Source organism: Nannobrachium achirus (assembly GCF_963921795.1).
Source record: "Nannobrachium achirus genome assembly, chromosome: 10".
NCBI lineage: Eukaryota > Metazoa > Chordata > Actinopteri > Myctophiformes > Myctophidae > Nannobrachium > Nannobrachium achirus.
The window spans coordinates 34993987-35062509 of NC_137819.1; the positions used below are offsets into that span (position 1 = coordinate 34993987).

General features: G+C 40.5%; 5 protein-coding genes across 6 annotated transcripts in view; all 5 read right to left on the reverse strand.

The window, feature by feature from the left end:
• tomm40l (translocase of outer mitochondrial membrane 40 homolog, like) overlaps positions 1-6482 on the reverse strand; it is a 6983-nt gene extending 501 nt beyond the window's left edge. Inside the window, exons 1-9 of the mRNA XM_080734713.1 lie at positions 6272-6482; positions 5626-5693; positions 5088-5180; positions 4862-4963; positions 4543-4648; positions 3353-3475; positions 2379-2455; positions 1430-1532; positions 1-1281 (exon numbers count right to left, since the gene is read on the reverse strand). The exon at positions 1-1281 is cut by the window's left edge and continues 501 nt beyond it. Coding sequence (XP_080590839.1) covers positions 1142-1281; positions 1430-1532; positions 2379-2455; positions 3353-3475; positions 4543-4648; positions 4862-4963; positions 5088-5180; positions 5626-5693; positions 6272-6476 — 1017 coding nt within the window. The 5' untranslated portion in view covers positions 6477-6482 and the 3' untranslated portion in view covers positions 1-1141. The remainder of the gene's footprint in view (positions 1282-1429; positions 1533-2378; positions 2456-3352; positions 3476-4542; positions 4649-4861; positions 4964-5087; positions 5181-5625; positions 5694-6271) is intronic.
• A 5741-nt stretch (positions 6483-12223) lies between these two features.
• On the reverse strand, positions 12224-33065 carry LOC308293477 (putative ATP-dependent RNA helicase ddx6). The gene is made up of 13 exons (XM_080736017.1): positions 32936-33065; positions 30858-31974; positions 27331-27435; positions 26042-26171; positions 25398-25544; positions 24716-24810; positions 23310-23432; positions 20872-21000; positions 18136-18252; positions 17526-17589; positions 16429-16530; positions 15631-15849; positions 12224-15407 (listed from the first exon to the last, which is right to left on the reverse strand). The coding sequence occupies exons 2-12, from the start codon at positions 31104-31106 to the stop codon at positions 15635-15637; spliced, it is 1476 nt and encodes a 491-aa protein (XP_080592143.1). The 5' UTR covers positions 31107-31974; positions 32936-33065; the 3' UTR covers positions 12224-15407; positions 15631-15634.
• A 3951-nt stretch (positions 33066-37016) lies between these two features.
• Positions 37017-41706, reverse strand: LOC308292991 (trypsin-2-like; the record flags this gene model as incomplete). Its single annotated transcript, XM_080735416.1, has 6 exons — positions 37017-37064; positions 37413-37514; positions 38505-38641; positions 40089-40345; positions 41414-41564; positions 41667-41706. The coding sequence occupies 6 exons, from the start codon at positions 41704-41706 to the stop codon at positions 37017-37019; spliced, it is 735 nt and encodes a 244-aa protein (XP_080591542.1).
• A 2476-nt stretch (positions 41707-44182) lies between these two features.
• On the reverse strand, positions 44183-47605 carry LOC308292993 (trypsin-2-like; the record flags this gene model as incomplete). The annotated part of the gene is made up of 6 exons (XM_080735418.1): positions 44183-44230; positions 44869-44970; positions 45709-45845; positions 46290-46555; positions 47281-47434; positions 47566-47605. 6 exons carry the CDS (start codon positions 47603-47605, stop codon positions 44183-44185), a joined length of 747 nt encoding a protein of 248 aa, XP_080591544.1.
• Positions 47606-49587: 1982 nt separating this feature from the next.
• On the reverse strand, positions 49588-60571 carry lipea (lipase, hormone-sensitive a). Of its 2 annotated transcripts, XM_080734422.1 has the most exons (12): positions 60546-60562; positions 60023-60087; positions 58305-58554; positions 57497-57781; positions 56483-56573; positions 55678-55823; positions 55243-55428; positions 54229-54381; positions 53505-53649; positions 53016-53243; positions 51310-51740; positions 49588-50523 (listed from the first exon to the last, which is right to left on the reverse strand). In XM_080734422.1, the coding sequence occupies exons 3-12, from the start codon at positions 58542-58544 to the stop codon at positions 50302-50304; spliced, it is 2127 nt and encodes a 708-aa protein (XP_080590548.1). In that variant the 5' UTR covers positions 58545-58554; positions 60023-60087; positions 60546-60562; the 3' UTR covers positions 49588-50301. The 2 variants fall into 2 exon arrangements, with proteins under 2 accessions (XP_080590548.1, XP_080590547.1); XM_080734421.1 differs by lacking the exon at positions 60023-60087 and having other exon boundaries at positions 60542-60571.
• Positions 60572-68523: the final 7952 nt, after the last annotated feature.

The window sequence follows — 68523 nt, forward strand, 5'->3', positions numbered from 1 at the left end:
CTCATAAATCAATGTTTCACAGAGTGAGATAAGAATCATTATGCTAGACACTAGGGGTGTTGCTGTATGCAACAAACTGTTATTTTACAGATTAAACGGTACACTAAAACAAAAACATATGCAACATAAAAAAGGTTTTCCCTGTGCATTTCAAATAGACCACTCATAGACAGTAATATGCTGGAGCACTCAAGTCTGCACATTAATTGCTGCGGGTGACTGACTATTGACAGGCATCTTCCTCAGAGTTCACCGTCTTACTTTGGGTCATCTATTTGATGCTTGTATGCCGTCCTTTAATGTTAATCACCAAAACCCTTTAATTTGAAGCTTGTCTGAAGCACATTGAACTTAAGGAGTAGTTGTTCAACCCCAATTTCAACAACAATTTAAAAAAAATATTATTGAACTCAAGTTTCCATGATGTGAGTAATCAATAGAAAATATTTCATTTTGCGGGTGAACTACTCCTTTAATGTTTGGGGTTATATAATATTTCCGAAAGCATTTGAGAGAAATGGACAATTCAGTAACAGAATTCCCATTCAGCGCTGCTTTGTTTAATATCCTTTTATGGCCCAGGTGGCCTCCAAGCGAGTCATGGACTAATGGTGGCTCACCATGCCTGAGCTCAACATTCATAGGTGGGTGAAAGACCAACAGATAGCAGGAGGTCAACTGCCCCATCGCTGTCATTGGCTTAGAGGGGCATACAGTAGCTCCCCACTCGTTCTCCCTATCCTGCTTTAATAGCACATAAGTCACAATACAGAAGTTAAATACTCGCCAAATACCATCACAGCTCGACTTTAAGTATCCAGGACTGGTCTCTGCATGACAATGTCTAGATTAGAACCACATTTTCACTTTTGTCATAATTCAGTTTTGATCATTTGGTTGATTAATTTTCTTACTAAGTTAAATTTATTTACACATGTATCTTCCGGTGAGTCCATTAAGCACACAGGATGGTATAATTGTATAACATAATAATGATCTTCTCTGTCAAGACAACGGGACACAAGTGGAGGTGATGCAAACACTGTATAGCATTGATGGCATAATCTATACATGACATGTAGTATCTGTCCATAGTGTGAAGTCCTTTTGGAGACCCTTGTCTCCCCTTGTTCAAGTTAGCTTAACCAATGGTAGCCCCAAATCCACATTGGAACTTGTTCTTGCGGTGATTGAGGAAGGAACACAGGACAAGGGAGAGGGGCAGTGGAAGCAGCTTCTTTTCTAATGTGGCTCCCACCACCCAGTTACTATCTATTGAACCTGGGTAGGAGAAAGTAAAAAAAAAGAAAAGAAAAGAAAAAAAGAATCAATACTTGAAATAAATAAGGACAGCATTTCATTTTAAATATAATAATGATAGAGAAAATGTAAACATGCAAAATGCCGCAGGCAAAATTACAAGCCGTACCTTTGAATAGTAAATTGGCTTTAGGTAAATCCAGCTGGTAGCCAAACGATACACTAGTTTCTTGCATACGGGTGCTTGCCTCTAACTCCACGCCCACCTGCAGCTGTGGAAGATTGAGGCATGGGGAAATTACCCTTTGATTTTTTTATTTAGCACAAAATGTAAAAGGAGGAGGCAAAAAGCCCAAAGGGCTTATGGGGCTTTTAAGCCGTGACATCATTTTGTAGGCAGAGGAGAATCTGCCCCCAGATCATTTTCTGTCCCTCGCTATTTTCAACAGATCCGAGACAAAAATAACGACTAAAGTATAATTCTAACACTTTCCTTTCAACAACAAAGAGAAGAAAAATGTGTAAATAGTAAAAATAGTAAAAAGATTCACGGAAACTGGGGGCAGAAATTCTCCTCTGCCTACAAAATGATGTCATACTTAACAGCCCTATAGGAGGCCGTAACAATATTAAAACAACTATCATGGTGAATAGTTTTTGACATTCACAAATATGTATATACAAGGGTACACACTGTCACTGTTACAAATTTAAGTTGCTGTCACTCCAATAATTGCGATTAATTATTTAATTGAGTGTTTGGCATTGGATATTGGGACAAATTAATAAAATCATTTTTTGTTTGCCTTTTAGGCTTTGTAAAACATTTGAAAAATTGCAGTGTAGATATGACAAATACATTAAATATACAAATAAATCATTTACCTATTTGATAATTTTATACATCTTACAATCTTACAACGCGTCACAGAATTATTTCTGCAATTTTTAATATTTAAAATTTGAAAAGATTGTTCAACAGGGAAACAATTGACGATTATGCAAAGATTATTGCTATTATCTCAAATAATTGCGATTGGAAGATTATGTATTAATTTTGAGGCCTAGTGAATAGGTTCACTTCATGCAAACAAGAGACATTGAGGGCTGAGTAATACCTGATCATTGGCTCTGTGGTAGTATGAAGCATGAGCCCCTGCGCCCCCTAGTGTCAATGTGGCAACATAGTTACTGCCTAGAAGAAGAGGAAAATGACATTAAAACAATGATCAAATGAACAAATCCACTGAATAATAATTTCCTCATAACAATCTATAACACATTAGTAGGAAATCTAAAAAAAAAACACAACACATTTAAAAACCGAAAAGGGGGCTTTAAATGGGCCAGAGATACATTAAAATACACCAACACATCAGCTCAAATAACAACTGTTCTTAGATTGCTACCCTCACCAACTTGCTCCCTCCCCTACTTTCTCTGTAAATATATAAAATATATATATTTCTGCTACTGGAGCTTATAACGTTAATGTAATGTGATGAAGTGGGTACAATGGACCACAATGCCCTCCAAGTACTACATGTATTGTTAAACATGTTAATGAAGTATCCAATCAAACAAAGCTTGCACCCTGAAGGCGGCACAGTGTCTGGACCAGCATTTTACATGCCATCTTGGTCAAGACTTTTTTGTGATGCTCTCTGGAAGGGAATTCCCTTCCATGAGCACCAGTTGTTTGAGAGATACCAGTAGCACTCCTGCAACTTCTCTCTTTACGTTTAAAAGCAGATTTAAAGTGCAAGGACACTTTGGTAGAGGTTTGGGTTGTGTCCTTACCTTGCCATAAGTAAAGAGTGTGACTTTGAGAGCTGTTTCAACGTACAATGTAAGCACATTTTGAATGATACATTTCTAATCAATGGAGGAACTAATTTTGATATCTCGTCCACCTTTGGAGTTACACTGTGGCAAGGTAACTACACAACCCTAACCTCTAGTTTTCTGGTTTTCTTACACTTCATTAAAAATAATAATAATAATAATAATAATAAAAGTAACACAGTTTTAGGACCACTAACTGATCAATGACATTAGCATGCATATGCTAGATTGGTGAGATGTAGCTCACCTGTGTATCTGCCAGCTAGGGACATGACTGTGCCTTCCTCTCCTGGCCTGCGGTGGTAGACTAGCTCCCCTCCCAATGCCAGGGCAGGGGTAAGAGACTGGAGGTAGTGAGCGACGACAATTCCTAAGAAATACAATGAAGTAAAATAAGTGATGTTGAGCTTTTAAATAAAGTGATTTGTGTTGTTTTTATAATCTTACTTGAAGGGTTTCAAATAGCCACCAACTGAATGAAGACTCCAGGAATTAAGGTACCCTTTTGCAGGTCAGTAGATACATTCATTCTGTTTTAAATTAAGAGTTGCCAGCTCCATAATCATAGTTCTGATGCAAGATTTTTTAAAGCAGTCTTGAATCATGGACAGCTGAAATGTTTGTTTTTGTCTCAAATCAATTGAGAATGTGCATTGGAACTACTGCATGTTGCCTTTTTGTATAATGCCTTAAATAGATAGTAGGTCAGGCATGACCGTAGGTTGCAGTTAAAAATGAAAACTGGCACATCTTGTCCACGTATCCGGCTATCCGCGTATCTCTGTAGGTCACGCCTGACACTGTGGTTCCCCTGTATCACAGGTCTATGGGTTTGTTGCTCTGACATCATGCTCTGACATCACTGTGATGTCAGGGGAACCAATCTTTTAACAGAATGGGTTTGCCGCTCTGACATCACTCTCTGGCTTCACTGTGTTGGCACACTAACAGAATCCCTTTATGCCCATATATGGAGTTACCTGATGTCATCAATATTAAGCCCATATCTAACAGGACTTCATATGGGAATGCCCATATATGGAGGCCACATCGGCCACATACCACACTAACAGAATCCATATATGGCCAAGACAGCCCATATCTGTGTGGCTGGTTTTACAGACAGGGATCTCCATGTATGGGTATGATGTCAGATGTCATAGACATCATAGGACTTTCACATAACGAACAACTGAGTAAGCATGTTTGGGCTCTCACAGCATATCTTCATCTACAGTACATGGATCTCAAATTCAATATATTTCCAGTATTTTTTGCTTTTTTTTTAATATATGAACATTTTTCAACATGGAAACAATTATGACGATTATGAAAAATAATCACGATTATGTCAAATAATTGCGATTAGACGAGTATGTAATAATTGTGACAGCCCTATGTGTGTGAGAGTGAGAGAGAGAGACACTGCTGACCTACCAGAGCCTACAAGGACATCTGGGTTTCCCAGGGTAACAGCTGCAGTAAAATCCTCCCCTCTAAACTCAGCATCACCTTGCCAGTTTACAAACTTCTGCTGCTGTGTCTGAAAACAGAACCATAACAGACATTTTGTAAAAGAAAAGACAATAATGAATATGGCTTTAGACTAGAGTACTGCAGAGCCTTCTGTGATCCCACCATTATCAGACAAACACAAAGAACAAAGGAGGACAACAAAAACAACACATTTAACAACAAATGTGACGCTCAAACCCGGTTAAATAAAGGAAAAGGCAACAGCAGAAGGTCTTAATACCTGGAAGGCCAGTTTGGAACGTATTCTGTCTGAGATCTGGTGGATGATCTGGGCATTAAGGCTGCCGCTGTTGTCCATGTCTCCCACAATCACTGGAAAAGACTGAATGCCAACATACAGATGAATGGTTTTGCAAAATAAGATACAGAAATACAGTTAAATATGCTGTACACAACTTGTATGTACATTGTACAAACATGCATACATATTAGAAGTAGTTGCATACCTCTGCTGGACCGGTCTGCTTAGATCCAACATACGTGACACCAAACCTATAGCTGGAATCCGCCATGGTGCTCAACATCACTGTATGATTCACCTTACAGATGAAAGAAAATACACAGTTAAACACAGTTATTGATCAAACAACTAATATAAATCTTACACCCAGCCTGAACTGGCAAAAAAAGAGGAGCTGAAAACAAATTACGCTAAAATGACTTTGCTAAACATGACTATCACGTGCAGAATTTTTTAAACACAATTCAGTTCACACAGTTCATTCTTGAACTGTTCCATGGCAATGTAGACAAACGTGTGTATTACTTGTTCCACAATATTTGCAATACAAATCTGTACATTGCCATTAACAAAGCAAAATAACTTTGTGAACATTTGTTGGCAGAAACGGACCGCTAAGTGTTTCTTTTTTTTTTTTTACTTTGTTTATTTGATTTTCAAATGAAGCATTTAAGGCAATAGTGGTAGAAACTTAAGTGTTTCTGATTCTAAGCTGGTAGAGATCCCTGGTGAAATGTACTGACCTGGAAGTGATTACTGAGGCCCTTGTTGACCACCAACCTGACACCGTCCATCTGGTTAGGGTAAACCTCTGTGAGAGACAACGTGATTAGGGGTTGAAACGTGAAAGAAGCAGCACAGAAATGTTCTACTTAACACACTGGATGCCGTTGATTAAACAATGATTTAATCGCCGAGTGCCACAGTATTTGATTGATTTTAGCTTATTTTGGAGGCTCAGAGTAAAAGTAGTATTTCTGGCATTTCCGTGCTTTTGTAACGGCCGGTAGAGAAGGGCTCGTTTTAAACATGAACGTGATCTGGGGTTAGATAGATAAATCCACTTTTGTGAATCTCATAACACTGGCCTGTATTGGGAAACAGGATTTCCTGATCCCTCTAATCTCCCGAATTGGAGTGTTTCTCTTCAGCCGCGGCTGCCCCAGACAGCAAGCTACGATTTAATACAAAACCCTATCAGACGCGTTGACGGCACACAGAGAAGAGACATTCCGTCGTCAGCATCCGGTGTGTTAATTTAACTGACATTGTTGTATTCTAATGTAGCAAAAGTACTGTTGTGTTGCAATAACAAATCTGCTGAGTTTCACTTTAGGGAAGATGGAGAATCTAGTATTCAAAGTCACATACACACTCATCTCCGTTTACCTTTGCATTTCCGATGGCACTCCTCGAATGCCCCTGGGTTGGGTAGTGGAGGTTCTGTCTCTGTCTGATTTGAGGCCACCCCAGCAGCGGGGATGACTGGAGACACCGGAGGCATGGAGAACCCTGGGGGTACGGTCAACCCTGGCCCTGCAGGCCCGGCAGGGGCCGGTGGGGGGTTGGAACCTGCAGCCAATACACTGCCCATTCTGACTGGGGAGAGGTGGAGGGAGAGACCAGTCAAATCACCAGTGGTGTAAAGCAGAGGTCTTCAACGTTTTCAGGCCGCGACCCCCAAAATAATCATATTTTAACTGGGAACACCCCACCCTGACGCGCACTAAGAGTTGAGGCATTACATTTTGTATAAACGTTTCTATTGTGATAATAGCAGATCTACATGCTCAGATGTAGATCTGCTATTTTCATAATTTCTGCCTCTAATATTTGACAATTTGGCCAATGTTTAAATTGTTTTTTAGACGTATTAAAAAGTCCTTAAATTGTCACTTGTGCAGATACCCTCAATACACTTAAACTTTATACTGGTTTGTTTACTGTTGAGTGAGAAAACAATGTTGCGCATTAAGTTAATCATCTGGGGACCCCCCAAAATAATTTGGAGACCCCCAGGTTGAGAACCACTGGTGTAAAGTAACTAAGTACACTACATTTACTCAAGTACTGTACTCAAGTAGTTTTGAGGTAGTTGTACTTTACTTGAGTATGTCCAATACTTTTACTTCTATTCCACTACATCTCAGAGACAAATACTGTACCTGTACTTATAATCCACTACATTTATTTGACAGCTTTAGTAACAAGTTACTTTGCCGATGTAGATTACAAAACATACATTACCCTTACATTACATATACATATTTTGACCATTTGAAAATAGCCGATCCACAATCTCACAATGAGACACATTGTGAGCTTGTAGATATATTTTCAAAAGATTCTGCATAATGATCGAGTACTTTGGTACATTTTGATGACAATACTTTTGTACTTCAAGTACAATTTGATGATAATACTTTTGTACTTTAAGTACATTTTGAATTCCTAACTTTTACTTGTAACAGTATTTCTCCACTGCAATATTGATACTTTTACTTAACACATTTTAGTACTTTTACCACCACTGTACATCTTTCTTGGCGTATTAATATTAATAAGTATGAAAATGATATATTGGCACAAGGCCTCAACTATGTCCAGTGTCAGTAGATTCACACCAAATACGATTGAACATTAAGTAGACATCCATTTGATAGTTCACTGTGACTGCAGGTTGACAATAATTCTATTTTCCCCATTGGATAGCCTATACTCATTCATAAGAGATAAGCAGGCAAAAGGCAAGCAGCAAACCATGTTGGTTTACAACATTGCAACACTAGATTATGAATGGAGGAGACAAACATTTGGTCACTTTGCAGTTTCCTTTTAAGACGTTTTTAATGGAAAAATGGTTCGCCTGTGTCGGTCATATTATAACGTTAGCAAAGCTGCTAATGCAAGCTAAATCAGGTGTGTAGCAATTGTTGCTAGCTAGCTTTCCATTCAGCACAATTAAAGTGTCTGACACTGTTACACGAGACAAACACTTCTCCTGTTCATGTACAATAAATGCCATTCAATCAATTGGCTAACGGTGAAAATACTAAGTCTATTTTTGCCATTTTCATTGAGAATTGACTTTATAAACCAGGTAGCTAATGTTGGTTACTCACGTTGTGATTTCCAGAGGACGATGCAACGAGAGGTTACATCCGGCAGGACCAATGGCCCACCTCTTTTTCTGACTCGCCACAGTGATTGGACAAGCGATCTCGTTCAGAAAATCCGTTTGGCTGAAACGCCTGCCAATCATTTAATTTAGAACCAGCAAGCACAAACTCTGGGGCGTGGTTTCCAGCTCATGGTCACACCTTCTCCCCAAGACAATTGGCTAATCGACATGTAGCCGACTGCAAAGGGGAGGTCCAATTCTTTCATAGGTCGAACTTCAGGTCGTTTGGTTGCAATGCGTAGCCATAGGGTGGGTGGATGTAGCCTATTGTAAAGCAAGGGGTAGTTTGAAGGTCAACTGGCAAACATGGGGGTCTTGGGTCAAAGTCACAGGACTGTCAAGATTTTTAACATAGCAAAGTGAAAATTCCTTGAAATGTCAGTACTGTTTTTCCACAGCACTATGCTAAATTGGAATCTTATTGCGACCAAAGCCAAAATAATAATGTTTCATGCAAATTGCTAAAAAAATCCTAACGGGTTTAAGCGTTTCACACACTGCTCAAAATGATATAGCGCCCCCCTTTGGCCAATTGGAGTAAGATTGGTTTTAGTGATATTTGGACTAACACTCTACATCTTTGCCAAATGCCATGAACATGTTACTTTGCATGTATGATTTAGAGGCAGAAGAATAATTTGCATAAAACTGCAATATTCATTGAATTAAAAAAGCATGTTTCAATTTAAAAAAAACAATCCGATCTGACAGATCTTTAGATATTGGTCCAAAGTTCATGTAAAAAAAGTTTTGTGGGCGTGACGCGAAAATTCCAGAATGAAAGCGGGTTTAAGCGTTTTACAAACTGCTCAAAATGGCGGAAAATATAAGGGCGGAGCATACTTAACAAAGACACAGATGTCTTCCGCTTGAGTCAAAGCACGCGTGTAAGCAAGTTGCATGTCTTCAAACGAAACAGGGCATGACTTATGCCCGTTTAAAGTTTGAATTTTCAAACGCTTCGTATAGCGCCCCCCTTTGGCCTTATTGGAATAAAATTGGTTTCAGTGATACTTTGACTAACCCTCTACATCTTTGCCAAATGCCATGAACGTGTAACTTTGCATGTATGATTTAGAGGCAGAAGAATAATTTGCATAAAACCGCAATATTGATTGAATTATTAAAAATTTACATTTCACTTTAAAAGAAATCCGACCACACAGTTTGACCGTATTGGTCCAAAGTTCATGTGAAAAAAGTTTTGTGCGTGTAACGCAAAAATCCCAGGAGGAGATAGATTTTTACTGTTTTTCATATAATTCAAAATCGTGGGGGATCTAAAGGTCAGAGGTTAAAAGTCAGAGCGTAAAAGTTGTTCGGCATGAGGAGACGCGTACGTGTATTCAGGTTTCATGGCTGTACCTCAAACACAGCATGAGCTATACCTGTTCAAAGTTTGCACTTTCGAAGGCTTCCTACAGCGCCACCATTTGGCCGATTGCTGTAAAAAATAATAGCACACGTCGCCACAGTAAGCTGAACACATTGATGTTTTTATTTTCATTTTCTGTCTAAGTATGTAGGAGTAGTAAGATACCGAAGTATTGAGGAGAACTGATAGATAAATAATGACAATATCTAAAGTGTGCTCGCCTTACAGGCGAGCCCACAATTACTTAGAACTAGACCGGTGCCCGTCGGGCTGATGGGTCATGAGATGTGTGATCAAGATATTCTGCATCATGTGTTTGTGGCAGTAGCATAGGTCTAATTGTATGGAAACTACAATTGTGGCAGTTTGTCCTAATAGCTATCTACACATACAAACACCAAAAACTCAAAACAGTTTGAATGACGGTTACATTTATTTAGTTTCATCATCCCTTGCATTGTCAGCAGAACAGAGTGATCAGCAAGTTCTTGAAATACTGTTCCTCATCTGTTCACCACATTTATAGGGAGGCTAGGATATTCAAACACAAAATGAATGACATTTTCTTTGATACAATATAGGCCAATCAAAATAATTGTTTTGTAATCTATTGATCTCTATGACAAGGAGATCTTACTGTGCCATGTAGTGTCTAGAAATAAAACACCACCTACTTGGTCAACGAGAAGGGGCAGAGGATTTAGATGGACCCAATTTAAGTCCTTAGTTTTTCCATTTGAACTGGGACTGAAAACAAGTCGTCTTTTAAGTTAGCAACTTAACAAAAACGAGAGAACACAGGAGTATCTGGTGTCTAAAAAGCCTCAAGTGAATGTGGAAGTACCATTTGGGGTTATGCTGTGGCTATAACAGCTTAATATGAATTTTGAACGCCATAAGGATCACTTTTTGATAATCAATGTTCTTTTTTTTAACAGCATACAAATGCAACAATCATAGAGAAAGTGTCTTAGTAAATTTGGCTGAAACCTCACGAAGCATGGCAGATCTACTAAATTAACAGACCCAGTTCAATTTCACTATCCAACAGCAGCAATAAAACAGGGGCTAAGGAAACTCGCTGCTGCACATTTCCATCAATGAACAATTACCCAAACCCCAAAAGCTGTAATCCCTGTCATTTGACTTTGTACCCCAAATTAAAAGCATTTTCCTTGTTCTTATTCAATGTTCACAATACTTTTCTGAACATGGTTACCCTTTTCCAAAATTGGTTTCAAATAAATATTGCCCCAACCCACCCCTTCCCTCCCCATTTAAACAAAAACACCTGCCATAACCACTTAAGCCCTATTTCAAAATGTCCAATAGCTGATCTACAAGCTCACAATGTGTTGCAATGCAACGCACATAGAACTGCTATGTTTGGAACATTTTGAAAATCTTTGCCTGTAACGACATGCCAAAAATAGCGATGCCAGGCTGAAAGTGGTTAAGAGGAGCACAAACATATGAGACATACATCACTTGACCAGATGACGCTACTCTTTCAACATTCTTTCGTGTCATTAACATAATCTCCTTTGTGACCAGATAATAGCAGCCAATTATTGATGATGGTTGAAATATAGTTTAAATTAGCAAGGGAATAACATTTATAAGACATTTTGAGGAAGGAGGGATCTGAAACTGCCAACACATTTTGCAACAAAGGTTTTGAATGACTGCCCGTTTCAATCCTGAACAATTACATTAACTCTAGACCCAGCTCATGGGGTACAAAAACACTAATCCATTTTTGGCATATTCTGTTCTTAGGTCACAAGGGTGAATATGTAATGACAGGGATGTAATCAGGAACAAAACTATATATATATAAAAACATTTAAATATGCAGGAAAACAATCCTGAATATATAAAACAAAAAGAGGGGGAGGGGGGGAGAGAGAGAAAATACATCCCTGATGAATGGACCAAAACTGATTGTATGTCTCAAACATAAAACAACCTGTGCATATAAGCACAATACAACAAGGAAACCTGACATACACCTTATGATTACATGCAGCCTCAATATTTATGGGACAAGTTTAATGCTGATAAAAATAAACTGAACACAAATAGTCCAGCTAGACCTCAGAAGCCCATGGAATGCTTGAATGGAACTCTGAAAACACTTATCTTCAAACAAATTGAAATATCTCAATTCAGTTAATCTAATGCTTGTGTAGTTCTTGAGCAGATTGTTTATATGAAGCTGCATGTAAACATTTCACAGTCACCCACGTAACATCTTTCATCCACTAGAACGCACAAACCTTAATTACAAACAGCTTCCGTGTCTTGCACACATTTGTCCGCATGTCACACACACACACACACACACACACACACACACACACACACACACACACACACACACACACACACACACACACACACACACACACACACACACACACACACACACACACACACACACACACACACACACACACACACACACACACACACACACTTGGTTTTGCTTCAATGTAAATCCTGAAAGTCAGTATAGATATTTAAAACAAAAGTCTACCTCCACCACCATGAAGCAATCATTTTATATATATATATATATATATATATATATATATATATATATATATATATATATATATATATATATATATATATATATATATATATATAACATTGTAAACGACATGTTTAAACATTTCATCATTTACAATTTGTTTCCTCAAAGCGATGCTGAACACCTCGTATAAAGATTGCCCTATAGTGAAATAGGAGCAAGTTCTCCAAAACAATCACAGCACTTTGATTATCCATCACAGAAACAACAGTGTCACGAGGATCACAATGAAGAAACTCTCTACCTACGCTAAGTTTGGTACTCTCTCTGGCACTTAAAAAAAGAAGCAAGCTAATTAGCCAGTAGCTATGCCCCTCCCAAAAAGCCTTTGTCCAATGCTAGCTTAGAATAACTTCCTGCTTGCCAAGGTTTGCCTTGGCAACAGCCTTGGCAAGCTGCCGGTTGCTAAGCTAGCATTGGACAAAAGCTAATTGCCCAAGGATTTCACAATCTGTACTATGGGGGGGGGGGGAAATATTAGGTTTCAGTTCAAAAACTATTGCTGTTGTGCCACTGTTATACGGGAAGTTTAAATACCAGAGAGAGTAAAAATCTAAAGTCAAGATGCCATAAGAAGCACCCAATCAAGACTTGGCTTATGCAAACCCCAACCGAACAAAACCCCATGTTAAAGCATCATAAGATCCCCTTACATGCTTTAAGCATTGTAAAAAAGAAGAAGAAAAAAAAAAAAAAGATAAAAAAAGAAAAGGTTTTCTGCATTTGTTTTCCATAACTAATGAAAGCTCTGTAAGGGGAGAAAAAAAGAAAAAGAAAGACATCACAGCTGCCAGTTCAGATGCTACAATTTCGCTTTCAAAGTAGATCCCAATCCTCCAAAAAGAAAGGGATAGAAAAAACTAAAACAAAAAGAAAGATAGTCACTCACATTTTCACATTTGCAAACACAGCTGTGCTGGGGAAAGAAAAAGGACGTCCCACTATTTAAAAAAAAAAAAAAAAGAAAAAAAAAAGTGATGTTGATTCAATCCATGATACATTTAGTATCATGACCCCATAAAACCCAATTCAGAAATTCTGCACGGCTGTCCAATCTGAGAACAAAACACTAATTTCTTAAATGTTTTACTTGCTAAAGATACATGGTTTTGCTCTCAAAGCAGCAAAATAGTGCATAAACTACATTAAGAAACTGGTTGTTTGTAATGTAGTAATTTCATGTGCACCATATCAAAAGAGTTTGACTTTGTATGCTGGGTGTCACTCTTGTAATGCTGGATGAGGGACAGCAAGAAGAATGAATTACTAATTCAAAAATACACATTGGCATTCCCCAGCATCCCCACTGGGTTGCAAAATATGCAGTGGCATCTAATACATTCACACACAGTTGAGACTGATAAGGGGGTTAAAATAAAAAATAATTAAGCAGGGTCCAAAATGCCCAATTAAGAAATTATACAACTTTGTCCAGTGAAGTAAGATATTTGAAAGGGTAAAGAGACAATTGTAGAAATAATTTAAATAGTTTTGCATCAATTACAATGTTCATTAACTTCTACAATTGACCTTTTCCAACCTTTCAAAATACACACAACTCTAGTCAGCTTAGTGATAGAAATATTTTAAGATTAAAATGCAAAGTTCAGCAATAGCCTAACAATGTTGTTAGCCTGGACTGTTCTGAACCAGTCTGACACGTTAGCCCTTGTGACAGTTACTTTTCAGGACAAAATATATAAAAGAAATACCCCCTGCACCACCAGTCACAGTGGCAGGTGGAGAATAAAGCTAAACTATGACCATTTTACCAACCAAAAAAAAAAAAAAAAAAAAGCAAAACAGCATACACATGACATGATGGCTGGCAACCTACCAATACGGCTAGTAGCCTACATAATTACCTTACCAATCTGAACCACAATTTACCTGTGCTAAACTGGTGGCTGGTGTTAAATGTCCAACCCTGTTTGCTTGGATGTAGGCGACCATCCATTGCATCAACATGGGGCCCATCTAGTTTTAGGGGAGCTTAAATCACATAACTCCACAAATAACGATTATTCATAGTGACAGGAAAACAGTCACGTTTTAAATGAAGCTGCCCTTTTTTATTGCAATGTTCACGTTAAAAAGAAATGTCCACATTCAAGATGCAGTAGAGGAGTTGGAGTCAAGTTTCTAACACCCCCGACACCCAACACTTGCATAATGGAGGATTTAGTAAATCCAGGTTACTATATAATTAATCTAATTTGTGCTCATAATTTGTCTGGCTGTTGGAAGAGGGATGAGGCAAACTGAAACGCCATTTCTGTTTTTGGTTGTAATTACCATTTTGTTAAGGTTGTTGAGCGTCCCTGCCTGTGTATTACTGAAAACAGTTTATGACGGTGGAAAAGGAGCAGCCAAATAGGGATCAACACGTTGCGATGCCAGCTGTTTTCGTCTCCAGCCCTTTTTGAATTGTCCTTTTTTTTATTGTACATCTGATGTCACACTTAAGTAATGTACCGTAAGCGAATATACTACCGTGATTTTCAGAGTTAGCACCATCATCTGTGTTGTATTTACTAGATGGATTATTCATCACAGGGTTTTTCATCTAGATGACCATCTATGCATCAGGTATGCTCTTATTTGTTGCTCTCATGGTAAGATTTTATTTAATTTTCATGGTGAGTGTTCTTCACCCTGCACTCCCAAACGGTCCAAAATAACTCTGTCCCTAGTGTTTGTCTAACTCTGCAGCATTACTATATAGAAATGTTGTTTTTTTAGACATTTGGCCAGTTCAAATAAAAATTATAATTTTTCTGGCTGTGTGAGACAAGCAGACAGGGAGGTTATGAATGGATCCGAGTGCATGTGGAAGTAATTAAGGCACTTAGTGACAAGAGTGGTGTTAGTGGAGTACAGCAATGGCTGGTGTGAGCACACCATAGTTTAAAAAAAAAAGGAAATTGAAACCACCCTTTCAATATTTGCTGGTAATGGTTTCGATAGTGGTCTTCGGGGACAACATATTCAGACGGGTTCAGAACAGCGCTGAAATCTATTTGTGTTTGTGGCAGTGCAGCAATGCAATAACAATCTACTGCACACTGTTCATATTTACCTTTAGCAGGGTATATTTAGAAAGAAAGGTAAGTACTGGGAAATAATGACAATGCCTGAGCTAATTATGAGCTAAAAATTACTTCAAGTGGACAAAGTAATCAGTGGGCAGTTCTCATCAATGATGAAAGGGGGTTAAAAAGAAAAAGGGGAAAAAGGAAAGGACTAAAACCAGCCGTTACATCCATTTCACAGGCTTTGAAAATAAAAGATTGCAAAATGTTAAACTCAAAGTTGCCTGAAGCTTGTGTGCAAGCGCTGATATTTGTGCAAAAGCCTGCTGTGTCCCAGTGGCCTAGATGGTAGGGAAGAAAACAACTACGGTAAGGAAAACAGAGTCATATTTCTCTAAAAGATAAATGATACACATGGTTTTTGGCTAGCAATAACAGAAACTTGCCTAATTTCAAAAACTGTTAAAGGATAATTTGTCTTAGCAGTTAAATTCATTTAAATACAAGTTAAGAATTTCCTAGCAAATAAGTACAGTGAAATGCAGTCACTGGCTCGATTCTCACCAGCTTAAGAGTTGTCTTGTTGGCGTCCCGACTTCTCCTCGACCTCCTCGACCTCACAGTCGGGGTTGGCAGAGTGGAACTCAGCCACGTACAGGCTCTTGTCGATGCTTCCAGGAATGGGCTTAATGTCGGTCACAAGCTGGTCTTCGATGGCCTTCAGGTTGAATCGATCCTCCGAGGTGATCAGGTTGATAGCCAAGCCCAGGTGACCAAACCTCCCTTAAGAGAATGTGAAAAATAAAACCATATAACCCATTAAGACCTGGAATTATTTATTTTATACCTTAGCTATTGAAAAATAGCAGACATACAAGCTCACCGTGCGGCACCGAGTGCCAAGGCACCGAGTGCCACACTCTTTTTGAAAAGTCGTGAACATTTGTGCAAATCTTTGAATATACTGTATGCATTTTTAGAGCGAACATTTGTAAGTCAGATTTTGCTTCTGGGGGTCCCTGGAACTAAATATTTTGAGACAGGGGTCCGTAGCCAATTACATATCATTTTGGGAGTCCTTGACAAGAAAAGGTTTGAGAACCACTGACATAGAAACATGCGTTTTTCAAAAAAACCTTAGAGGGATTTAGAAAACATTTATAGAATCAGTTCAAAAAAGTATATTATATTCAAAGATTTGCACAGAATATACAGTATTATGTTCTTCGCCACATTACAATTGGCAGTTACATTACATCCTGCCTACAGGTAAAATATATTGAAAAAGATAAAATCGCCCTTGGCTCATTTAAATATCTATTGATAAAGGCCTGGAGTTATGAGGAATTAAACCTGTCATACCTGATCTTCCAATGCGATGGAGGTAGGTCTCTGCATTCTTAGGGAAGTCAAAATTGATGACAACATTAACGGCCTGAATGTCAATACCTCTGGTGAAGAGATCTGATGGAGAAAAAAAGAGGATGAGAAACTATGGTCAACACTTGACGTGGGAACAACATGGGAACACTTTGGTTTAAAGGGATATTACACTTTCAAAAAACTTTTGGTCATTGTATGGTCTAATCAGGCTTGTATGAACACCCTGAACAGTTTTTAATTTGCTTCATTCAGTATTTAGATATTTGATGTAAATGTTACCAGCTCCAACACGCCCAGGCCCTCTCCACATACACACCCATTGTAACTTCAAACTCCATTTTAACCATGATAGATTTATCAAAAACACCCATTATTTTTTCTGGTGACTCATACTACCCTCCTAATACGTGAGCAGACCGTGTTTTTTCAATAACTTTTTGAGCGGTGGTAGACCGCTCCATAGCATGGCCGTGTGTGTATCCGTGTATGTATGTATGTATGTGTGTATGTAGCCTGAACTACCACTCAGTGACCAGAGAGGGTGCTCTTGAGTCTAGTCTGAGCATCAACTGCAATATTCTCTCTCTCTCTCTCTCACACACACACACGCACACACACACGCACGCACACACACACACACACACACACACACAACCACCGCTCAGTTCACACGGGTGTGATTTTTCTTTTATTTTTAATAATTCTTAGGGAAAATGGAAAACATTAAATACAATAATATTTTATTGAAAATAAATGAAAAAAGTTATTGAAAAAACACGGTCTGCTCACGTATTAGGAGGGTATTATGAGTCACCAGAAAAAATAATGGGTGTTTTTAATGAATCTATCATGGTTAAAATGGAGTTTGAAGTTACAATGGGTGTGTATGTGGAGAGGGCCTGGGCGTGTTGGAGCTGGTAACATTTACATCAAATATCTAAATACTGAATGAAGCAAATTAAAAACTGTTCAGGGTGTTCATACAAGCCTGATTAGACCATACAATGACCAAAAGTTTTTTGAAAGTGTAATATCCCTTTAAGTTTCACAACAGGAAAACAGGAAAATGAACTGACCAGTGCAGACCAGATTCCTGCAAAGACCATTTCGGAAGTCGTGGAACACACGGTTTCTGTATTCCTAGGAAAAAAAGAAAAAAGAAGAAAAACATCAAATTACTGTACAAGTACAACTAAAACATTATTCAATAATACACAGTAAGGCAAACAATTATATACAGTAAAACAGGGGTCTTCAACAGGGGGTCTTAGGGGGTCCTCAGAGTTACTACAGGGGGTCCTTCAAATCTTCCAATCCTTTTATTATTAACAACTTGAACCCTAGCGTCCATATTCTGAGAACTGTAGCCAATATAGCAGATCTACAAGCTCACAACGCCTCGTGCTGCGAGGCATTGTGAGCTTGTAGATCAGCTATTTTCGACAAAGAGGTTTGGTGTAGAGTACAGAGTAAAAGGTCAAGTTTATTAAGTATTGACGGTTCAAGTGGTTAAATATCGATGATTTTGCTGTCAAACGATGAAACTATATGGAATCTCTGAAAGGTTGTGGGGGTCCCTGCTTCATCTCTCTATCAACTAAGGGGTCCTTGGCCTGAAAACGTTGAAGACCCCTGCAGTAAAACATCTATAATTAGCCATTTCCTTCAGATGAGATTGTCCCGTACCTGCATCATCTTGGCATGGATGTAGAAACAGGAGTATCCCAGCTGGGTGATCTTCTTGGCCAGCAGCTCAACCCTCTGAGTAGAGTTACAGAAGATGATCGACTGATTGATCTGCAGCTGTACAAGAAAAGGCCAAGAGAGCGAAATCATTAAAGACAAAGAATTAAGTATGAACTATTATCTACTAGTGCTTAGAATTTACAAGCAGCAATACCATAGTAGAAGAAAGCCATTAGTAAGCAGCCGTAAGCCTTGCCATCGCATACTGTAGGTTTGGCAAGTGATACAAATTGCCTGAAAGCCTCTGTATTGTTCATTGCCCGTGTTAATTAGTGTATTGACAAATGCATAAACGATTCATTATGTCCTTATTCCCTTGTGTCCTTATTCTGGGTCAAACATTTGGCACAAAAACAAAATAGCCAATCTACAAGCTCACAAAACATCAATGCACTGTGGCTTTTAGATAGAGCAAATTGATTCCGGATGGAGACCCGTTTCGAAACGGGTCCCCATCCGGAACGAATGGGGGTACATTTATTGTTATCACATTTTTGTCTTAGGAATGCGACAAAAACCAAAAAATATTATTCTCTAGTCTCCATGGCATTACTAATCAATAGAAAAAAAGTCATTTTGGGGGTGAACTACTCCTTTAAGGGCTCGAACAACCCGACTTTATGAGCCTACTGTGCTGTCGCCGACCTTTTTTGGCGCTCGCCAAAAAAACAACGATCTGTAGCAAGATCAGGCTTTGCTCGCCGAGGTTTTGCTCGTTGTGTGTGAAAAGCACTGCGAGAAGATCTGGTCGCGATTTTAGCTCTCGGCGATTTCTTTCCGAATGTTTCTAGATATCTAGCAATTGATATTTGGCTCTGTCGTAAACTGGACATCATAGAGTATGAAAGAGGTTGCGAGCGCACCCCAAGAAGATCTGTGTTAAATGAGACTATGAGAGCAGACATTATGTGATCACAGACAGAACGTCTGTCTGTCTGTATGGAATGGATATATCATGAATAGCCTAATAGACCTTTATTCCGAGGATAAATTCAGGTGTCTTATTGGTAGTAATATTGCTGTTAAATAATGATTTTCATCATAATAATATAGATGCTGTTTCATAGCAATATAAAACCAATACATCTCACAATATGTTTATAAAACCATGCCGCAGCATGGCTGGTGTTATTATGAAAACATCGAACGTGTGTGTGTGCGCGCGCGTGCTTGCGTGCGTGGACGTGCGGTGATTGACGGAAAATCATTAGTGCCCGCTCTTGTGCACAATAGATAGAATAAAAACAATGTAATATTGGCTATGTATCGGGGATGCATCCTGGTGAAATATCTGGCAGTCTGTGATCCCTTGTCGGTGATCAATCTTGTCGGCGAAAACCACAACGATATTATAACTGCCGATTTCAAGAAAGTCACTTGTGTAGTGTGAAATACTCTAACGATCTGATGACTCGCCGACCACGCAATATCGTGTGTGTTCGAGCCCTAAGGGAAAAAAGGAGCATACAACGTAGTACATCTGCAGTAGTCGGAGGTGATCTCCCTACTCTTCCATTGAGAAATGTAAACCTTTGTTTCAGGAAGGACACATTATTGACAAGTACTGAATGAAGCACATAATGAAATCTCTCTCCTGACCAAACAGGGACGTCTTATTGCGACCGGAGGTCACATTTAGTATGAAAACCTGCAGATCATGTCCGGCATATTATGGCCAAGATCCCTGATGTCATCAATATGAAGCCCATGTCTGGGAATGGCCATATCTGGTCCTTGCGTCATACACGCCTCATGGTACGCTCCATACATGGCCAAGATCCCTGATGTCATTAATATTTAGCCCATATCTGGGAATGCCCATATATGGACATATTGTGTCAGTCTCATGATAGCCAGGGTGGTTGTCACGACGCAGGTCACACTTGCAAAGCAAATTAATTCCGTCCTTGTCCCTTTTATGCCCATATATGGAGATCCCTAATGTCATCAATATTAAACCCATATCTGGGAATGCCCATATATGGACATATTGTGTCAGTCAGTGTTGATTTTGTCGAATAAAACTATGACGAAAAATGTTTGTCGACTGTGGTTTTTTCACTGACGAAAACTAAATAGAAACTAAATACAAACCAAGCTGTGATGACTAAAACTAAGACTAAATATATTGACAATTTCGTCAACAAAATAAAAACTAGTGGAGAAGACAGTCATTTTATGTTTGGTTGCTCTCAGGTGTTGCGTGCTGAGAATAGCGATCTACAAGCTAACAGTGAGCTTGTAGATCGGCTATTTTCAGCACACAAATAAGGGGAAAATCAGTCATTACGATGCCATCAAGGCCTGCCAAAAGAAAACATTTTAGTCGACTAAATCAACTGTAGATTTAGTCGCCTAAAATCGTATGATATTTAGTCAACTAAAATTTGACTAAAACTAATACTTTTCAGGTGACTAAATTATGACTAAAACTAAATGAAATTTTATTCAAAAGACTATGACTATAACTAAATAAAAAATTGCTGTCAAAAACACTGGTGTCAGTCTGTTGTTTCAGCACGACCTCGCCCCCTAGCTTCTCGACATTAGGGCGTCTTACTGGTTGGAAGAGTTGTAGATTTGGTAATTCATGCGGGAGACTGGGGTTCGAAAGCCCAGGTAGTAGGACATTACATTATTTCTGTGCAAGAGTAGATGTGGGAGTGAGTCCATTACCCTGGAGAAGAGTGTGTTGAGACAGTGGACTTTCTGCCTCTCAGTGACGTAGGCGTAGTACTGAGTAATGCCCTTCAGAGTCAGCTCCTCCATCAAGTTGATCTCATAGGGTTTCTGGAGGTGTTTGGCCTGGAGGCAAAGATACAGAGAGACAAGAAAAGGAAGAGAAGTGAATGAGGGGAGACATAAATAAGACTCAAAGTATGCATGCTTTTAAATTCAACATCAAGATCTGGACTCGAGTATGGTTCAATGAATACAGCAGCATGGTCCCTGCTATCAACTATGCCAAGATTATTAAAGGAGTAGTTCACCCCAAAATGACTTCTATTGATTACTCATGCCATGGAGACTAGAGTTCCATTTACCCCCATTGATTCTGGATGGTAACGAATGGGGGTACATTTATTGTTATCACATTTTTTTACAGGAATGCGACAAAACACAAAAAATATTATTGAACTCTAGTCTCCATGGCATGAGTAATCAATAGAAAAAAATCACACCCGTGTGAAGTGAGCGGTGGTTGTGGAGGCTGCGCAACAGCATTACTGGGTGGGTGCAGCGGGAGTTGCAGTACTTATGGGTCTGCTGCTCTAAATATCTCTTGACTGAGTGTGTGTGTGTGTTAGGGTTGTTCGATGTGGCCTAAAAATAAAATCTCGATCTATTTCTCAGAAAAGTCGATTTTCGATTACGATTTCCATTTTTTGGTAAAAGAATAATACATTGTTTCAACTATGTTGTTTTCATTTAAAAAATGCAAGGAAATTTTTTTTTAAAATTGTTTTATTTGTTTTATTTTTTTACATAGCCAAATAGCAAAATGTAATAAAACAATAATACTAATAATAATAACTTTAGTTGCGCAACAATCACATACAGAAGTTAACTTGGTTAACTTAGTGTTTCCTTATCAATAGTGAGTGACAAAACAGCCAAAACAAGCCAGCTCTTGGAGGCTGGTGAAACGGGTGAAAAAATAGCTAAGGCCGCCCCTGCACTGCTCATGCACGGAGATGTTGATTGATTGTAAACGGAGGCGAAGCGCTTTGCTTCCCGAGTCTCCCGACGCAAAATTAACACAGTGATAGGGACAGTAGGACTACAGTAGGTGGGTAACACAGCATAATAAGCTTCTTTCAAACTACAACAATAAGTAAGTTTACCAGCTCAGCAGCGTTTGTTCTGTTTGCTGCCTGTACCAGCGCGAGTGAGCGCAGTGCTGTGGTGAGCTCTGCCACAGCACACAGTCTGACGTGCGCTGCATGTGCATCAAAGAAATTACACATCAGAGAGAAATCAGTATTAATTTGGTGTCGGACCTTGTCGTCCTGCTTTAGGAGGACCGGGCTGTGTACGTTTTGCCCCTTGCAAGGCTCCAATGAGTAAGAATTACCCTAATTAAAGTGAAACTCGATTTGACGATTTCTTATTTTTTAAATCGTGTGTGTGTGTGTGTGTGTGTGTGTGTGTGTGTGTGTGTGTGCGCGCCCTCATTGCTACCCGTGTGTGTGTGTGTGTGCGCGCGCGCGCGCGCGCGTGCGTGCGTGCGTGTGTGTGTGTGTGTGAGAGAGAGAGAGAGAGTGTGTGTTGTCTGCCTGCCCTGCTCAATAGCGCCCCTCCTTTAACGTGTGTGTGTGTGTGTGGTCTGTGTGTGTGGTCATGAGAGGTATGGCAGGCGACAGACATACACGGCCGGCCAGCCGGCCAGCCAGCCAGCCAGCCAGCCAGCCAGTAACATCTTGAAAGCGAATCACAGGAGCGGCGGGACCACCGCTCAAAAAGTCATTTTGGGGGTGAACTACTCCTTTAAGACTACATCTAAATTGTTCGGTTTGTGTGACTGTCTGCAGTAGAGCATGGTCAAAAATCAAACCTCGGTTCGAAGTGGAGCGGTGAATCTCTGTGTGTGTGTGTGTGTGTGTGTGTGTGTGTGGTGTGTGTGTGTGTGTGTGTGTGTGTGTGTGTGTGTGTGTGTGTGTGTGTGTGTGTGTGTGTGTGTGTGTGTGTGTGTGTGTGTGTGTGTGTGTGTGTGTGTGTGTGTGTGTGTGTGTGTGTGTGTGTGTGTGTGTGTGTGTGTGTGTGTGCGCGCGCGCGCGCGCGCGTGCGTGCGTGCGTGCGTGCGTGTGTGTGTGTGTGTTTGTGCCTGCACAACAGCGCCCCTCCTTTAACTTGTGTGGCCACTCAAGGTATTGCCAGGCTACAGACATACCCAGCCAGCCAGCCAGCCAGCCAGCCTGCCAGCCACATAGCCAGCCAGCCACAGACATACCTGTCTATTGGGAGCGCTTTCACCGCTCCAAAAACAACCTAACTGTATATGGAATGGACAATTTATCAAAGCTTGACAATTGGATAGGGCAAGCTTGCCAAAGTTGAGAAAGGCATGCTAGTGTGACTGAGAGCTGCGGCAGGCAGTTCGTTTGACCACTCACCATAAACTTCTGCACACTGATGGGGAAGGTTGCAGAGTAGAGCAGGATCTGCCTGTTCTTGGCCAGGAAGCTGATGATATCCGCAATGAGCACCACAAAGTCCTGAGACAGCAGCTTGTCCGCCTGGGAGGAAGTAGACTCCATTTATTATATTGTGACAAAGAAGAGTCTGTGCCAATGTGAATCACCAACAAAATGTGCTAGATTTTCGATAGGGTCACGGTATCAAATGTAGAATTCAAGCTTCGCTTGCTCGAAAATCGATAAAATGGCTAAAACGATAGAAAGCAGTAAATGAAAACAGTTTAACACTCATCTTTTTCCCTAATTACAATCTAAAATATGAACCCTTGTAAAAAAAACAAAGTTGTCCTTTAAGGTCATTATCACTGGACAGGCGATTTCATGTACCGCACAAAATGGTAAATACTGCAAATCGTAGCAGTTAAATAGATACATAGACAAACAAATTAATTAATAATACTTTAATGTGCGGAATCCTAAACACCCGCACAACACACTGTGAATCAGATTTCTTTTTTTTTTTAAAGATTTTTTTTGGGCTTTTTTATGCCTTTATTTGATAAGATAGTAGACTGACAGGAAATGGGGAGAGAGATGGGGAATGACATGTGGCCAAGGTCGTCCGGATCGGGAATCGAACCGACGACGCCAGCAGGCATCATAGCCTAGTATGTGGTATGCGCCTTGACCACTAGGCGCCCCTGTGAATCTGAATTTTGACTTTAGAAGTTCCTGTCTCCCTCCATAACACAAAAATCTGCTATCAAAAATATGAACAGCAGATTATGGTGATAAGTATTAGCAAAGGAGTGAAAAATGCACCCTCCATCCTTCCTGGGTATGTGGAATCGGTTGCTGGTTCATAGTCATCATCGTGGTATTCCTATTCTTGCTATTACTGTTGCAAATGATTGTGTGTGTGTGCGGGCGATTTAACACCGACAGCTGACAGGTGACAGAAGAGTGCCAAACCATATGCCAGTTTAGCAACGGTTGCCAAGCTAGCATTGGACACTTGCTGTTGGGGTGGGTTTTAGCGAAGGTGCAATTCACAAGGGGAATGATTGTTTTTGTTAATACAGTTGACAATTATTAATATAATAGAAAACTGATGAAGATAAACGTTGTTTTGTGTTTAGAACTAGAGTGATAATCCTGATCTTGTAATCACAATTAATCAGATTTCTGTTAACCGTTTTACAGCCTTGCAGGTTGATGATTATTGCTGGAAGTAAGCAGTCTTATGTGAAATTAAATTGTATGCTTCTGAATTGTTCAAACTACATTTGCTACAGTATATATACACAATCACATTGATTCACATATGATAAACTGTCAGGTTTTTATGACGGTACATTATATTCTTTATTATTAAATCATACCTCATCCATCACCATCATCTGGACTCTGTCCACTTTGGCGACTCCCTTCTTTATCAAGTCCAGGATCCTGCCAGGCGTGGCGATGACCACATGCACTGATGGGGTAACAGGAGGAGAAACAATTTACACACAGTTCACAAAACATTAGGACTGACCAGGTTGATCAGGGGGAAAGCTATAAATGCATTATGGACCTTTAGAGAAAGGGAAAAAACACTGATGTGGACGAGGGGAGAAAAGGATTTTGAAGACCAACAATACAGCACAACAGGGGCCCCAACTCTAATAGCCTTTGCTATTAATTGTAGATAGGTCTAAGATAATATTTCAACAAGATGCTATGCAGGGTAGCATCTCTGAATGCATAGCATCTTGTAAGAGTATTCTTAATTATTTAACACTGCATAAATGAGTCCCATTAAAACATAACAGACATGATATACATCGGTCTCAACGAGGGGCAGTAAATATCAAATAACCCCATTATGAAATTAAGAGGAGGGTAATAAGGGACACAATTTTTGTTTAATATATAAACGATACAACTTTATATACACTGGTCTTTAATAACAAATAAATATTTCATGGTAAAAAAAAAGGGCGAAGGGGGGGTCCGCAAAAGTATTGAAAATATTGGACAGGGTCCTTGGGGCCAACATGTTAATGTGCAGATCATCTTTACCCGTCTCATCCAGACGCATGATGTCATCTCGCAGGTTGGTTCCACCGGTTGTAGCCATTACTTTGACTCCTCCCAGGTGTTTGCTGATCTGGATACTGATCTGGCTCACCTGCAGGGCTAACTCACGGGTGGGAACCATGACCATGGCTATGGATAGAGTAGAGACAAGCAGATAAGAGGATTATGAGTAAGACACAGGCACATTTCAATATGGACAGGGCATCTCCAAATCTCAGTAGATAGTGATACTCTCAAGAGTATACAAATAACCAAATAGACCCGCTTGGTAAAAAATAAAATGAGAATAAGAACAATAGAAAAACCTAACCCTATCCCTAATCTTAACCTCAGAAAGATATGCATAATCCTAAAGCTATTTATAACCTTATTCTCAGTAAAACAAATACAAGAATAAAAATCTCAGAGTTTCTCTCTGGCGACACCAGTTACCGACTTGGATCGGGGAACATGAGAACATGAGGATGGCAAGACAACAGTGAGGGAGATGGATGGTGGAGAGGATATTATTAACTGTGGATGTTGTGAAGTAGCGAGGAAACAGAAATAGCAGACACGACAACCAATCTGAAATGGTACAAGAACAATCAAGGTACTGTACATGGATGGTTCCACTTAGAGCTCACCCTGTATGTAGTCCTTCTTCAGGTCTATTCTCTCCAGCAGTGGAATAAGGTAGGCTCCGCTCTTGCCTGTTCCGTTCTTGGCCCTGGCCAGAATATCACGTCCAGACAGGGCAATGGGAATGCTCTCCTCCTGGCAGTGAACATGTTATGTTAACACATGTTTGGGTGCATCCCTATGGTTCAGAAAGGTTCATCCCACCATCTTAAGTGGCTATATGATCATTGAATGAAAGTGGAATGTCATTCCACTTTCTCTCCACTAGCTTGCTATCAAATAAAACTTTAAACAGGGTTCCCACACATTTTTACCAATGAATTTCGAAAACATTTCCAAAACCTTTCCAGAATATTTAAGCCAATTTCCAGGACTATATAACAATAATTCAGTGCAATAACGAGTCGCTTTCTCCTATGTGCAATGCCCAAAGACAGGCAGTGTAGCAAAAATAAAGCATGCACGCTGCGAACGGGCCGTGGCGTGCATGCGGATCGTGCCCGATGGACACGCACGTGCCCACGTCAAAAGGTAAGAAAATCGTGGCAGGGAACCCTCAGAGTCGATTTGTGGTGGCAGTAAATGAGTTTAAAAAATGTACCAATCTACTTTCTAAAACATGATTAATGCCGTTGATGCCTTGTTCAGACTGGTAGCCCAAATACTATTTCTTATCCAGATTGCAGTCAGATTGGTTTCATGCAAACTGAATCACAAAATAATGCTGGGGTTTGACACAACACCGTTTTGTGTATCGACTGCCATACAAGTGGACGATACAAATAAGTATTGCAAATAGCCGCCCAGTTATTTTAAATGCTAGAGGTTCACTTCAAATCGGTTTTGCAAATTAAAGGCCCGGGCTACTATTTAGAAATATAAGGTATGACGAGACGACCTTTGACAGGCTTTGTCTGGTCAAAGTCTTGACTTTTAATAAGGGAGGCATAAGTTTCATATTCTCTTAATGACTTTCACTTTTGTTTTCTTGTAGAGACTTCAGTACAATGTATACCGGTAGTTAAATATTTCTTCCCAAGAATCTCCCATAGACATCTTTCCTAAGAAGCATTTTAATTAATTAAAATTATTTATATTATGTATTATACCATGCCATCTTATATCAGATATATTTGTTATCCAGCGACGTTATGGATTACATGTGGGAAATGGGCTTAAGCGTGCACATCCTAACAAAATGAGTTTTCAGCTAAATTAAGCTAAGTTAGGTAAAACAAGTCACGAATATGAACAGAACTGTTATTCACAAGGAAGCATCAGTTGAAGGTCATACCTGGATAGGGGAGGGTTTCTCCCAACCCATCTCAAAGATGCCCATCAAAAGTTCTCGTTTGAGACAGTAGTCCTCAAACTCATTCCCCTTAGTGGCCGTCACATCCTACGTGGGGGATAGATAAAACAAAGAGCTGTAAAAGGAATACCAAAACGCTCACCCTGGGCTCAGATCCAGCGACCTCGGAATGGTCTACCTGGCTTCCTAAACGTTAACTTCCGTACACAGTGCCTAAACCGAACCTTGTTCCTTACCTTAAAGGGCCTACACCATGCTTTTAAAACTATATTTTTTGTATAAATATATGCTCAAAATTGAGTCTTAGACAGGTCTTAACCCCCAACACACACCCTGACCATCCTGACCATTCCTCTTGTTTCTTATAGCTGTGCTATTATTAGGCCCTGCAATCAAGCTCCCTCAGCCCTATGTTCCCTCAGCCTTATGTTCCCTCAACCCTATGTTCCCTCAGCCTTATGTTCCCTCAGCCCTATGTTCCCTCAGCCCTATGTTCCCTCATCCCAAAATAGGACCCTATGTTCCCTCAGCCCTATGTTCCCTCAGACCAAAAATCTCAGTCCCCCATGGCATTGTTTCCGACGTCTCATTGTTCTGACGCCCCATTCGTCCGATGCTGGTGAATGCTAACCTGGTGAATGCTAACCTGCCGACGCTGTTGAATGCTAACCTGGTGAATGCTGACCTGCCAACGCTGGTGTATGCTAACGCGTGAATGCGGACCTGTCGACACTGGTGAATGCTAACCTTTTGTATGCTGGTGAATGCTAACCTTGTGAATGCTGACCTGCCGATGCTGGTGAATGCTAACCTGGTGAATGTTAACCTGAAGAATGCTAACTCTTTATATGCCCATATATGGAGATCCCTGATGTCATCATTATTAAGGCCATATCTGTGAATGCATGGGTAACAGGGATCTCCATATATGGGTAACTGGTCCGATATATATTAATAAAGGATAACATAAATTAAAAGTTCACATATGGGTATTCCCAGATGATCACCAACAGAATCCATATATGGCCAAGACTGGTGGCCAAGACAGATGGCGTGACCTTGCCCAGTAAGACGCCCTTAATGGGACATCGGAACAATGAGATGTCGGACCAATGCCATGGCACTGTCTATTTTGGGCTGAGGGAACATAGGGCTGAGGGAACATAGGGTCTATTTTTGGGTTGAGGGAACATAGGGCTGAGGGAACATAGGGTCTATTTTGGAATTGAGGGAACATAGGGCTGAGGGAACATAGGGCTGAGGGAGCTTGAGCATGACCCCCAGCTGCAATACCAAAACGGCCTTTGTTTGCTCAGTGGCACATCTAGTGGGGTTTTTCCACCCTCCCCCTCCCCCCTCCCCTCCTCTCCTCTCCAACGTTGTCGACAACAAATAATGTAATATTGGGCCAATACAAAAATAGGATAATGTTCCAGCTCTGATTATAGCCTACTGTAGGCCTATGTTGTATGATATAAGCCTACTGTCAAATCCTCTTCCTCCTGGTTGGAGGCTTGGAGCGTTTTCATCTGCAGCGCAGCGGGCAGCAGCGGCCCCGTGTAGCCGTGGATAGAGAGAGGAGAGGCGGGGTGTGGAGCTCTTTCTAGCCGGAGATAGTGAAGGGAGAGGCGGGGTGGCCAGCTCTCTATAGCCGGGGACAGCGATAGAAGAGGCGGCGTGTAGCCGTGGATAGAGAGAGGAGAGGCGGGGTGTGGAGCTCTTTCTAGCCGGGGACAGTGATAGAAGAGGCGGCGTGTTTAAGCTCTCTATAGCCGGGAAATTAATGCATTTTAAACTTTGGCCAAACTTGAAGAAAGTAATTTCATGTTTATTTTTAGGCAATCGATTAATATAATGTTGACACATAACTGTGTGGGTGTGTGTATATGTGTGCTAGCCCTGAATACATGACTATCATATACATGTCGGTCATGTATTCAGGGCTAGTATGTGTGCCAATGATTCAATGGCAGTGACACTTGAAGAATGTGCCGAGTTGTCAGTTGTTGTCAAATGGGAAATTACAAATGGGGAAAATGAGCCATAAGACATAAGGGTCCTTAAAATGTTAGATTTCTTAAAAGAAAAAATCTATTTCATAGTTCACCAATTGAATACACATGACCACACAGTGAAGCACCTGATTGTGTAATCATCATACCACTATACTATTTGCAACTGTACACTGCACTGTTAATAAAGTATTCAATCAATCAAACTGCTGCCAACCATCTAATTATTGACATCTGTTATTCCATGGTTAGGTGACAGGTTTGAGTTGCTGGCAGACTGCTGCGGAGGAAACGGGTTGATCACACCCACGCGAACACACACACACCCCTACGACGGAAGGCCTGTGGCGGAAAAGAGGTCAGGACACCTGGAGCAAAAAGGAAACTTACTTAAGGACTCCAACGGGACCGGGACAGTCTGCTTGAGCTGCTTGTCGCGGCCAGGACCGCCGCTCTGTCCACCGAGTCGGAGCTGCTTGTCGCGGCCGGGACCACCGCTGTCCACCGGGTCGGAGCTGCTTGTCGCGACCGGGGCCGCCGCTCTGTCCACCGGGTCGGAGCTGCGGCGGTCCCGGCCGCGGCAAGCAGCTACTTGGTTAAGAAATCGCGGTGGATTCGGCCACCGCGGCTCGCTCCCACCCGGCCACCGCGGCGAGCTCCGCGGCTCGCTCCCACCCGGCCACCGCGAGCTCCCACCCGGCCACCGCGGAAAATTTAGGCCCAGGCTTCAGAAGGCCTCGGATCATTAAAAATAGGTCTTTTGTTTCCTTGTTAGAAGGGACGAAGCTTGGGTCCTCGCAGTCTATAACGTCACATTTATAGTGCAATCCAGGAACGTTAAGACTTCTCCTTGGACATGTTGATAGCAAAAATGTTCATAGAATAAAAGTGAGTGAGAGCACTGAGTGAGCAGCCCCAGAACAGTAAGCCAGTTGCAGATGGAAGTGGAGGCTAAGCAAATTAGAAACAAATGAGGGGCTGGGTTTACAACAGTAGCTCTGGTTTTTACCTGAAGGGTGGGGGGGGGGGGGGGGGGGGGGATCCGTGTGACGTCACACGGATCAACTCTCAGAACAGCACTGTTCTGAGAACCCGTGGAAAGCTTTTCATCTCTGTCTGCCCAAAACCAGAGAAAGACACAACGGTCAGAAATAGGACTTTGTGAGGATAGAAGGTGCCAGTGGGACCCCAAAAAAAGGTTTTAAAATAGAAAAAGTGAAAATTCATGGTGTAGGTCCTTTAAACTCCGCAAAACAGTGCCAAAACCTAAACTTAACTTCTGTAAAACTATGCCTAACCCTAAACGTATTTCTAACCTTATCCTCTGTAAAACAAATACAAGAATAGGCCTACAAGTCATCGGCAGAAAAAAAGAAGAAAAAAAAAACGAGGGCGAGCGTGTTTTGGGGTGAGCCTTCTGGGTTACCTGTAAAAAGCACCAAAATGTAACCCTCAAGCCACTGTAAAAAATAAAAGCACTAGTAAATTAATACTTACTGAGGTTCGGACCCTATTGTCTTTGGGAGGGAGCTGTAGGTTCTTTTTCCAGTCATCTCCGAACTTAATACCAGGTCCCTCCTGGGGGGCACCAACTGCTTTCTGGGGGACCCCTGAAGTCTTTCCTTGGGCAGTGGGTCCCGACTGGATTGAGGCTGGTTTGGGCGGTCCTCTTAGCTGCCCGTTTTGCTTGTTCAGTCCCATGACATTGACAACCGTGCCAACATTTTCTGTTCTAGCCGTTGCCATTTTCGTCTTCTTTTTTTAAAGATTTTCAAAGTTTTTGCCTCGTAAGGTTATTGTCCTTTTTAAAAATCCTCTTCAAAAGTAGAAAAGTTTAATAAAGCATTAACAAAACAATATTCTCTATTCTTTTAAGTCCAAAGTATTTTTTTTTTAAACAAAGAAAGTCGATTCTTTTTTGTATTTACATAATATACACAAGTACGTGCAGTATGGTCCCCTTCAACAACAGAGTGACTGACGTACAACCAAAAAGAAGTCTTTATACAAGAGCTCTTCTAAATGAAGAGAAATGTGCATTCATATGCATAAATCTACTTGCACACAATATAGAAAATTATATGTGAACAAGTATCAAAAGGAGTTTTAAGTCCTGAAATAGAACAGCTAAGGCAATTTGAACTGGGGAAATAACTTCTGCAATATAATCTTAGTTCAACACTTTCACGTTCTCTTTATCTATATTAAACAGCAATATTTCCTGCGTTTACTTTACTTTGAGTCCATTAGAATCGCTCAATATATTTGTCCTTGAAAATAGGATTTCCAACTTTTGTACAAATGTCTTCCAGCAAAAAACAAATTCATGTAGTCTGTGATGTTCAATATTTATTCTCCACTCTGCGAGTACCTGTCCCTCCACATGTGAAAGAACAGATTCCTGACATCAAAAAAACAAATACGGGCCACTGCAGTCCAAAGCAAAGTAGCTTTAAGTGCCCGTTGGAGTCCTTAAGTAAGTTTCCTTTTTGCTCCAGGTGTCCTGACCTCTTTTCCGCCACAGGCCTTCCGTCGTAGGGGTGTGTGTGTGTTCGCGTGGGTGTGATCAACCCGTTTCCTCCGCAGCAGTCTGCCAGCAACTCAAACCTGTCACCTAACCATGGAATAACAGATGTCAATAATTAGATGGTTGGCAGCAGTTTGATTGATTGAATACTTTATTAACAGTGCAGTGTACAGTTGCAAATAGTATAGTGGTATGATGATTACACAATCAGGTGCTTCACTGTGTGGTCATGTGTATTCAATTGGTGAACTATGAAATAGATTTTTTCTTTTAAGAAATCTAACATTTTAAGGACCCTTATGTCTTATGGCTCATTTTCCCCATTTGTAATTTCCCATTTGACAACAACTGACAACTCGGCACATTCTTCAAGTGTCACTGCCATTGAATCATTGGCACACATACTAGCCCTGAATACATGACCGACATGTATATGATAGTCATGTATTCAGGGCTAGCACACATATACACACACCCACACAGTTATGTGTCAACATTATATTAATCGATTGCCTAAAAATAAACATGAAATTACTTTCTTCAAGTTTGGCCAAAGTTTAAAATGCATTAATTTCACTTTAAAACCTTTTAATATATAATTTGTATTTAAAAAGCAGAACCCCTCAGGAGGTTTGTGTGCAGCAGCCTAATGTATCAACCTGGTCCTATGCGCCTTTTCCTTACAAAAGTGGTTCATTTTTGTAAACAACCAACATGTTTGGGTTTGTCAACATAAGCCAGTAACATTGTTGACAATGGATGTCAAAACACAAAGCCAGGCTACACGACAATACGCAATAATGCTCCTAGTATGCTTGCTAAAAACGATGATAAAATACATTTATATTAAGTTACAATAACTTGTACACGAATGCATGTTGTATTTATGACATCTTGGTACATAAGGGTTAATGTTACACAGGAGCTGCCTGCTTAGCAGCCACGGCTGGCTAACGTTAGCCATTTGCTAGCTGGGATAGCTAAACAACACACGAATGTTTTTTTGTTTTTAAATAAATATTACGTCGGGGACACACCACAAACCCACCTTTGTGTCTTGCTGTTGTTAAATGTGATTCAATGTTTGTGGCTAGTCAACGTCTCCTCCTGTAGTTTGCTCTAAATTGTTCAATATACTCGAAATAAATCGTCTCTATTGTGTTTGTTCTTGCTAATTCAACATGGTCGCCTTCTTCTTCATCCTCTCTTCCTCGATGCTTTCCTCCCGTGTAATGACGTGGAGGTCTTAACAGCCAGCGCCATCTTCTGACAGCTCTCAATCCTCCAGGACAGTAGTGACAGGAAAGGTTGGCACCAAAACATCAAACATATAATTTTCCGAACTAGACCTTACCCGTTCAAAGATATGTGCTCCAAGTTACTGTAACTGGTGCATGCGTGAGAATATGTGGGAGCATCATAATGTAAGGAGCAGCCCATGGAGGAGTGTATATTTATGATGGATACAAATAATTTAACAGCAAAATTAGGTGAATAGAAGTATGGGGATGTATGCACTTACTGTCTCCACATTTTTGGAGCTGTGTGGAACACAAGCTCCCCATAGGCAGCAATGTGTGTCCTCACCAGAGTCTCACCAGAGTCTGTCACAAGAATGAACAGGATCTGCGCATGCGCGGCTTTACCACACACACACACACACACACACACACACACACACACACACACACACACACACACGGCTGGCAAGCCAAGCGCATCTCTCACTCTCCCCAAGCCTGCCCTGCATGCATTCCTCCCCTAATTTATAGATCTAGAACACATAGAAGTTATAGAGCACTTAGAATTCATAGATCTAAAACACATCTATACTATAATTTTGCGAATGTCTGAGTGAGTGTCTGTCTGTCTGTCTGTCTGTCTGAGTGAGTGTCTGTCGTGGGTCAGTGACGTGACGCCCCAAAAAATGTGTTTTTAAAAAAACTTTAAATTGCAGGCATAAAAGTTATTTACTTTTGTTCTACTCACTCTCACCCTTATGGAAATACATTTTGTTTTTAGATATGTTATTGGAATCAGACTTTATTCAGCAGTTTGTTGTACTTGTGCCTAAAATCGTCATATGGTGTGACATGAAAATAATTGTTCATAAAATGAAAATGGAGTACATCTTTCTTAAGTTACTCACTTTATCAAAGTCCTTTATCATAACTAACCAGTGATCCACTATAGTTTTTTGAAAATTAATTATATCTGTATATTTTTTTCATAATCGACACTCTGTGTGAGGCCCATGTTCATGATCTTACAACATATTTTAAATGTATTCTGTCAAAACTTTCTCTAAAATTACACAAATATTTGTGACTCTTCCTGATAATATTCTCTATGTAATCCATAAACATTATTTTGGTTTAATCATTAATAAAGGTATGATTTCTCACTATTTGGAATGTCACACCAAATGATTTAGTGTCACACCGTATGATCATATCTTCATGTGTCAAAGCAAACTGTGTTTTAACCTACCTATTAGTGAGTACTGAACTTTACTGATTGATTAAACAATTACCCAGGATAACATGGCCTTAATATTTCTGAACAGGATATTATTGTAGGGCTTTAACATGGGATAAGAAAGAATTGTAGTAGTAGATGGATGATGAGGATGTGCACAGGAATGCTACGCACACCTAAGTCTTCTGCCGGCCCACGGCAGAAGGATCCTAAAGGGACAATAAGGCGCATAGCCACACTTGGAGCCAAGGCATTGAAGGCAACATTTTATTAACACCAATTAGTGGAAACAGAACTCAGCATTCAGGTAAATTGCTTTTTTCCGAAGTCTCCTGAACTTGAACACAGCATTTTGTGTTGAACAAATGTAATTAGGAATCATGACATTACACCACATCTCCACTAGCTAAAGAGTGCTGGGTTGCGCAACTCTTAAAATAGCTGATCTACAAGCTCTCGCAGCACAACGTGTTGAGAGCTTGTAGATCAGCTATTTTCGCTAGTTTTGTCTCGGGTCCTACCTTAACACTGTCCACTGTCCAGTCCAGTGAGTGAAAGTACAAAAGTATTAGATCAGATTAGATTATACATTTAGACTGTATTGTACATCAGCCAGTCGTATTTGGTGAGGGTAGCAAACCGGTTGCCTTGTTGCGGTTCTGCTATGCCACAGACAACCTCCTGCTCTTCGTAGAAAATGCAGTCTCGCCCCTTTGGCTCCTCTCTCCTTGCTGGGTCATTGTTTAGTTTCTCCCTGTACTTTCTCGTTCTCTCAGCACTTGTCATTTTCCAGCTGACAAAAGAAAATGGAATGTATAGTTTAAGACAAAGAGAAAATATTGTTTAGATTGAAACAATATGTTAAGGTTTCTGTGAAGGGGTTTCTGCTCTGTCTGATGAATTTGAAGTATCACTGAATGAAGCTAAATTTCATTTTATGTAAAAATGTTTAAAACAAATGTTTAAATGTACAAAAGAAACATGGAACTTTGTTATTTGTTGTTATATCTGTAGTTAAATACAGTATAAATCATATGGTGTGACAGTCAAGTCATATGGTGTGACAAGCAGACCTGTCACACCATATGATTAAGTGTCACACCATATTACTGTTTTCTCCATTTAGGTTTACCTTGAGGCTACTATGTACACATTAGCATGCTAACAGCATGCTAGCTATAACAAAGCAGCCTAGATCTACATGGAAATATGACCAAAACGTCAAATAACTTAAGCTTTTTTTAAAGAAAAGGTGTCACACCAAAAGACATCCAGAATGGTGAGTTTGTCAACGTTTCAACAAGATGGCATTTCATGAAAATGTTAAAATCATAACTCACCTCAGACACCTGTCTTGCAGTTGTGCTGGGAGTGCTGAATAGCCTTACAGAAGAAGGACCTCTCTAGCCAATAGGTGTCCAAATAATTGCCTGTTTAATTTTTCCAAACTAGTGTCACACCAAATGATTTTGGGTTGGGGGACAAAATGTTTTTGATCAGAAATGACTGAAAACATTATGCTTTGACTTTGAAAAGATATAGGCTCAAAATAGACATTCTTTTTAGCCTAAATTCATTTTCAAATGATTTTTAGCAATTATTTTTCTTAGTTTTATTCAAGTTCCCACTTTGAGAAACAAGGTCAGGACAGTCACACCATATGAGTTTTGCCATGTTTGGTTGAAGATTCTGAAGAAATGAGGAATGAAATGTTTTAATCTTGAGTAAGTTCACATAAAGCTTAATGTCCTGCACAATATTCAGAAGGTTTTTGACAAATATATTTTTTATTTATACATGTTTGACACCGAGGACAGCGAAAACGTTACGTCACGTCACCCACCCGTCTGTCTGAAACAGTGTTTCTCCTCAGTGGCTGGAGCAATTGATCTGAAATCGCATCACCATTAGCATATGAACACACCTGACATAACTGTGAAGCCCGTTTGTCACTTTCACAAATCGTATGCTGTAGATTAGCATTTTTATGGTGTATCTATATTAGCCTACAGTACCTTTTGTGACCACAGTTGCACACCTGCCATTTTCACTATATTTAAAGGCTTATGTGTTCATTCATAATGTATTTCCTTTCCTAGAAATGTAGTGGAGACAAAAGTACAATATTTGTCTTTGAAATGTATGAGTGAAAGTCACAAGTATAGCAAAAAATGCAAATCCCTGAGTAAAGTACTCTACAGACTCTCAAAACATTGACTTAAAGGAGAAGTTCACCCCCAAATTAATTCTATTGATTACTCAGGTTTTGTGGACCCAAATGCACTCTTCCGGGATCAATGGGGGTACATTTACTATAATCAAATGACTGTCTTAGGAATGCGACAAAAACCAAAACATTATATTTAACTCAAGTCTCCATGGTTTGAGTAATCATTAGGAAATAAAAAAGTTATTTTGGGGGTGAACTACTCCTTTAAGGAGGCTACAGTACTCAAATAAATGTACTTACTGTCCACCACATAGTCTCAATCGACTAATGACTGGAGGATCATTTGTTTCACAAAGAAATGGGAGTTAGTATGAGTATAAGCTAGTTGCTCAGACAATTTATTGTTTGCTTGCCATTATCCAAAATGAGGACGGAGTACATTGTTGAGTACAGGAGTAATGGGTTCCTTCCTACAATGACCTTAGTGAGAGGCCATGGTAGACTTGATCCAGTCAGTGAATTTGCAGACCTGTGAAAGATACACCAATGATTCACTTCACTCATTTGTTTTCACATTAACAGAACTATAAGTGAGGAGTTCCATTCAAGAATGAATTATCCAGACACCTTCTATTACAAAAGAAATGGGATATAAATAACTAAATCCATTCCATAATATATTGGAGGAAAATAACATTTGTGGATGACAAGCTCATTAAGACCATTAGAGACTAGATTATATTATTATGCAAAATAAATTACATACATCGCATTACATGTTACATTATGTAACCTATTAAACAACGTTACAAAACATATAATTAACCAATTAAGCCCTATTTTATACTTTATCCATTTGAAAAACAATATAACAAACCTTGGCATAGACACCTGGTCGGTTTTCCTCAGCACAGCCCCATCCCCAAGACACCACACCCTGGAGTTCACCATTGCACACCAGAGGACCACCAGAATCTCCCTAATGGGGAAGTCAAAGTGTTAGAACAGTCATACTCTCCTATCACTTCATACTCTCAAATCACAGGTCTGCTGGTCATTACCAAACCAGCCACGCTTTTCTACACTCCAATCAGAACTCATGCTCTTATATATTATATTCTTTAGAGCTCTGCTTCTCTCGCTGATTGCTATATTTCTGCTGCTGCTTTAGCTGCCTCCTCTACCCCAACAGCCTCCACCTTTTGTTCTAGCATAGGGTCAAATACTATTGTAATTGTATGTCTGCCGACTCAAGTTAGTTTCTCAATGTATTGCTTTGGCCTGCTCTTGCTATGGGGGGTTTTGTTTATCGTTCCTTGATTTTGCTTAGCATGCGGCAATCTGTTTGTTTGTTTGATTGATTGATTGATTGATTGATTTAAGACTTTATTAGAAGTTTGCATAGGAAAAGGTACAGTTTCATGACGGTACAGTTCACTGGTACAAGGTCTACTAAAAGGAGATCCTAGAAAAGACTAAGCTTATTTCCACAGGAAACCATTTAAGTATCTCATATAACATTGAATGACAGACGAATAGAACACAGTACTATGCAGTAGATATGTAAAGAAAAGAAAATGAAAGAACAAAAAAAAAGAAGAAAACAGTAAGTCTAAACAAACAGTAAGTCTATACAAAGAAGGGGCAGGGGAGGGTAGGGCTGGGCTGGGCTAGGTTTTTTTTTTTACCAGTTGCGAACGGCTGCTGCCTGTAAGTGGTTTTTCAGGGCAATTTTAAAGGATGCTAGTGATCCACACTCCTTTATGGCCTTCGGTAAGGCTTTCCACATTTTGGTGGTATAGCAGAAGAACGAGTTTGACCCTTTGTTGGTTTTGACTGGTTGAAAATGATCTGTGGCGCTGCCTCTGGTGTTGTAATTATGGATATCCTTAACGTTTATGAAAAAACTGAATTAACTAGAATGCCTATATGTCACATTTCTGTGTAAATTATTTCCTTTTTCCTGTACCTGACAAGAATCCTTTCCTCCCTCCAAGAACCCAGCACAGAACATGGAGTCTGTGATTCTGTTAGGGTAGGAGTTCTCACAGTCCTGCTGGGACAGGATGGGCAGATTCAGACAGTTCAGGCATTTCAGACAGCCGACTAGAGGAGAAGAAGAGAGAGATGTTATTTCACCGTATATTTGTCATAACATATTATTAGATGTTCATTTCAGAACCACTGTATCCACAACTTTCCAACATCCCATCGTGCATTGCGCAGAAGTTGCATGGAGCTTCCGGCGCCGCAGCCAGGTGTGATCTACAAGCTCACAACGATTGCATCTGCGACACGACGTGAGCTTGTATGTCTGCTGTTAACCGAAAGTGTGGTGCAAAAGATTCTCCAGTAAATTCCCGCGGAAAGAGGTGGATATACATTTTAAAACTGAGCATCTAGTTTGTCAACCACATGAACCCCAGTGTCACTATTCTGTGTCGAACATTTGGTAGAAATACCAGATCTACAAGCTCCAACAACACGTGAGATCGTCGTGAGATCGGTTATTTTCGGTGAAGAGATTTGGTGTATTGAGCCCTGAAGGACCCTGGTTAATGAAGTATTTACTGTAGCAGTTTTTTTTTATATTGTTCATACAGTAGGATTTAAACATTTCATGGTATTTTAATTATTATATGTATTTAAAGGAGCTATAGTCAACGGATGAATAAAAATAATGTTTCGAAAGTATTTTATAAAAAAATAAGCTTCATATATGTGTTTCTATTAAAAAATGACCACAAAAAGCGTAAAATAATGATAAAATAATCATTTTGGCCATTGTCAGACCGACACTTTGTTTACATCTAACATATAATTTTCCGAATGTCTGTCTGTCTGTCTGTCTGTCTGTCTGAGTGTCTGTCTGTCTGAAACCGCGTTTCTCCTCAGTGGCTGGAGCAATTGATCTGAAATCGCATCACCATCAGCATATGAACACACCTGACATAACTGTGAAGCCCGTTTGTCACTTTCACAAATCGTATGCTGTATAATTGCATTTTTATGGTGTATCTATATCTATTTAGCCTACAGTACCTTTTGTGACCACACATGTTAAGGGAGGGGCGCTGTTGTTCAGGCCATGCACAATCACACACAAACCCACACACACACACACACACGGGGGGGGGGGGGGGGGGGGAGTGTGTGTGTGTGCAGGCGGGCAGGCGAGCGGGCGGGCGGGGGGGGGGGGGGGGGGTGGTTCTGGCCCTGTTACAGATGTTGTCCAAAATCATGCAGATCGGTACACAGTATCTCTGTAGCCGTTAAATGGAACGGGTATTTCTTACATTGATGCTCCTACATATTAGCATGCAAGCACCAGTTAAAGTTACTTTCCATCCCTCATATACTGTGTGCACAGTGCACATCCCATAATCCACACACTGCACATCATTTCGGAGCTCATATCTTTGAACGGGTAAGGGCTAGTTCTAGTCTATAGACTAGGATGTAAACAAAGTGTCGGCCCTACAATGAAAACGTTGACTATAGCTCCTTTAATAGCCCACTTATGATCTTATTTTTGATACATTACAGTACTTACAGGGGCTTTGGGTTGCTCCCCAGCCAGAGACCAGGCACTCAGTACCAGCAGGGGCACAGCTGGTGGGCAGGGCCATAGGCTGGACAAACTCATTGAGCTGTGCTGGCTCTGCAAGTTTGATCATCATGATGTCGTTGTTGATGGTGTAGCGGTCATAGTCTGGGTGGCGGATGATAGCAGCTGTCGCAATGAACTGCTCTGGGCCATCTTTCCATTTAAGGTGGTGCTCACCCAAACGCACTTCAATCTTTTCATCCCTGGGGGGAGAGAGAGAGAGAGAGAGAGAGAGAGAGAGAGAGAGAGAGAGAGAGAGAGAGAGAGACAACAACAAAAAATATTTCAAATTCGACACTTAAATACACAGACCTTATACCAGGGGTCTGCAATGTTTTCAGGCCAAGGACCCCTTAGTTGAGAGAGAGATGAAGCAGGGACCCCCACAACCCTAACCCTAACCATATAGTTTCATTGTTTGACAGCACAATCAGTGTACTTTGGATTCATGTCCAATTTTGTTTTCAGATATTTAACCACTTGAACCGTCAATACTTAAAAAAACTTGACCTTTCACTCTGTACTTAGTCTGTTCTTTTCCCCCTCTACACCAAAGCTCTTTACCGAAAATAGCTGATCTACGAGCTCGTGCGAGGCGTTGTAAGCTTGTAGATCTGCTATTTTTGGCTACATTTCTCAGAATATGGACACTAGGGTTCACGTTAACCGATTTAGTGCCATTCCCGAGATATCTCGCGAAATGTACTCGAGTATCTGTAGTGCCATTCCCGAGATATCTCGCGAAAAGTAATATATTACTGTAACGGCGGGTACATTACCGAGAAGAATGGCTGATTTGTAATCATCACGGCTCCACGAGCACAAAATAGTCATCCCATAACATTGAGGTGGACGGGGGATCTCATCTTTAATGTCCATTATCTCAAAACTACACTTTAGAAGCGAAGATGGAGGCAGATGCTCGCTTATAAAGCACATGTTAAAAAGGATCGATGCGATCCGCCATGACACCACGTAAACAATGATCGATTCCGGCGCAGGACGTGATGACGTCAGACCGGAAGTGTTTACGCTATGGACTTCTGGCCTTCAAAATAAGACAACGGGAGTGAATGGGACCTGAAGGAGGCACTCTGGACATTATAATCCGTTAATGTCTGGGGCTCAGAATGATTAATATAAAAAGGATTGGATGATTTGGAGGACCCCCTGTAGTAACTCTGAGGACCCCCTAGGGGTCCCGGGCCCCCTGTTGAAGACCCCTGCCTTAAACTATGTGGATGCAAGCTGTATTCAATTCTATAACTCACTTCAGGCAATGTGCAGCAGACACGACCCAGTGGTCATTGATCAGCGTTGCCCCACAGTAATGCCAGCCGTTGTTGAGAGACACCTGCCAAGGGACGGAGTGTTCCTTGCACTCGTACCCTCCAACAATCTTATCGTCAAAACCAAGGGCTCCTACACAGGAGACAGAAGTACAGGTTGTAGAGATCAACAGAGCAAGGGAATTAAAGTGTAATCAACAAAAGTGATCATCAACTCAAAAGTTTGATAACTCACCATTGGTTGCCACCAGTAAGAGAAAAACAAAGAGCATCATTTTGACACTGGGCCAGACGTCGACAGTGGGTGTCAGCAGCAAGTCTTTTGAGAACTTATATATACTCGTCATCATCATGACATCATGAACATCCGACACTGAGGGAAAAGTAAACAGAAAACTGGCTTGTGCTGGCACTTTATGAAAGTGTCCAAATTGTCAAATCTGGGAAGAAAGATAACTGAGACAGGTGGCAACAGTGCAAAAATCACTACTGTATATTGACGGGTGGGAATGCCATTTTGAACGCTGTAAGCGAAAGTTGTAGATGATCATTTAGCTATAACATAACTTGTATGTAAGATACTGTGTTACGGTTGTTCTGTCAGTGACAACCAGCAAAGCAAGTATAATACATTTTATTCATATATTACTCAAAGGGCTTGACTGAAAAAAAAGAAAAGATAAAAATGTGAACAAATTTGACATGTATAAAGTAAATGTTAAGAAGCAGTTTAAACAAGGCTTCTTTTTAGCAGCCGGAACAGTTTGACACTTACAGTATTTTACCATTTTTGTAATTTATTGCTTAAATGTGGACAAAAGTTATGTAACTATAACGTTCTATGAATTCTGGATTCCTGCCAGTGCCAGTGCATAATGGTGGCATCATTATGAACTCACTCTGGCGTCATGGAAAATGAAATATAGAACACTACTGTAATCAAGTGGGAATAAGAAATACAATATTGTAAAAGTCAAAATTGACCTGATCATGGAGATGTTCCAAAGATGATAAAAAACATTTTTGAACAAGTGTGTTAATGTGTCTCTTAAATGTTTTGGCCGGGATCAAATCATACACCAAGGTATCTGGCAATGGACTTAAGATTGTTTGATAAAGGACCAAGTGATGACTAAACTTTAGAAGGAAAGTACCTGCTGCTATGTTCATGACGAGACTTATATCTAACCCTATGAACATACTGTCTGTACCAGATGGATCTCTTAGTGGATATTTCTTTCATGCTTTGGTAATACAGGCAATGTGAGACAAGTTTTTCATTATCCAAAAAGCCATTTTATACAATACAGATGCAGTCAACTCAAATATTAATGCTATATTGCAAAAAACTAAAGTTGGTTTTCTCAGTAATTAATTCTGTAATTATTTTAAATTATTATACAATATTATATTGCTTTAGAATTTTCCACTTCTCAGCAATAAATAAATTAGCAGTGAAATAAATAAATGATAGTATTTATAATCTGATCCATGCTCAGCCCTGCATCAATCAACGATATTGGATTGGTTTAAAAATGGAGACTCAACAAAATACGCTGGTGTCTCTAAATGACCAGAGACACTGGTGTCTACATATTGACAAGAGACACTGAATACTGCCAAGACAGAGACATACAGTAGCAGAAAGTGGTACAGTCAGCTGGGGCATTAAGGCCACTGTGGCCTCAGGGCATGCCATTTTTTGGAGGGGCACAAGGCCAAACTGAAGGGCAACGACTAACAACAATACAGCAGAACCTATATCTTTGCTTCTGTTGAAGCTATAATGACAAAACTGGTGTCAAAGTGTACATTTTGGGGGTAAAGGAATCCAATTAAATAGTTAAAAACTAAAAGCTAAACTCATTACCATGACAGCACAGATGCTTTCCATTTGGTCCCGCTTTAAAAATAAAAATAAATAGTTGTCCCTTGGGCGTATGGAAGTACTTTAGTGCTATATAAAATAAATGATCCAAATCACAGTTCATAATTATCTGAAATATATGCATTTTTTTAAATGTCCGCTACCATTTACAGCAATACATTCCTAGAAATGTAGTACAGTAAAAAGTGCAATGTGTCTTTGAAATGTAGTGGAGTGAAAGTCATAGCTATCCCCCCCAAAAAATACTCAAGTATAGATTCTCAAAAAATGTTCTTAAGTATAGGGCTGTCACAATTATTACATAATCGTCTTGACATAATTTTTTTCATAATCGTCATAATCGTTTCCATGTTGAAACATTTTCATATATTACAAAAAAAAAAAAAAAAAAAAATAGTGGAAATAGCCGATCTACAAGCTCACAACACGTCGCGATAAAGTTGTCAAATAGTAATTTCTTTGTATATTTAGGTTACGTGTCATATCTGCCATGTGCAACTTCAAAGCCTAAAAGCCAAACAGAAATGTAATTGTCAACGACCGTAACACAATTAAATCGTTAATCGCAATTATTTGAGTGACAATTAATCGTCATGTAAAATGTTATAATCGTGACAGCCCTACTTAAGTACAGTACTCAAGTAAATGTACTGCACTTAATTATGTCCACCAGCACCACTGGTCTCGAGACGACTGGAGGATCATTGTTTCACAAAGAAATGAGAGTCAATATCAGTGTTGCTCATATCATTTATTAATTGCCTGCCATTATACAAAATGAGGAGTAATAGGCCTACATTGTTGACAGAATGTAGATAGCGTGAGTAGACAGAAGTAATGGGTTCCTCTTCCTAGAATGATCCTTAGTTGGCGGCCATAGTAGAGCTGATCCAGTCAGTGAATTGGCAGACCTGTGAAAGATACACCAATGTTTCACTTCAGTAAGATAAGATATGTGCATATACAGTATAAACTATATGGATAGGAGACTTGTTTGTCTAAGATATGTGCATATACAGTATAGATATATATGGATAGGACACTCATTTGTCATCACATTAACAGTGGATAATGTCCTCCTTAATAAGAACTAAAATTAGTAAGGACTAAGGAGTTTCATTTAAGAATGAATTATCCAGACACATTCTATTACAAATTGATTGGGATAAAAATATCTAAATCCATAGATAATGCTGTGCATTGGTGCTACAGTACGTAACATAACAACAATGACAGAACATGATTAATCAATTAAGCCATATTGAAACGGGCCATTCTGCATAAATGAGTACTTTTACTTTTGGTAGTCAATTTTGATGCCAATACCTTTGTACTTTTACTCACATAAAATTTGGAATGCAGGAGTATTTTTTACATTGTGGTATTGCTACATTTACTTAAGTAAAACATCTGAGTACTTCTTTCACCACTGGCGATATCCAATTATCAACCTTGGGTCCACTGTACTCACTGTCTGTATTTCTTTCTAAATATTGACACATGCCGTTTCAGAACAGAACTCCTCTCAGTTGTAGGAAGAATAACAAACCTTGGCATAGACACCGGGTAGGCTTTCCTCATCACAGCCCCACCACCAAGACGCCACTCCCTGGAGTTCACCATTGCACACCAGAGGACCACCAGAATCGGTCTAATGGGGAAGTCAAACTGTTACAAAGCATATCTACAAGAGAAATGTTGATCACAAATACTATCCCTAGTCAAAAATAGGATTTCAAAATAGGATGTTTTGGCCGTAGCACTTAAAAGCCTCAATTTGTGAAAGATTTCATAAAGGCCACAGACTATGTTTTCGCTCCTGTCCGTCCGTCCGTCCGTCCGTCTGTCCATCCTCAGTGTATAGATAGATAATCTCTTTTGATAGTACAGTGAAGACAGACAGGAAACGGAGGGAGAGTCAGGGAGTGACACGCAGCAGGGGTCCGTCAGGCTTGGAAATTGAACCCGCAACTCGCTGTCAGGCGCTTTATTTTCCTCTATGTGATCAATGAAGTGTCTTTCTCTGTCTATCTGTCTGATTGTCTGTCTATGAAATCAATAGATTTGTTTATATTGGTCATGTTTGTAACTCTGACCAACATTTTGATTTACAAGTCACTGTTTTCAAAATGTATGTTAATACAACAATAAGTAATGTGGTCAAACAATATTCTGGATTGGAGCTTCAAGGAGAAATATAATGAACACTATATGGAAGTATCTGTCAGTCAGAGTCTCAAGCCTATATGTGTTTTTCTACTTGTCATCCATAGTAGAGTAGGTTGCAAGTTGAAGCTTATTCTACAGTCATGTTTTTTGTATACTGCTATGAAAAACCTCAAATGCCTAAATATAAAATGTTGGTGTAATTATTTCCCTTTTCCTGTACCTGACAGAAATCCTTCCCTCCGTCCAGATGCCCAGCACATAACATGGAGTCTTTGATTCTGTTGGGGTAGGAGTTCTCACAGTCCTGGTGGGACACGGTGGGCACATCCACACAGTTCAGGTTTTCAAAAGCGCCAGCTAGAGGAGAAGAAGAGATGTTTTTTGACCCCATATATGTCTCATATATTTTTTCCTTTCAGCAGAACAATCTAGCTCTTCTGCATAATATGTATGTATACAATGGTTTTAAGTGAGGATCTAGTTTCTAAAAGATAAGTACTATTGTGTTAATAAAATAATAATCGTAACCATATGAAACAGTGTCCCTATTCTGGGCAAACATTTGGCAAAAAATAGCCAATCTACAAGCTCACAAAATATCGCAACACATATTGTGGCTTGTGAGATCATTGTGAGATCAGCTATTTTCTGCAAAGAGTAAAGGGATATGGTGTAAAGGAATCAAAGAGGAGGACCAAGGATATTCCAGTTTTTGATATTGTTCATACAGGGTGATTTTAAACATTTCATTGGATTTAATGTATTAAATAGCCTACTGACCCACTTTTGGATATTACTTACCAGTGCTGTTACTCTCGGTTGGTCCCCAGCCAGAGACCTGGCACACGGTACCATCAGGGGCACAGCTGCTGGGCAGGGCAATAGGCTGGACAAACTCATTGAGCTGTGCTGGCTCTGCCAGTTTGACCAGCATGATGTCGTTGATGATTTTGAAGCGGTCAAATTTTGGATGGCGGATTTGGGCAGCTGACTTAATGAACTGCTCAGGTCCATCCTTCTTGTCAAGGTGGTGCTCACCCAGACGCACTTCAATCACCTCCTTGTACCTGATAGATATGGGGAGGGAGGGAGGGAGAGAGAGAGAGAGAGAGAGAGAGAGAGAGAGAGAGAGAGAGAGAGAGAGAGAGAGAGAGAGAGAGAGAGAGAGAGAGAGAGAGAGAGAGAGAGAGAGAGAGAGAGAGAGAGAGAGAGAGAGAGAGAGAGAGAGAGAGATGAATGAATGCACGTGCACACATAGACAGTAAAGGGGGCTTGAGCCCCTGCCCTTTTATCCGTTTGTAAAAAGTGCCCTCTCCAGACCATGAATGGAGTTTTTTACTATGGTGAAAGAAAAGAAATGCCCTCTTGTTACATGAAGGCAGCATTCAAGAGAATTGCCTTGTCCAAACTCTCCTGAACTTGAATAGTGTCTTATGTTGAAAGAATTGCCCTCTCTGTGTAGAAATCCATGCTGTTATGCCACATCTCCAGTATTTGCTTGATTATGCCTAGTTCAGTGTGAGTGTGGTTTAAGTTAAGTACTGAAAATAGCCGACCTCCAAGCTCACAACACGTTGTGCTGCGATGCGTTGTGGGCTTGGAGGTCTGCTATTTTCAATATTTTCACCAAAAGGCCCTTTTAGAAATGTCAGCCCTTGCCTCTCTAACATTCTCTGCACGTCCCTGAATGAATGAATGAATATTATTTCAAATTAGTTGAAATTGAAAAATAGATTGGACACTCAATGCAGTTAAACTATGTTGATGCAGACTTTATTGAATTCCAACTCACCTGAGGCAATGTGCACCAGTAAGAATCCAGTTCTCGGTGATCAGCGCTCCGCCACAGTAATGCTCGCCGTTGTAGCGGAGAGACACCTGCCAAGGGACGGAGTGTGCCTTGCACTCGTGCCCTCCGATAATCTTACCCTCAAACCCAAGGGCCACTATACAGGTGACAGAGATAGAAATACAAGTTGAAGCGAGGGAATATACTGTATATATATATACATATATATATATATTCAAATATTATATATATACAAATTGTTTTGTCAAACAATAAGTTTAGACTCACCATTGGTAGCCACCAGTAAGAGAAAAGCGAAGAGCATCATTTTGACACTGGGCCAGACGTCGACAGTGGGGTATCAGCTGCAAGCCTGTTGAGGACTTATATACTCTGCCATTATCAACATCACAAACATTTGACACTGACACTGAGGGAAAAACAAACAGAAAACTAGATTGCGCTGGGCTGGCACATTATGTTATGGATGTGTCAAAACTGTCAAATCTGGGAACAAAGATAAGAGACAGGTGCAAATAGCGCAAAAATGACTTGTAGAAATGACAGGTTTAGTTACTGTAAATTATTTTATTCAAATAAGCTGCTGTTCAAAAGGATCCTGTGTTATGGTTGTTCTGTCAGTGACAACCAGCAAAGCAAGCATAAGACCTTTATTCATGTTACTCATCCAAACAAAAACTAAATAAAGCTTGATATGTATAAAAGTACATTTTAAGAAGCAATTAAAACAAGACATTGATTCAGCTACAGCCAGCAGGTTCCTGTCTGGTACTCAGATAATCTGGCTGTGCACAGGCTTGTAAAAGGTTAAAACTCGTACATGTACAGTAATTAGAAGTAATATGTACTGTTCTCTTTGTTTTACTTACTATGAAGTCTTAAACCATTCGTTTTTCTGCTTTTGTTCATTTATTTTGCTTAAATGTTAAAAATATGTTATGTTATGGTTCTCAAAATTTTAGTGTCAAGGACCACTAAATTATTTGTGTGTATTTGGTCGCAGACCCCCATATGAAAACATTTTGTGCCAAGGACCCCCATACAAGATCATGATGTATGGTGTTAACATTTTTAAAAGAATGTCAAGATTCTTTTGGAAAAAATCTTTCTAGCAACATTGTTTTATAAAGGACCTACAGTAGTGCTGACTAAATGTTAGAAGTTAAGTGATCTGGGTCAATAATGAGAATTTCAGTTTCAATTTGACACACCAACACACTGGAGTCTGCAGTAGAGAATGCCATTTCTGTTCTAAATAAAAATGTAGGTGTGTCACATGCAAGGGTCTAGCAGTAGCCAGAAGCAGTACAGACTACAGAAGTGCAATAGACTGTACATTTTCTATGAGAGAAAGGCCAGATTAGACTTTCAGAGTTAATGTAACGGTTTCCTCTTTAAGCTTTGTATAGGGGTGCCAGATAGGCGGATACCTACCAGAGAGGACTCAGTCTTCTCCTTTTTGTGTAGCCACTAGCCAGGTGTCGATGAGAAAAAATCACAAAGGACTCAATAATAAATAATGAACCCTTAAATCTGTGGAACAGCTCTGTATTGAATTTAAGTTCAAATTCACCAGGGTGGGTGGCAACAAACACATGTATACATTAAATGAACATAAACCAACATAAATGTCATTCAAAACCGCAAAACAAAATAATAACCAAATATTAAATTAAAAGAACTGGGGTTATCACTGGGTTACTAATTCAAACCACCTCGTATAAAGAAACAAAGGAATTGTCTGTTCAAAATCAAAAGTCTGCATATGACTAGAAAGAATCCTCTTGCTGTTAATGGTCAAGGGTTTGAAATCCTCTTGCTTTTATATTGTTCTGGGTTGCCTGTGTGTAGGGTTCCAATAAGTTCAACTCCAAGCAGGAAAATCCTGAAGGTAATACTTCTCCCTGGATTGCCACGCAGTGTAGTAAGAATAATATTCTGGCAGGCCTTCTTATATGTGCTGCCAGCAAACAAACTGAACTTCCCCACACACTGAATCACAGACCTGTAGCCATCAGACCTGAGTGGCTGATTGCCAGGTGTCAATCATCATTGTCAATCGTTCCCTAGGTGATGGCCTGTTAATTAGTCAATAATTGTCAATTAGAGTCAATTATGATTCTGGCCGTCATAGACTTTTCCATAGACGTGACAGTAGTGCGTACGGTATCCGCAAACTAAATATTTGTTTTGGTTCATTACACACTTGTGTATGATTAATTGCCAAGTGAGTACAAAAGATGAGCTCACAACGGAAATATGGAATGTTTACTTTTTTGATTTAATACTTCCATTTAAATATTTCCACAAATATGTCGTTACATTTACAGTTTGACAAGTCACTTTTGGTAATACAGGCAACGTGAGACAAAGTTATCATTATCCACAAAGCCATACAGTACAGATGCAGTCAAGGCACAGCTGCTCAAACAACTCAAATATAATTTAATGCCATTGCAAAAAGGCTGGTTCTTGTGCGTCAGTCTCCTCCATGTTTGCCAGAACGTAGTTTCAAACAGATAAATAATAAATACATTAAAAAAAAAGATCTACCTATAAAACCCTTAATGTAATATTTTCTATTTTATTCAGTGGCATATGTTAGCAATGTTAAAAAGTGATGTTTCTGCTGTGGAAAATTAGAGCCATTCGGTGAAAAGCAAATAGGCAAATGGTTCACCGTTCTCTCACAAAAATATAGTATGTGTTGAATTTCTTTCCCTTATAATACATTCACTTGTGCCACAATCTTAAGCTGCATGAAATGCTGCAGTTATTGCTTGAAATTCTTCCCTGATTGTTAATACTTTCTTAGCATACATTTAGATTTATTTAAAAACAAATTCCAAAATTTCTAAGGTGACTCAACCATCGGGACTCCCTTCCTCTTTTTTTTCTTTTTTTTGGGGGGGAGGCAATATGCCCCATCCCTAAAGTAAACCTCACAAAAACTATACATAAACCCGATGAACCAGTCTTCAGATTAGTCCTTTCTATTTTTAGTTAATTGTGGACAAAGCGGGGAGGGTCCCGTCTCTCAAAGACCTGTCTCATTCGCTCTAGACAGATATTTGAAGCCTCCTCCGTCTCCTTGGCGAACTGTGATAGGCTGAGGAAGCCGTGTGGGAGGTCCTCTAGCACCGTCAAGGTCACAGGCTGGCCCATATCGCGCAGCTTCTTGGCAAACATCACAGAGTCATCCAGCAGCGCATCGAGTGCAGACGCCTGTGTTATCAGAGTGAGTAAATAACATGTCATGAGAAAGTTAGCAGCCAGAAATACACACCTTACATACACTACCTTTGTATGGGGAGTGGGGGGCCCCAGCTTGGGACCTCAGAACCGCCCACTTCTAGTCTCGCCAAAACACTGACTCTTGCTACCGGTCAGTCTCTTTTGCCAAATGAAAACAATTATCTTTTTAAACACTTCCTACACTCCTATTAGTGAAAACTGCTCCACAACAAGAGTGCTGGTGTAAGACATTAGCAGCATTTAGGTGCATTCAAATAGGGAGCGATGAAATTCAATATTAATATTGATGTGATGATGGTCCACATACTAAATCAGAAGTCTATTTACTTTACATTTCTATTTACATGTTTGCCAAAGTAACCTAGAGAGTCCATGAAATCCATTTTGAGAACCACTGCCCTAGACAAATGAAAAACAACAAGAATGTTGCTGCCTCTTTAAGTGCAAAAGGAACATTGGTAACATTGCTTTAGCCCATTGTATATTGTGTGAGGAGGCCAAGCCAAGCCGTGACTCATAGTTTTGAACTAGATACTATTGGAGCAACGAGCCATGGCTCACAGTAGCCTATACTTTAGATTTTAGACATTCAAAATAACAAATAATCCAATATTGAACAATGCTAGGCTCAGTCTCAATATTTCAGAGACAATGCCATTAACAATTAATTCCTTGTCCCTAGAGTGATCATGCATGACAGAAAAATAAACATGATTTGCCATGATTTTCCTCAGGCCCCTTCCTTCCCTCTCTCACCACTATGTGAATAGGCGGCAGGCCTCTTAGCAGGTTATCAGGAGCCAGCAGGGGTGACACAAATGGATTCTTGACAATGGGGCAGGCAACAGGATTAACACAAGCCAGACTTTGAGAGCGAAGGGGCTCAAAGTTTTCTGGGTAATCCCAGTGGACCGCCGAGTTTGTTGAGGATGTGTGGGAGGATGTTGAGGATGTGTGGGAGGATGTTGTGGACCTCCGGTGGGCGTCATTGTCTGGTGACCTCCTGGGAGTTGATGATGATGAGGAGGATGACCCAACTCCCCCTGTGGTTCTCCTAGAGTCCATGAAGGACTGAATCCAGTTGGAGGCTCCCTGCGTGAGGTCACTGAGCAGCACCACCGTGTCTCTGCTCAGGGCACTCAGAGTGTTCTCACATAACTTGGGCTGCACCGTCTGACATTCAGTGCCTGGGAGAGGGAGATGATGTTTCGGGGGTTTTGGTTACTTCACTCACAATGTATATATTTTTTTGTTTTCATTAACTAAAGTACAACACAACTGTTAGGGAATTCAGGTTGGGGATATTGATGCAACAAAGTGACACACAAACCTTTTAACAACAATACCATGACTACTGAGACACCATCTATTCCATTTCACATAATGATGAATCTTTAGTGTACTGTATTTTTTGACAATCAGCTTGTGTTATGATCTGGTCTGCACAAACTGAGTTAGTATTTTGTCTGCCAGCCCAGTGCCACACTGGCACCAATTTGGTCTGCTATTAGATAATGCGATTAGAATTCACTTTTGTTTATTCAGTGTCACTCTCCAAGAATGTGGCAAGTGGATGCTTGCCAAGAGCCAGACTTCAAATGTGTGCGATAACAGTGACCAGCTTAAACCTAGCCTCCTACCTTCTGTTCAGCTTAAACCTGCCAGAAAGCTAGACTCTCCACAATTATGAAAAACACACCACAATTGTAGTCACATGTCTCTGGAAGACATACTTATCCATGGTACTGGATTCTCACCTTACTACTTCTTCACATCTATTGTCTGATATTGAACCATTAAAAACATGTCTTGTTCAAGATAGTGTCAAATGTCAATGATATGGGTGTTCTTCTATTGAATATGGTCAGAACAACAGTGATCCAATAGGTACAAAGCATAACCAACAAAAGCTAGGAAAAAGAAGTAAGCTTTTTTATTTGATCAACCGTTTGATCTTTTGAATTTTCTCCCCAATTTTGTGATTATACCATTCCCCCATGTGTGTATATTCCCTGTCACTGTCAACCCCTATTGTTGATCTAGAGAGGGAGCAGACAACCAGGACTCCTCAGATATGGAGAAACATGGAGTCGCCACTAGCTTCTTTCAAGAGTTTCATCAAGAGGGTCTAACACGTGTGGAGGAACACACTATGCCTCCCAGTTCCGTTCCCTGTTGAACAGGCGCCATGACCAACTTGTCGGAGTCACCCAGAAAACACCCTCCATTCCCAGTTCCCACCCATGAACACGGTCAATCACAGAGGAATCGAACCAATCTCCACGGTGGTGTGCAGGAACTTGACCCCTACTGTGTGTCAGCCGGTCTTCCCACCATTTCCCCGTTTAATGACACACTAAATACATTATCATCAATAGTATCAGTGGTTTGAATGTGCCTTTGACAACTCAGGTTGTTTGAAATAACCTCCTGAAGAAAGAAAAAACATAAAACACACATACCTGTGTAAGCATTGAGGCACTTTGCTAAAACACCTAGAGGCAACAGTGGGTCAATTAACGTCAACAGGCGGGAGGGCGAGGCATCAGTGGTGAGTAAGGTAGCAGGGTAGGCAGCCATGATGCCATCAGGGACTCGTACGCCGCTGGCTATAGCCTTCATGGACACAGTGATGCAGAGGTTCCCCCCGGCACTGTCCCCTGCCAGACAGACTCGCTCTGCAGTGGAGCCTAGGGCACAGATAGACAGTTCTCTCCGTATTAACATGGTGCATGTTGGACAGTCCTCCAGCATTATGATCAGGAACAAACTAATACAACCTGCCATGAAAAGGGCAGGAAAACAGTAATTCCCCTTTACAAATGACTAGGAACCAGTCTGCAAAACAAACGTCTTAGAAAAAACATATCGGGTTTATAGACCATCGGCCATTGATAATCATCCTGTACATCTCTGCAATGTTGACAGATTCCCAGATGAAAATCACTGACCCAGGAGATGGCAGTTCTTGAGTGCCCAGCAGTAGGCGTACATGCATTCTTCCAGGGCTCTGGGGAATGGGGCCTCCGGTGACAGAGAGTAGTCCACGGACAGGATGGGGATACCCAGATCCTTAGACCAGGTTCTCAGGTAATTCTAAGAGATCACAGGATGGATGAGGAATAGAATAAAACACATCAGATTTGAGAAAGGAGTCAAAGGAGCAATATATAAAGTTAATGTCATGGTGGGCATGCAAAAGTGTCCATACCGTATACAGATTAGGCATTCTGTTGTGTAAGACGATCAGTTGTGCTAATCAACATTATGAAGGATTATTCTTAATAAGTGCCTATTTTGCGCAGTACCCTTTCATTGCTCATTATTCTGAAGAAAATGTGGAATATTATTAGGGTAGGCCTATTTTGCTGAGAAATCATGCACACAAAATGCTAATTGTAATGGAGTTACAGTAATTCATCTACTTGTGTAAAGGTATATACATGTATATAAAGTCCTTGTCCTTCATTGCTAGATATTTTTGTTTTATTCCTTGATTCTAATGTACATCACTTGCCTCTCCAGACTGTGATGCACTTTGTCTCTTTTGAAATGTGCTACACAATGTAATCCATTAGCATTGATGTAGTTACAGCTGTGGAATATTAAGTTACTGCGAAAACTATTATCAATATCTGTGCATGACATGTTTAATGAGATGAATGCATAGCAGACCTCATGGGATTTTGAGGTCTGGGCCACAAATCCCCCTCCATGGAAGTGAACGAGCAGCCAGGGAGACGGAGGCAGTCTCTGGGGTCTGTGGACCATGGATATGGAGATGGGTGGAGGCTCAGTGCGAGAGAGTACCAATAGCTCCTCGCTGTCCTACAAGTAAAGAAATATTTAACTGAAGTAATAAAAAAAAAAAAAAAAGAGAAAGATTGAATGTGTAAACATCTGGCGCTGGTCATAGCATTTAATGATTCAAGATGTTTTCTGGAGTTCTATCACAGTAAAAATAAATAAATAGATAAATAGTACTAAAAACAAATCACAGATTTCCTGGCCACTTAAGGGTGTGTTCACAGTCTTCACACTGTCTGCCAGTTATGAAGAAAAGGTGATCACTATTTGCATTTTGTTTCCATAACAACATTGCTCCACAATTTAGAGATGGTTTATTTGTATCAGGGATCTTGTACTGTATTCAACTTCAACGTTTTCAGGCCAAGGACCCCTTAGTTGAGAGAGAGATGAAGCAGAGACCCCCACAACCTGTTCATAGATTCCATATAGTTTCATTGTTTGACAGCACAATCAGTGTATTTTGGATTCATGTCAATTTGTGTTTTCAGATATTTAACCACTTGAACTGTCAATACTTAATAAACCTGACCTTTCACTCTGTACTTAGTTTGCTCCTTTTCCCCTCTACACCAAACCTTTTGCCCGAAAGTCGCCGACCTACAAGCTCACAGCGGGTGTTGTGAGCTTGTAGATCTGCTATTTTTGGCTAAAGTTCTCCGAATATGGACGCTAGCGTTCAAGTGGTTAATATAAAAAAGGAGAAAAAAAGGTTTCTATCACTCAAAGATTTGGAGGACCCCCTGTAGTAACTCTGGGGACCCCCTAGGGGTCCCGGACCCCCTGTTGAAGAACCCTGCCCTAATTGTTGCTCTACCTTGTTTTCATGTTCCTGATCACATCCCTGCACATACAGTAACCTGTTAACATATGGGTGCTCACCTGTCCCTCCCTGAGGTCGAAGGAGATCAGGCGCATGTGGACTGGCCCAGGGCCAGAGTGGGCGACAGGAGGAGATATATTGGTGGACAGACTGGGGTCTAAGGCCAGGGGGAGACGTAGAGGCACAGGAGGCACAGAGATCGTCAAGTTCACCTGCACCGTGTTAGATGCTATTCTGTTGAAGCCCTGTGGGAAGACGGTGGGGTAGTGATCATTAAAAAAAGAAAATATATAGTGTATTCTGAATCTGAACCACCGTGAATCTTTACTTCTTGGTTGGTGTTGTCAGAAAGGAAAATATGATATTAAAAATGGCAGACATTTTTCTTTTACGTCATACACGCCACAAAGCTCTAACCAAAATTCCATAACAGACTTTTATTCTCAGTTTCAACAAATGTTGGGGTACTATCTATGTCTCTTAGCCTTGCCTACCGATATTAGCCCAGATTCTGTGAGGTTCCAGAAGGTCTTCCAGAACTGCATGTCCAGATTCTGGGTAATGCGCTCAAACTCTAAGCCCCTCTGCTCTGGGTCAAGGACATACTTCCCCGATGAGAGGAGTGAGAGAGCTGCCATGCCTTGAACAAAGCAGAACAAAACACATCATAACACACTTTGACAGCAGAGCAGCTAAATAAAGCACAGCAGAAAAGAAAACTCAATTATGTATTCCAGACGCTTTTGAAAGAGCAGAACATCTAAGAGGTATGACAGAAGCATAGAACAGATTTATAGAATTACATTTAGCATTTAAAGTATCATACAGACGTAATGGACCATTTCTATTCATTAACCAATTCTTATGCAAAAAGTAATCAATCAGTAGAGGGTAGGGCAAGGGACATCTCAAATATTATGATATCTTTGGCCAATATTGATGATATTATTGTAGTGTGACCATAATATCAAATGTGTGCTAATAAATAGGCCCCACTAGCAAAAGAAATCACAGCACATCCCTGGATATCTATATATTGTCTCCATGATGCATTTGTTTGATGTAAAGATATGTTGGTTATGGTATATATAGGAATAAGGGCCATTCTAACCCTTCGGTCAGCTGATACCATCCCAAGGGCCATAGATTCTCCCAGCAAGCTATGTGGGTTTGAACACAGAAGTAGGGAATTCATCATGACCTATACTTTGATATCCATCGAGAGGAACTTCGGTTTTGATTTTGGTCTCATGGACACAAAAACATGATGTCTCTACTGACTGGAATGACTTACTGTACCTAGCCCAGATTTCTGTTTTCCATAAGACTCTCCATACGAGACCATGCTTATGACGACAGTCTGGAGAAATGGACGTAGAGTGGGGGTGAACTGCCAAGAGAAATGAAAAGATATACATTTAGTTTATGGTTTTAAAATCCAGCCGCACACACATGTAGGTGCGGCACACCGCAATTATGGTTGCCGCTCTGAGAAATGTGTCTATATATATTCACTGAAGGAGGCCCTACTAAAGGAAAGGCCATGGGGTCACCAAAATCAATTGGGTACATCCCACAATCTGCCTGTTATTTAGATTGAGATATCTATACTATAATTTTGCGAATGTCTGTCTGAGTGAGTGTCTGTATGAAACAGCGTTTCTCCTCAGTGGCTGGAGCAATTGATCTGAAATCGCATCACCATTAGCATATGAACACACCTGACATAACTGTGAAGCCCGTTTGTCACTTTCACAAATCATATGCTGTATATTAGCATTTTTATGGTGTATCTACTATCTATTCTGCATCTAGCATGAGGCACATCTATTCTGCATCTAGCATGAGGCAAAATGTTTAACCAGCTCTGTGTGTGTGTGTGTGTGTGTGTGTGTGTGTGTGTGTGTGTGTGTGCAGGCAGGCGGGTGTGTGTGCAGGCGGGTGGGCGGGCGGGCTGGGGGGGGGGGGGGGGACGACAGTATCTCTGTAGCCATTAAACGAAACGGGTTTCTTACATTGATGCTCCTACATATTATCATGCAAGCACCAGTTAAAGTTACTTTAACTCCCTCATATACTGTGTGCACAGTGCACATCCCATAACCCACACACTGCACATCATTTCGGAGCTCATATCTTTGAATGGGTAAGGGCTAGTAGTGCAAATTTAGGATTTTGGCCTGAGGGTGGCACTAGAGGCTAAATCATGATTCATGGGGTACCTCAAATGTCAAGGGCTCATCCACCATGATCACTCAGCAAGTGCACTTAGGGAGTTTCCATAATAAATTACATTATCTAGTGATATCTCACCTGAAAGCCCAAACAGCGGCCATAGAAACAGGCCTTGTGCATTGAGGTGTACTCCTGTACAAAGCGTTGGCTCAGTGCTCCATCTTGCAGGGTGTACAGCTGGCCACGTTCATTGTCATTGAGCAAGTGCTGGGCGAGGTAGAGGAGAGCCCGCAGCTGGCACAGAGCATTGCAGTAGGCTTCCATCTCGGCTGCGTTGTGCTCCGCCCTGAAGAAGGGGCCGTGACAGTTGGAAGTGATGTAGCGGCCTTTGTGGATGATGTGCATGAGGCAAGACAGCAACACCTGTTGACGAGAGAGAGAGACAGACAGACAGACAGACAGACAGACAGACAGACAGACAGACAGATAGACAGATAGATAGGTAAAATATTCAAAGTTTAAAAGAACATACTGTATCTCAAACACCAAGCAGAGAGAGAGAGACAGACAGACAGACAGACAGACAGACAGACAGACAGACAGACAGACAGACAGACAGACAGAGACGGAGAGAGAACATTGTATCTAGTGCAGTGGTTCACAACCAGTGGTCCTTGAGGGGGTTCCAGGTGGTCCCCAGCTAAGTTAACTTATTGTTTTAATTTAAGTCTACACAATTAGAGAATGTAGAAGAATTGTTATTTTGATCAAGATTTGCCTGCGACTGTATCTCTCCTATGGTACCACATCAATACAGCATGGAATCGTGGACAAACTCTTATTCAACGATGACAAAATATTCTAAGTCTTGGGCCTGAGATGATAAACCTCATCAAATGGTCCTCCGTGGCTCAAATGCCGATTAAAAAGTGTATATAGTTCATACCTTGACCAAAGTGCGGTAGCCATTCCCTGGTGTTTGTGCATCAAAGTCATAGTGGTGGTAGACTGTCGTGAACCCAGCGACCACTGGTTCCAGGGCTCGGCCATGCTCCTGGATCTGTTTCATAGAAGCCACCAACCTCTTGGAAACGTTGCTGTACAGCGAGTCATCAGGCCCACAAAGGGCAGCGATGTTTTCGTCACACACTGTGTCCAAGGTGTCGAACACAGCCCTGAAATCCATAGCTGAGGAACTGGGAGAGAATGAGACAGAGATACATATTCCATCCATCAACTCCTTTACACATGCTGTCTCATCACCTCAATATTATGTAATGCTCTAAACGAACGTTGCTTCACAAAATGCAATGTACTATCAGCACAATCAAACAGGCCCCCCATGACATCACCTGCTACTAGCCTTATTTTTCTGAGATATATTTCTTCTTATCTGTTAGTTCTGTTCAAAGGTTGAAGTTTCCTATCTGGATAGTCAGGAAGCATACACCCTAAGGAGCATCAATAAAAACAAAGACGTGTGTTGTGTACAATGAGGCAATGCTATAACACAGTTCTTATTCATAAAGTGAACTCAGTAATCTACGTATCAACTGCCTCTCTGCCAAATTGCAGAGCATTCCCAAGACGTACCCATGATGTACATGACTTTCAGCTAACTTATTGAACAATGCAGAGCAATTTGTTAATATATAGGCCTATATATAAAAGTATGTACAACTACTACAACAGCTATGCTATTCAAAGGAGGCTGATAATCTCTGCTATGTCAACATGTAGGCATTCATCCGCTGCTGGCGTAGGGCTGCATTTCAAATCAAGTAGTCACACTGCTGACTGATGCAGTCAGATGTCATCAAGTGTCAACAAAACCGGCCTGGGCGCGCCGACCTGTGTTGCATGTCATTTAGAGATGAAGAGTAGCCTACTGTAGTAACATACAGCAAACTGTGTCCAGTAGTCCTCTACAATAGGCCTGGCTATATCCTAACTAACCAAAAGATCTTTTGGTTAGTAGTTTTTACAATGCAGTGTTTCCCAACTTTCAAATGTAAAAACTACTAACCAAAAATTATCTAATGTAAAAAATCAAACCTCGGTTCGAAGTGGAGCGGTGAATTTGAGCAGCTGTACCCTATGTGAGTGAGTGAGTGAGTGAGTGTAAACTGTGCCTGTGAGTGAGTGGTGAGTGTGCCTGGCCTGCACAAAACAGCGCCCCTCCTTTAACTAGTGTGTTGTGTGTGGCCACTCAAGGTATTGCCCAGGCTACGGACAGGGCCAGCCAGCCAGCCAGCCAGCCAGCCAGCCACATACCCACGGATATACCTGTTCATTGGGAGCGCTTTCACCGCTCCAAAAATACACGACCAAAAGATTGGATGTTTCCCATTAAAATATGTCACTGAGATTGATTGATTGAAGAATGTATTAGAAGTTCGCAATAGGAAAAAGTACAGTTTCATTAAAGCACAATTCACTGGTACACGGTCAACTAAAAGGAGATCCTAGTAAGCTTTACAGCTTACACAGGAACCACTTTATGTATCTCATTCTCATATAACCTGAAAGACAGGCGGATAGATGAAGACTTTAGTTTAAGGACAACTGTAAAAAGATTATGACAATATTACACTTGCGTAACAACAGACAGGCGACATTTGTTTTACCCATAGTTAACTTACCGGTAGTTATAAAAGGTTTTACCTTATCCACGGAAGTCACGCTCCACGCTCTCGCTCTCCTCTCTCATATTTTGCTGTGAGCCTCGTCTGTTTTCAGTTATGTAACAACAGACATCAGATCATCATCTGTAAGCTACAACCCCTTGGCTTTAACAACCCCAATCGACCCAAACAGCTGATACACGATGACGTTACAGCGACAACCCGACTCGCTCGCTGCTGTGATATCAGCTTTCATATCCTCGTAGTGTTACAGACAGTAATGCTAGTAGGCTATATAATGTGTGGCAACACTTTCTTGGCAGCATATCGGTGCCTTCATAGTAAATTGTGTTGAATTAAAATGAGAGTGTTCTACTCAATCTACTGCTTTCGTTCGCAGAACAAGTTCACACACGAACGAACACAAGAGAGCAGTGGCATTCCGCCGCGATGATGGTGTCTTTTACTGCTCTGGTCTACTCAGCAATGAATACAGAAGAATCGCCAGAAGCACTGAATATGTATTAGCATTGTATATAACTTAGTAATTTGGACTTACTTACCATCGCCTACCATCGCATCCTCCTCTGCTGCTGCTGACAGTTTCGTTTCCGTAGCCCACAGGATCCTGGGTATGCATGTCATGTGAGCCTACAGCACAGCACTGGGCTGCGCTCTAGGCTTGGGCAAAAACTATCAACAGGTAGGCGAGTAGTAGTAGTAGACACTGGCAGCACTGCAGCAGCCTTTGCACGCGATCGCTATGTTTTACAAGCCCGACAGCCCACTCACTTCAATGTAATCTCTGGCTGGCTCAATGTAATCTTCCCTCTAGTCAAAATATATTGCCCGTGAAGTGAACTCCCTTCCACACCAATGCAATGGACAGCACAGCAGTGTGCAAGCTGCGAGGGGGTGGCCGGGGACTCGGGGAGACCGAGATAGAAATGTGAGTATAATTGATTGATCATTCATGATCATCATCACAGATCAATGTATAGAGGTTGCATCATGGAGGAAAATGCATGGCTTGAAGTTGAAAACATGGCATCCGCACGCACCCTGTGCGTGAGAAAGAGAGAGAGAGAGAGAGAGAGAGAGGCGGGAGGGGAGGGGAGGGGGCTAACTCTATGGGCTAACTTCATCTAGAAAATGTAAGCTGAGTTGCTAAAAATGGTGCCTGTGGCTGTGCATGGCTGTGAGAGAGACAGACAGCCTGACAGACACACACACACACACACACACACACACACACACACACACACACACACACACACACACACACACACACACACACACACACACACACACACACACACACACACACATTTTAAGTTAATTGAACCATTCTCTGCACTGCCAGCAGTACAAAGAAGTCTCTGTATTGCCCAGTAGGCCACTACATATTTGAATCAATTTGTGTGATATACTGCTGGAAATAGTTTTACATTAAACCTTAAACCCTATAGGATCCCTATTCTGAGGAGATTTTAGCCAAAAAATAGCAGATCTACAAGTTTATAGATCTTAGGCCTATAGATTGAAAATCTAGATTGACAATTTTCGGCAGAGTTGTTTACACAGCCAAAGGTCAAGAGGGTTTATTAAGTGGTTCATTGTCTGAATTAATAATACAATAAAATAAAACATCACAAACATTTATTGATAGTCAATGAAGCTATACATGAAATCTATGAAAAAGTTTAATCTGCAACACCATTTTATAGGCCTACACAACAATATCTGTAGTGGGGGTCTATGCTTCATCTACCTCTATTGCAGCTAAGGGGTTCTGGGGCTGAGAAGATTCCTGGTTTAGAATGGTGTTCCATTCTCTGGTCTGGTGCACATATTGCTATATCTCCATTCGCATTCAAGTCACAAAAATGCTCTATCCAAAAATACAAATTCTCAAGTAAAGTACAGATATTCAAAAAATGTACTTTTAGTAAATGTACTTAGATATACTTTAATCAACATCAGTTTGATGCAAGGAGCAGCACGGCCTCTAGGGTCTGCTACAGTAGCAGGGCTTTTAGAAGTCTTGTTTTTAAAGGAACATGTCAACAATTTCCAACCTCACTAATGTTCATTATAGGACGGTACCTCTTCCGTTTACTCACTCTGGGTCTCAGAGGTCTGCTGTGGATAGTTAGAAAAATACCTGTCGATTATGTCATCAGTGGAGATGTCAACTGTGACTCTCTGTAGAAGGCATACACCGTGATACTTCACAGAGGAGCCTATTCTGTTCTTCAGAGTGTGAAGAAGCATTGGGCTCTACAGTATAAGCATCAGTCTGTTGTCTGTGGATCAATAAGGATTCCCAGCTCACTTTTGAACCAAACCACACAGAAAGCTTTGTTAACTGTTACTGTAGATGCCAGTGAAAAAGTGATAATAATGATATAGTTTCTGTCATATTCAAAATGTTTGTATTCTTTTGTAAATTAACGCCCTACTAGCAAAAGTGCCAGATCTGCAGTCTCAAAACGTGATGCGAAGCGGCAAATTTGAGTTAGTTTTAGACATATATGAGGTTTCCACCCGACAGAGACTATAATCAAAAAAGCTTTGCTTCCCGCAGAAGCCACAGGATTTATATCAATGGACCATTGATATGCATCCAGACATTTTTGTCATTACTATGTTAATTCACACTGTTGTTCACAGTCAGCCTCTGGAAGCTTGGTAAAAGGTGCAAAAGGTTTTTTTATCGCCTCCGTCTTTAAGCAGTACAGCTAGATGGGGCAATAGCTCAGTCAATCAGCTGGGCCACTGCCCGAGTTGCCGACTACAGTTCATTTAGACACTTCAGCTTAGAGTTAACCATTTGACATTATAAGAAATAACATAACCATTTATGCAATGATATGGCATTGAGTTTGGCAGATGGGCTCTGCTCTGATGATATATACAGATTTATCTGTGTAACCATAACATAACACAGAATCTGCTATCTCAGACCCCCCAGAGCAGAGCATAAGTTACAGATGTACATAAAACATGAACTTCCAATTACATCATAAATTACCACAACATAGTATAACTATAGTACAATCAACATTTCATCATACCACAATCATGGAATAACCATAGTACAATCCACATGTTATCCTATCACAATACATTCCATTACAACTTGAAGCTAAATGCCACAGTGAGGAGGCCAGGGAGGTGGAGGGTTTTCCAACACAAATCACACAACCTGCTTTGACAGCTGAACATGTAGAATGAGCAGCAGTGAGCAGAGGCTTGCTTATAAGGACTACACTGAGCAATGAGGGCGTGTGTGAAGTAGCTTGTAGCGAATGAGAATGAAGTAAGAATGAACAAGGGCGTATGAATTAATTAACTGTTAGCGAATGAAAGAGGGGGGGGGGGGGGTCTGGGTATATCTAGGACTCTAACTTCCGTGTCCAAATGAACTACGCTGCGCTAGATTTCTGGGCCAACAACATAGAAATCTTTGTTCACTTTAAGTGTGCGTGCGTGCGTGGATGCGTGTGTGTGTGTGTGTGTGTGTGTGTGTGTGTGTGTGTGTGTGTGTGTGTGCATGTCTGTGTGTCTCTGTGTCTGTAAATGGGCTACTTTCTCTCAAATTCAATCTATATATTGCATATTATTTCCTATTGCATTCCTTGCCCCCCATATTGCTGCTAGCAGCTATATTTATTATTGTCTCCACCAGCCGAAGGCTGAGGGAGAGTATGTTTTCCCCTCCGTCCGTCCGTCCGTCCGTCCGTCCGTCCGTCCGTCCGTCCGTGCGTGCGTGCGTGCGTCCGTGCGTCCTCGCAGTTTGTGAGCAGCTAATCTCAGTCACCGTTGGCCCGATCGCTGCCAAACTGAGCACACACACTCCCTGGATGCCAATCTAGAACCTCTGCCCCACATTTTTCAAATCAGCCTCATGGTGGCGCTATAACAGGCCGATTTGTGTGGCCTGGTTGTTACCAGCTAATCTCCGGCGCCGTTGGCCCGATCGCTGCCAAACTGAGCACACACACTCCCTGGATGCTAATTCAGAACCTCTGCCCCACATTTTTTAAATCAGCCTCATGGTGGCGCTATAACAGGCCGATTTGTGTGGCCTGGTGGAGACCTGTGCTCGGAAGAGCACTGCTTCTAGTTAATAGTGTGGTTCCCAACAGGCTGGGGCAGGTTGGGCAGATCTTTATGCCCATATACAGTATGTTGGAGTGCCCGTTGGGTAGATCTTTGTGCCCATACATGGTGTTCCATGCCAGCCCACACTGTTTCGTAGGAACATATTTCTAGTTATTTAGCACGGAATGTTACTTCCGGTGACTGACCATACAGTCTTATTGCACAATAACTCCAGCAAGACAGGTACCGGTAAGCAGATAACTTGGCAGGAAGCTTGTACTTGGTTGTACTGTAAATGTTTCACTGGTGAGACTAACAGGTATGGGTACTACATTTGCAAGATGACTAATGGGGGGTTTCAATTGACACTGTCTATCGCTGACACAGCACTTTAGTAACCAGTAGCCCTGGTTCTTACTGTATTTCTTTGCCCAGCACTTCCCTGTAGAAATGATCATCTAAGGGTCCACAGGAGATTTGGTTCCGTTTGTTCATCTATTACTGTGGCCTTGATGTATTCATTTGCCACAAATGTTTTCAGTTGAGGAAACTAAGCCCATTTTTCTTTCTTTATGTCTTTTTAGTTTTTGTTGAAATATTCAAAATAAATGTGAAAATAGCTGATCACAACTCGTCACATTGTACACATTGTGAGATTGTATGGGCTATTTTCTAAAGATAAGGTATACTGTATGATATTTATGGCAATAATTTAAAATATAAAAACTGATTGTGTCTGAATTTTTGTTCTTTATGAAATAAAATACCATAGAAAACATGGCTTCATTATTGTTTTTTCAGAGACAGGTAGAAATGTTATATTAAAGTTCTGATATATGGAGATCACTGATGTCCACAACCCTGATGTCCACAGCCCTGATGTCCACATCACTCCCTTTAGGGCGAGGTCGCTTGTCGCCCTGAGGCGTCTTACTAGTAGTTATACACTAACACAAAATCTATACACTTTAAAAGGTCACCTCAGCAGTGTTTATGTTGATACATAACATCACTGCCACTTCACATACACTGGAAACTTAAAGCGTTTACACGCAAATCAGCTGTTATACTCAATCTCCTTTCCTCCGCATTGTGACACCATAAACAAGTTGTGTGTCAGATGGATGCGGGAATAAGGTGACATTTCTCCAACGGCTACTACACAAGGTTACTGTTTGTATTCGTTGTGCCAATTGCGTGCAGCACCCGTCTGACTGTAAATTCCTGTTCTCTCATTTCCCATCTGTTTTGCCATAACACACGCCTCACTATACAGTATCATGTTCATGGAAAAGATTAAGCATCACCAAAACAATCACTTTGATTTGTTGTACAAAATGTAATGGCCTACTACAGGGAATTCATTCTAGAAGAAAATGCATAATACAGGCCATTATTTTAAATAAGAAAAAAATAATTAAACTTAAGAAGAACATTTAAAACCTCCATGGTTAAATGAAATTAAATTGAGATAAAATGAGACTAGGTCAACACCTAGTATATCACTGGACTGTGCATGGGCTTTTCACTTTGATGGGGAGCTCATCCAAACTTATATATGGGTCCAAAACGTGTTACAGGAAGTCAGGAACTAACACGATTGAAAGGATGGCTGTCATCTTATCAAATGTGATATTATTTCTCTCCCTCTGTCTCTTTCTGTCCATACTCTACAGAGGCAATAGGCCTACATAATTAGGCTACAGTTATCCAAGCCGATGACAATAATTGTTTTGGAATGATTTTCTTTTACTGTAGCTTGAAAAGATTTTTTGAGGTTGTAATCTTTACCCGCACACTCCTTTCTTAAGGCAAATGCAAGTAAAATAGGCACATTCTCTTTAGCTTTGGATTGAAAAGATTATGGTAAGTTGTAAACTTAACATGCAATACAGTGCTCGTAGATATTCTTTTCTGGTTCACATATTTTTTTAGGGGCAAATACGATTAAATAATCGCACTATAGCACCTGCACCTGCAAATGATAACAAAGGGTTGCTTAGGATAGGGCTAAGGGCTGTTTGATATCAGGCCAAATAGCATCCCATAGCTTGGAGGGATAATTGCGCTTTAATTCTCTAGTTTGTTGTTAGGCCAACCAACAAACCAATGGTGTAACTTGATCAGCCAGTCAGCCTGGCCACTCAGTAGTGGCCTAGCCGGAAAGATTTTGTATTTATTTTGTTACAACAGAAACTGCTCTCAGTTTCAAATGAATGTGGCAAAGAAAAAGAGAAAGAAAAACACATTGTGATTCTGTTGACTTCTTGTATGTACAGCCATGAATAAAAAGCCATATCAACAAATGTCAGTCAAACCACAAACCAATCAATGCCACATGCACACACGCCCACACAATACATATCTACAGTATCTGCACAAACATGCACACACCTACAAAAACTACCATTTTTATATAGTAGATGGGAAAGACATCAGTTTTTGTAAGCGTATAGGAATGAGGAAACTGTTTTGAGTCTGTTCAGATACCGGTAGACGTGTTCAATTCAAGGGGAGACTTTCTGTAAAGTTCTTCCTGCATATGATTCAGCAGAATCAGCACAGTCAGTATGTCAATCACTCCATATAATTAAAGTCATTTATAACATTGTAATTGTCACACGGTTACTTGGAAAGCAATATCAATCAAATTGGCTTGCCACACATGATATTATGATGGTGTACATTTTGACTATGCATTTTATATATATATATATATATATATATATATATATATATATATATATATATATATATATATATATATATTTATATATATATACACCGGTATATATATATATATGTATGTGGGTACAGCAGGTTACATATATCATGATAGTACTTGGAATTACATCTATGTATTTTAAATCACTTAACTATTTAATAATTCAAATGTAGTTTTCAGGTAGTTTAATTGCATTCACCTCATCCCAGTCTAACTTAGTTCCATATTTGGTTGTAAGAAGAAAAGTTCTACTGTACATATATTTATTACAATTGACAAGTGAGGTGATGATCACCTTTCTTAAAGGCCAGCATATGGGTTTTCAATTCCATTGGTGCTAGTCTGGAGTGGTTCGTAACAACATTCTTTCTACTTGAAACCCAACCTAAAACAGTAGGTCACAGACTCTACCTGACCACTGTCCTTGCCCCCAGCAATCTTCACCTACCAGGACAGCAATCGATAGAACCAGTTTACCAGCTCTTTACACATCAATACAGGTGACTTGAAGGAGACGTTCAGGCCAGCGTAAAACACCATTACATTGGTTTCAATGTTATTATATTATATATCCCTGTTGGTGAATAACAGTGGCAGGGTTCAGTCCATACTGTAGCTGAGTTTAAGTTACCGTATGTGCTTGTGTTGATGACAAAAACACAGTAAATCACCTCAAAGACAACCATTAGTTGACAAGTAAAAACGCATAGGCAAAGCAATTATTGTTGGCTATGATTGGAAGAGTAATGGTGATTATAAAAGCCTTGCAATGTAAACTAAACGAAAAATGTAGTCTTTATCTATAGGTGTGTTTGTTATTTGGAAATTCTAAAAATACTTGATCCTGATCAAATAATTCCTTGATCCCTTTCCTCCATCATCTGATAATGAAAAATACACAAAACTCTGCATAGAACTGCAGCTTGAAGCTTATGCTAAAATGGAAAGGAAAGCTTGATTAACTAGTCATTAAAAAGAAACACTATGTTCTAACTAAGGTTCATTAACACGTCTCTGTCACCTAAACAGATATGTACTGTACGTACCGGTATATAGAGGCAATGAAGGCTCAACACAAGGCTGCTGGTGTGTATTTACAGTAAGGGAGACAAATGAGTCAAACCCTTCCCTCCTCTTACGCATGCTTATGCACAAGAACTCATACCAAATATTACATGCAGTACTGAATAAGGGATTGTGATTTAAGGTGAATGGCATGCTTTCTGAGTGACAGACAGAACTTTTAGCCACCAAATTAACTTAAAAGATTAGTTCACCCCCAAAATGACTTATTTTCTATTTTCTATTTTCTGGTGCTTGCATGATAATATGTAGGAGCATCAATGTAAGAAATACCCGTTTCGTTTAAAGGCTACAGAGATACTGTGTACCGATCTACATGACAACATCTGAAAGAGGGCCAGCCAGTGTTCATATGCTAATGGTGATGCGATTTCAGATCAATTGCTCCAGCCACTGAGGAGAAACGCTGTGACAGACACTCAGACAGACAGACACTCACTCAGACAGACATTCGCAAAATTATAGTATAGATTTACCCCCATTGATTCTGGATGGGGACCAGAATGCATTCCATCCGGAATTAATGGGAGTACATTTACTATAATCAAATTTTTGTCTTAGGAATGCAACAAATACAAAAAAAATTATATATATCTATTATTGAACTCAAGTCTCTATGGCACGAG

Bases quoted from the DNA above. Each gene is read 5' to 3' on its own strand.
- lipea (XM_080734421.1), bottom strand. The intron at 57,782-58,304 runs GTATGAACTATA...TCTCGTCAACAG, and splicing joins GCTACCGCACTTTGGTCAAG to GTGTTGCTGTCTTGCCTCAT. The intron at 51,741-53,015 runs GTATGTGTGTTT...TCCCTCTCCCAG, and splicing joins GTGCCTCAATGCTTACACAG to GCACTGAATGTCAGACGGTG.
- LOC308293477 (XM_080736017.1), bottom strand. From the start codon at position 31,106: ATGGCAACGGCTAGAACAGAAAATGTTGGCACGGTTGTCAATGTCATG. The intron at 25,545-26,041 runs GTGAGCTCTAAG...CTCTATCCATAG, and splicing joins GAAGAAGGACTACATACAGG to CCATGGTCATGGTTCCCACC. The intron at 16,531-17,525 runs GTCAGTTCATTT...TTTCTCCATCAG, and splicing joins CAGGAATCTGGTCTGCACTG to ATCTCTTCACCAGAGGTATT.